We start from the raw sequence: 72,089 nt of genomic DNA, 5'->3' as shown, positions 1-72,089 counted from the left end.
CTTTCTGGCTGAATCCCTTGGTGTGGAAGCAATGACTTCCAAGATTATTTTGATGATGCCAAAGAATCAAGAGTTAAGCAAGTTCCAAAGAATCAGGAGTCAAAAAGCTTCAAGAATCAAGTTTCAAAGAATCAAGATTCAAGAACAATCAAGTTTCAAGATTCAAGAACAATCAAGTTTCAAGAATCAAGATTCAAGAGCAATCAAGATCAAGATTTAAGAATCAAGAGAAGACTCAATCAAGATAAGTACTAAATTTTTTTTTCAAAACATTGAGTAGCACAACAATTTTTACCAAAGAGTTTTACTCTCTGGTAATCGATTACCAGAAGGTAGTAATCAATTACCAGTAGCCAACATTGTTTTTCGAACTAATTTACAAAGCTGTAATCGATTACCATGAGCATGTAATCGATTACCAATGTTTTAAAACGTTAGATTTCAAATTTCAAGAGTCACAACTAGTGATAAAACATTTTCAAATCATTTTAAACTTGTGTGATCGATTACACAATACTTGTAATCAATTACCAGAGTTTCTAAATGCTTTGATTTTCAAATTTAAACATGAAGAGTCACATCTATTGATGTGTAATCAATTACACTATGATGGTAATCGATTACCAGTGACTTATTTTGAAAAATAAATTACCAAAAGTCACAATTCTTAAAGTGACTTGTTTCTGAAGATTTTTTCAAAAGTCACAACCTTTAAGTGACTAGTTTTCAAAAGAGTCACAACTTTTAAAGTGACTAGTTTTCAAAAGAGTCACAACTTTTAAAAAGTGACTAGTTTTGAAGAAATTTCCAAAAGTCACAAACTTTAACTTGAGTCATCAAATGATTATAAATATGTGACCATGGCACGAATTTCAAACACTGAAAAGATTGATTCCTTCCATGATTAACATATTTCTTTCATAGAGTTTTTGTTCAATACTTTCTCTTTCAAGAAAATTTCATTGTTCAAAAACTTGTGTTATTCTTCTTCTTCATTCATTTCTTTCTCTTGCCAAAAGATTCAAAGGACTAACCGCCTGAGAATTCTTTTGTTTCTTCCCTTCTCCCTCTTGAAAAAGGATTTCAATGGACTAACCGCCTGAGATATCTTTTGTTTCCCCTTACAAAGATTCAAAGGATTAACCGCCTGAGAATACTTTGTCCTAACACATTGGAGGGTACATCATTTGTGGCATAAATAGAGGGTACATCTACTTGGGTTGTTATACTGAGAACAAGAGAAGGTACATCTCTTGTGGATTAGTTCAAGTTGAGGGTACATCCATTTGGTTGTTCAAAGAGAACAAGGGAGGGTACATCCCTTGTGGAAGGATTTTATAAGGTTGAAAGAAATCTCAAGAACCGTTGGTTGCTTGGGGACTGGATGTAGGCACGGGTTGTTGTCGAACCAGTATAAATCTTGTGTTTGTCTTCTTCTTCCCTACACTCTTTAATTTCTGTTGTGTACTTTTAATTTCCGCTTTACTTTTGGTTAAGTTATTTTTCTTTGCTTTCTTAACTTAGTAGTAAAAGCCTAATTGAATCTAGTAACATTAAGAAGGATAAATTTTTAATTAGTCAAGACACGTTCATAATTAATTCAACCCCCTCTTCTTAATTATTCCGAGGCCACTTGATCCAACACTTGGCAACTAACCTAGCCTTGCATCTTATCCCTTCCTTTTCTAAAAGACCAAATTTCCTCTTGAATATCCACTTGCAACCTACCACATGTCTTCCTTTAGGTAGTTCAACAAGTTTCTAGGTTTGATTCCTATATAGAGATTCCATTTTCTCTTTCATAGCTAACAACCAATTTTCAGCTTCAGGATGATTGATAGCTTCTTTGTAGGTGGCAGGTTCATTTGAATCTATTTCTTCAGCTGCATGTAATGCATAGGCAGCCATGTCTTCAAAGCCATATCTCTCAGGAGGTATAGTGACCCTTTTAGGTCTCTGATTTTGATTCCAGGATTGAGCTATGGAGGATCAGGTTCAGCAGCCAAATAAGACTCATTTGCACTGGAATCTTCTAATTTCTCACCTTCTTGAAGAACCACAGGAGGTGTATCGGAATGACCCCTTTTTTCTAAGTCTTTGGCTATAGATTCTATATCCTTTTCTTGAGGAGAGTGGCAACTCTGTGTTCCAACAATTGGAACCTCAATTTTTGGATGGAGCAGATGTGATTCATCAAAAATTAGATCTCTGCTGAGGAGAACTTTCCTTTCAGAGGGTGACCAGATCCTATAGCCTTTCATCCCATCACCATAACCCATGAACAGTCCCTTTCTTGATCTAGGTACCAACTTTCCTTCATTGACATGATAATAGGCATTGCAACCAAATACTCTTAGGTTTGAGTAGTTTGTTGTTTTGCCATTCCAGATTTCAATAGGAGTTTTAAGTCCTATAGCAGTAGAGGGTGTTCTATTGATAAAAAAATAAGTTGTATTAATAGCTTCTCCCCAAAAAATTCTGTTGAGACCAGCATTGGATAGTAGGCATCTTGTTCTTTCCAGAAGTGTTCTATTCATTCGTTCAGCAACTCCATTTTGCTAAAGAGTGTTCCTAACAGTAAGTTGTCTAGCAATTCCTTCATCTCTGCAGAATTTGTTAAATTCTATTGAGCAGAACTCTAGGCCATTATCAGTTCTGAGTCTTTTAACTTTCCTTTCAGTTTGTTTTTCAATCAGTGTCTTCCATTCTTTGAAGCATTTAAAATCTTGACTCTTCTGACTCATGATATAGATCCATGTCATCCTTGAGTAGTCATCAATTATGGATAGAAAATACCTTCCACCACCTAGTGAAGGTACTCTTGCAGGCCCCCAACAGTCAGCATGAATGTAATCAAGAGTTCCTTTAGTGGTGTGAATTGCTTTAGGAAATTTAATCCTATGTTGCTTGCCGAAAACACAATGCTCACAGAATTTAAGCTCATCCAATTTCTAATTTCCCAACAGTTGCTATTTTTGAAGTATCATCATACCTTTTTCACTCATATGACCTAGCCTCATGTGCCACAATTGAGTTAAGTCAGGTATGCTCTTATTAAATTTCGATGCAACAGCTACTAGACCATCATCAATACATGTTGTACCTTGAAGTATATAGAGATTACCCCTCTTTATACCCTTCATCACCTTCTAAATTTTCATAACCCCATTTTCAGTGTTGCATTTGAACCCCTTTCCATCCATAATACCTATAGAGATTAGGTTCTTCTTCAGCTCTGGAACATGTCTAACTTCAGTGAGTGTTTAGATGATTCCATCATGCATCTTGATTTTTACTGTGCCAATTCCCACTGTCTTGCATGAGACATCATTTCCCATGAAGACATTTCCATCCAATTTCTCTTTATAAGTCTCAAACCAGGTTTTGTTAGGACACATATGAAAGGAACAACCAGAGTCTAGTATCCACTGATCTTCAAAATGTTGGTGGTGATCAACAACTGAGAGAACAAGCTCATTTTCAGATGTGGAACCTTCCTTGGCAACAACAAAAAATGGTTTTCCTTTTTTCTTAGGAAAATCTTTCTTCCAGTGACCTAGCTTCTTGCAGTAGTTACATATGTCCTTTGGATTGACATGAGTTTTCTTCTTTCCTTTAAACACCTTTTTCTTGATGTTCTTATTAGAGTTAGAGACCACAAGACCAGATCCATTTGATTCTTCAGAATTTCCAGGTGCTTTAGATTGAAGTTCCCTTGAGTATAAGCTGGATTTCACCTCCTCCATGGTGACACATTCCTTATCAACACTAAGAGAGTTGACAAAGCTCTCATATGATGGTGGTAGAGAGGCTAACAGAATCATGGCAGCATCTTCATCCTCTATTTTAACATTTATATCTCTCAATTCCATCAAAATAGAATTCAATTAATCAAGATGATCCTTAAGAGATGTACCTTCTTTCATGTGTAAACCAAATAGACGCCTTTTCAAGAAGAGCTTGTTGCAGATTGACTTGGTCATATATAGCTTTTCCAACTTGAGCCATAAGCCACTTGCAGTTTCTTCATTCGTAACTTCATATTAAACTTCATCAAACAAAGAAAGCAAGATTAGTGAGTGAGCCTTTTCTTCTTGTTCCGCAAGTTCTTCAGTCTTTGAAACAGATGCCTTTTCTTTTGAATCAGGAGCCGCTAGTTTCTTCACAGATGCAGAAGCAACAGGAGCCCAGACACGTTGTTCCTTCAACAAAGCACGCATCTTGATGCACCACAGATTAAAGTTATTCTTTCCATTGAATTTCTCAATCCTGATTGTGTTTGACATGATTTCTTGAATGTTCTTGATCACAATGAGGCAGCGAAAGATACCAGAAACAAAACTCCCATAGCTTGATCTTTGTATTCAGACTAGAATCTTGAATTCCCTTGATCGCAACTTGAGCTCTTGATACTAGTTTGTTATGGAAGTGATGAAGAACAAAACAAAAAACAACAGCAACAGATGCAGCAGAACACTATGTCATTCACAGAGTTTTGCAACAAGGTGAAAGAGAGAAAGATGAGAAAGAACACACAGATTTACGTGGTTCACCTTTGATCAAGGCTACATCCACGGGAGGGGGCAGAAAGCTTTTTTATTACTGATGCAAAATACAAGTGGAAGTTGTTCTTTGAGAAAATACAGAGCAAGTTGTCCTATATATACATATATATATCAGAACAGAAAAACAGTAACAGAATTAACTGTCATATGGATTTTGGTTACAGCCCAACAATAGGGAAAAAGATTATCATAGAAGAAAAAGAAAAAAAAGATAGTAGCACACATTGTGTAGGTTATCACTGACGAAAAACATAATACAATGAATGGGTTCAAAAAACTCTCTCACGAAGTGTTTCCAAGTAGCTCCCTTATACAAGAGTAAAACTAACCAAAAACAATTACAAACATAACTTGTTATCTAAACCATCTAACAAATAACTAAGAGGATTGGACGCTCTTCTTGCAGCACAATTGGATGAGCGCCACCAAATAGACATTGGCGACCATACAGAAGAGAACTAGATTGGATGGTTCAAGTAGTGTTGTCCAAACACTTCTTTTTGTCCAACAATCTCCACCTTGATTTAGTAACAATTCTTAATCATATATATAGAGTTATTTCTAGCAATCTACCGTAAGCAGATCTAGACAATGCATAAATTTGCTTCTGGGAACAAGCTTTGGGAACATGTAAGCTTGGGTTTCTTTTGTATCAATTTTTTGAAATGTGATCCTCTTCTCAGTACAAATGAATTGGTATTTGAAGTCAATGTGCTTAGTCCTTTCATGATGGACTTGATCCTTGGCTAATCAGATTGCACTTAGAGTGTCGCAAAAAATGATAGCTTTATCCTGAGGAAACCCAAGATTGTTGATAAGACCCGTTAACTAGATACCTTCCTTCGTTGCTTCTACCAAAGTCATGTATTCTGCCTCTGTTGATGACAAAAAAACTATAGGATGAAGTGTAGCCTTCAAACTAACAAGGGAATTGCCAATTGTGAAAGCATAACCTATCACAAATTGTCTTACATCTAAATCTATAGCATAGTCAAAATCTGAATGTCTTGCAAGTGCAAAAGATGTGTCACCTTGGTGGATGAGTCCAATATCAGTTGTACCCTTAAGGTACCTGAATATTTTCTTGACTATTTTCCTATGTTCCTTCCTAGGTTTACCCATGTATTTAGCCATCATATTGATTGCTTGTGCTAGATCTTGCCTTGTGCATACAATGGCATACATAAGACTTCCAACTACACTAGCATAAGGAACATGAGACATGTTTTCCTTTTTTGATTTTGATTTAGTATTATTGAGTTCAAAGAGACAAATGGACGTTGTCAAAGGAGTACCCATTGATTTTTTCATTGCATCCAAAGCAATTCAACACTTTTTGAATGTATTCCTTTTGACATAAGAAAAGCTTATTTTGAGCATGATCTCTCCTGATTTCCATGCCCAAATTTTTTCAACTACTCATATATCTTTAATCTCAAATTCAATGCTAAGTAGTGACTGTTCCTGAATCTCATTTTTTTCTTGAGATGCAATAAGCATCTCGTCCACATAAAGAAGTAGATAGATGTATAAATCGTACTCCACCTTACTAACGAAGAGCAGATTTTGAATCCTTTGACTCCATTTCCATAGCTCATAAAGACACCATTCTTAGCTCTAGGTTGTAGCTTTCCTTCATTTACATGACAGCATGTTGGACATCTAAACACTTCCAACATTAAGTAACCAGCAGGTTTGTTAGACCATACCTTAATAGGGGTCTTGTAATCTATGGCACTGGATGGAGAACAATTTGCTAAGTAGTATGTTGTGTTAACTGCCTCAGCCCAAAAACTTGTATTGAACCCCGAATTTGATAGCATGCATTTGGTCCTTTCCAATAAGGTCTTATTCATTCTTTCAGTAACTTCATTTTGTTGAGGAGTATGTTGGACAATGTGTTGTCTAGCAATGCCTTCTTTATAGAATTCATTGAACTATTTATGACAGAACTCGAAACCATTATCAGTCTTAAGACACTTTACTTTCTTTCTTGTTTGATTATGCCTAAGAATCGTCTAATGCTTGAAAAATTTGAAAGCTCCTGATTTCTCTTTCATCGTGAATACCCATGTCATCCTTGAGTAATTGTCAATTATTAAGAGGAAATGCATTTCTCCTCCTAGGGATGGAACTCTTGAAAGCCCTTAACAATCATAATAGAGTTGTCCAATATGGCCTTTGTAGTGTGCACCACCTTTGGGAATTTCATCTTATGTTGCTTCCCATAGATACAATGCTTACAAAACTAAAGAGTTTCCACCTTACAGTTCTAACGATTCCATCATATTTTCTTATTTGCATAGAACCTATCCCAACTGTATTCAAAGGGCATTATTACCCATCAGAACATTACCACAAAATTTCTTCTTATAGGTCATAAACCAACTTCTGTGTGGACATGTGTGATAAGAACAACATGAGCCCAATACTCACTGTTTAGAATGATGTTGTTTATCAACAACCAATTGTACCAAATCATTTTCTGATAAGGAATCACTTTGAACAACGACTACAATAAATTCTTTCTTGATTTCCTTTGGATAATGTTTCTTTCAATGGCTAGATTCGTTGCAATAATTACAAATATCCTTTGAATTAACTTTGCTCTTCTTGAATCCTTTGGCTTTCTTCTTTTTCTACGCTTTGCAGAATTAGTCATTGATAATTCAAAGGCAGAGGCTTCATCACCATTTTTAGATGCTTTGTGTCAAAGCTCTCTTGAAAAAAACTAGACTTGACTTCTTCAAGTGTGATACAATCCTTTCCAACACTTAGAGAACTTATAAAATTCTCGTATGAAGGAGGGAGAGAGGCTAACAGAATCATTGCAAGATTTTCATCTTCTAATTTAACATCAATGTCACGGAGTTCCAACAAGATAGAGTTTAACTCATCCAGGTGATCTTTCAGAGGCGTCCCTTCCTTCATGCAGAGGCCAAATAGACATTGTTTCAATAGCAACTTGTTATAGATTGATTTTGTTATAAAGAGCTTCTCTAACTTGAGCCATAACGCAAAAGTTGTTTTTTCTTCAGAAACTTTATGATGTAGCTCCATGTGGAGCTTGTAGGCCTTCCATCTTCTTCATTAATGGAGTCCTTTGCTTCTTAAAGTTTAATGGTAGTGGAATGGAGAAGGAAAAATGATCATTGGAGATGTCACTTCAAGGAGAAGATAAATCAAGAACAAGCTCACCACCATAGGAAGTCATGGATAAGAGCTTGAAGAAAGGAGAAGATGAATGAAGGGAGAAGAAGAGAAGGAGCACAAAATTTTGTGCCTCAAATGAGGTCTGAACTTTGAATTTTAATTCTCAAATGATCAAAGTTGAAAAAATTCACACAGATGACCTCTATTTATAGCCTAAGTATCGCACAAAATTGGAGAGAAATTTGAATTTCTATGCAGATTTTACTTGAATTTGAAATTGAACTTGTGGAACCAAATTTTGGAGACAAAATTTCACTAATTATGATTAGTGAATTTTAACTATGGTTCAGCCCACTAATCCAATATCAAGTCCAAGATTTTTCACTAAGTATGTTTAGGTGTCATGATGCATGTAAAGCATGGAGGACATGCACAAAGTGTGACTATATGATATGGCAATAGGGTGTAACAAGCAAATGCTCACCCCCCTCTAAAATTTAATAGGATTGGGCTTCTCCCAATTCAATTAAATTTATTTCCCAACACACACATCAAATATTCACTTAATGCATGTGAAATTACAAAACTACCTCTAATACAAAAACTAGTCTAGGTGCCCTGAAATACAATTGCTGAAAAATCCTATATTTTTAGGGTACCTTACCTACATTATGAAGCCCTAAATACAATGCTCAAAAATAATGAAACCTTAATGTAATATGTACAAATATAAGTGGGCTCATACTTAGCCCATGAGTCTAAAATCTACCCTAAGACTCATGAGAATCCTAAGGTCTTCTCTTTCATCTTTGGCTCAATCTTCTTGGAGTCTTCTATTCAATGCCCTTAGGGGGAAAGATTGCATCACTTTATAAAGAACTTCATTAAATAGAGATAAGAGAATTAACAAATGAACTTTCTCTTCTTGTTGCTCAAGAATAGATTTATCAATCTTCGTCGGTTGGTTAGAGAGGGGTGCCCATATTCCTTGTTCTTTCAACAAGGCACATATCTTGATGCAACAAAGGTTGAAGCTATTTTTCCTTGTGAATTTCTCAATCTTGATTATATTGACCATCCTCTTGAATGAATCCTGGAGACTTAGCACGAATAGAAATAGAATGTTTGATCTCTAATGTTTTAGACCCACCATAGAACAAATGCAAAATGATCTCAATTGAAGCTCTAGATACCAGTTTGTAATGATTAAGATTGAGAAAATAAGTTTAGAATACGGAAGAAGAAGAAGAAAAAAAAGAAAAGAGTAACACACAAAGTGTATGTTATTTAGTAACAAAAAATGTAATACAACGAATAGGTTCAAAAAACTCTCTCTCAATGAGCGTTTCTAATTAACTCCCTTATATAGGAGTAGAACTAATCGATAACACTTACAACATAAAAACGGTTACAAACAAAACTTGTTATCTAAATCATCTAACAAATAACTAAGAGGATTGGACACTCTTCCTACAGCGCGACTAGACGAGCTCCACCAAATAGACATTGGACAATCATACAAAAGAGAATTGGACTGAACGATCCAAACAGTGTCGTCCAAACACCTCTTTCGTCCAACACCCCCAACATCATTCTTGAAATTTCCTATACAACTAGTAGTTCCATAAACAAATTTGTCCTTATTATATTTCACCCAACCAAAAGGTGGTTTAATCCATTTAACACCACTAGCTAGCTAAGAAATATGACCCTAGGAATTTGTGCAATCGGTAAGGTTTTTTAAGCACATCCATGACGATTGTGCGACAACGAATCCAATAATTCTCCTAGAACAAAACACGATTGCATAATGTAGGTGGGCAAGGTTGCTATCACCAACTTAGCTGAAGTGACCCACTTAGATAAACAAAATCCATTTTTAACATTTTTCAGATATCTATAAATTATACTTTATATATATTTTGTTATCCAATAATTGACATTATACATATGTGTTTATGCAATTATTTTTATTATATATATATATATATATATATATATATATATATATATAATCTGTAACAGTAATTGCAGCCACAGTGTCAAGATATTTTGACATCAGCAATCATATCATGATTGTAATTATATCCATATCAATCATATTTTTCCGTAATTATCTGTAATGTAAAAGGTTTTCAGACTTACCTTAATTGCAATCACAATCATGATTTAAAATCATACTATGCATAACACATATTTTTTTTTTATAACACGGTCAACAAAATGGTGACAGCAGATTGGTATCCTTGAATTATTATGCAACTGAACCAGCAAATGTACAAAAATATCATAAAGTGATGTATAATTATTTTAGGAAGGTCCATGTAAAGGCTATATATGCATGCCCAGTTGGCGAACCAAACACGCCAAGTCCCCATCGTATATGATAGTTTCTTTCCGTGACCTTTATAGACTAATTATTAATATTAATTAATAAAGACGACATCAGTAAAAGGTGTTACCCCGCATATATTTTTATATATATAGGCAATATCGTTTTACACGATGCATGCAGTATTATATAAATATTTTGATTTGTAATGCTTTCTTTTGTCATAATAAACATTATTTAAGAATTAACACGTGATCACTTAATTAGTGATAGTTTGAAATAATTTGTATGAGATTATTAGTTTGATTTTGATTATTGTTATTGTATACAAAAAGTGTTTTAGATGAGACATAATTTCATTTTTAGTTTTTATGATAACTTAATTAGTGAGAGTTTGAAATAATTTGTATGAGATTATTAGTTTGCTTTTGATTATTGTTATTGTATACAAAAAGTGTTTTAGATGAGACATGATTTCATTTTTAGTTTCTATGATATCGCGATTGAGATTTTGGTATATGTCTCCAATTAGGGGTGAGATAAGGCTAGGCCGGCCTACAGGGGCCTACGACCTGGCCTACATAAAGCCTGGTCTGGCCTGACCTATTTAATTAAAAGGTTAGGCTCAGGCTTTTTTAAAAGCCTATTAAATTAAATAGGTCAGGCTTAGGCTTATTAAAAAGCCTTATAAGCCTGATAGGCCGGCCTATATATATATATATATATATATATATATATATATATATATATATATATATATATATATATATATTATTTTTTGGATACAATTAATATTATTTTTTAAAAAAACTAGCAGATTCCATTCCTATAATTAAGTAAAATTTTAATTACAAAGTGTGAGTTTCTTTATATTTCTCATTATTTTTATTAGTTTTCTTATTTCTGTTAATAATTCATTTTTCTATTCCTATTAGGTTTTCTTTTTCTTTTATTACGTTACTATATTCTAGAGCAAATAAAAATCATATCTTATCATATCCTATTACGTTCATATACAAAAATCAATCATATCCTATCATATCTTATCTTATGGTGAATATGGAGGAGCTAATGATGAAATGACGTTACTATTAATTTTATTGGTAGATATTTTATGCATCGGTTCTGTTCAAATAGAATGGAGATGTAGGCTTTATTTTTTTGTTGTAATAATTAATATGTTGGTTTGATAGACTAGGATGATACTACCTCAAGTATGAGGTTTTCTTTTGTTTTAGATTATTTTATATCATTTGGTGATTTCTGTTTATATTATTAATATATTTTTAGGACTACCAACTAAATTAACGTTAGATTAAAAATTAAGGAAAATTATATATTAAGGCCTTGTTTAGCCTATTATAGAAGGTGTGTTATTTTTTTTTGGTAAAAACAACTAGGAATATTAAAGATTTAATGTGAAGAAGATTTTTAAATAGGCTTTTAAATAGGCTACCAGGCCAGGCTAGGCTTTTAAAAAGGTCAGGCCGAGCCAAAATAAAAGCCTTTGATAGGTTATAGGCCAGGCTCAGGCCTCAAAAATTAATCGTAGGCTAGGCTCAGACTTTTTAAAGCCTGGCCTGGCCTATTCCCACCCCTATCTCCAATTTTAATTATGTCAATTGAGTTTCTTAAATTTTCTCCTGTTTATAATTAGATCTCTTATTCCTGATTTCATCCAATATATGACGGAATTAGCTAACGTGAAAGAATTTGGCATGACATAACAATGAATAAATGTAATAATAAATTATACTAATCACCTTTAACGTTTTGTAAACTTACACAAATTAAACCTCTATGTTTTTTTAATATTTATAGTAATCACTCTTATTGGAGAGTGCAATGTAATGTTTTTCGAATAATTAATGTGAGTTAGTGTAATATATAAAAGGATGTCAATGAATATTTTTCAAACAATTGAGGGGAATTAGTGTAGGATTAAAAAAAGCATAGAGAAATTGTATAATTTCAATAAATGTCAAGAGTAGTTCACTATTTACTAAATAAAATGCATTAGAAAAAAATATAGAATATTTGAAGTATATTACCTAAAAAGATCCATCTAACTTAGGTTATGTTTGACAAAATTAACTAAAAACTATGTTATTGAATCACGTGTTTGGTAAAATTTGAAAAGATGATGGAACTCAATAAACCCAAAAGGGGGTGAAGTAGTTTTCAAAACAAAATGTACTTTTAAAAAATAGAGTTAAAAAAACTTTTATATGGATTGTTTCACAAAACAAATATGAATTGGACGTAATCAATACTTAATCAATCCTTCCTTAAACATGATATTTCATTAACATCCTTTTTTCACAATCATAAAACTTGAATCTTTGTGAAAAACTTGTTTAATACTCAAAAGACTTGATTAAAACTTGAATGAGTTGATTAAACTTTAAATGAGAGAAAAAGATTAGAACAAAAAAAGAAAGACACAATCTTTTATACCGGTTCATTCTCTATTTCTAGATAAGTTAATCCAGTTATCTAATCCACAACCTGAATTAGATTTGCCATATGTTTTAAGAATCCTTACAAGCAATCACAACCAATCTACAATTCTCACCCCAAAAAAAGAGACCAAGGCACCTAACATTAGAGTCCTTTGTAAATATAAGCCTAAAAGAATCATACTCTTAGCCTAGACTAAAAAACCTTATTCTAACATGTTGTAAGAAATTCACACATAAAAACAAGGATCGTGTAAAAACCATACAGAAGAAAAACCAAGTAGGAGAGATACAACCTAACCAATCATTCCACAAAAACATTACTGGACTGAGAAGGTGATCTTCTTCTACTCAAAAGACACAACTCACTTTCAAGAAAAGATCTTCATAACCAAATGATTAAGAAGTTGTGAGTTACTATATAACTCTTTTCTTCTCTTCTCTTATTCACTAATAACAACACAAAATATTGCCCATTCTGAGACTAAGAAGTTATTTTCGAGATGTATTGAGTATTCTCTAATGATCTCCTGATGTGTAGATATGAACCCAAGATGGTTATGTATAGAGAAAACAGTTATAACCATTTGTAATCGATTAAATCTATAAGGTAATCAATTATTTTAGCAAAGTAATCGATTAGATTATCTAAGTAATCAATTAAAGTGTCCATTCAACATTTGTAAAACAACTTAAGAACAATGTAATCGATTAGATGATTTAGGTAATAATTAAAGTGTTCTTGTTCACCTCAAAACAACTAAATGAGACAGAAGTAATAGATTAATCTAACTGGTAATCGATTAAAGTAAAGATTTTTGAAAAAAATCAGTCATTGTGTCAAACAATAGTGTAATCGATTAAACTGATACGAGACTTAACTCTTTAACATTCAACTAGTTCATTGTAATCGATTGCAAACAACTCTATAATCGATTAAAATAGAGAGTTTTTGCCTAAAAAAAAATCTAACTTACAAACTTTTCTTCATACAAACCATGATGATGCATGATGCAAAAAAAATATCAAATGTACTAAGATGCATCAATCAAGATAACAACCAATACAAATGTTACTCAAAGGAGTTGAGTACCTAAAAGCCAAAACTTCTTCAAAACTTCTTCAATCTTCAAGCTTTTCCTTGAGCTTCAAGCTTTAGCCTTAGGTTGTTCACCATGTCGCTCCCTCTGTCTCTAACAAAATTTCTGTAATATTTTTATACAAATTTTAATTTAATTTTCTTGATAAAAATATATTTTGTAGTATTTATAATTTTAGTATTAAATTAATTTCAAACACTTGTAGTTTTTTATTTATAAAATATCTAAAAGAAAGTATATTAACTTATTATATATCATTGGCACCATCATATATAATAAAAAAGGTAAAAAAGAGAAAACCCTTTTATATGTAAAAAAAAGTAAAAAAAATTAAAATTTACATTAATTAGAAAAGTTAAAAATGAAATATAATAAATGTTCAAGGATAAAAGGGAATAAATATAAAAAGCTAGAAGCAAATGTTTTAAAAAATGTTATTTTAAGTAAAGTCTTAAAAAAAGTTAGAAGCTACTAAAAAACATATTTACCAAATCGTCAAACAAGTTTTTTAGCTAGTAAAAAAAGCTATAAAACTAACTGAAATGTCTTATCAATCACACTCTTAATTGATTTAATTGGTGTGTCCATGATGCTCATGGGAAAATGATTAAATTTTATGATTACAATAAAAGAAATGTCTTTTCATTTTGAGCAAATTAATGACTTAAATAATGAATGAAATCAAGATTATTGGACTTCATGGTAATTAGGAGAAAACATAAGGATCCAATTGGAAAATTAAAACCTAAGAGACCAAATTGCATAATCATAATACTTGAGGAACTAAAAATGCAATAAAACTTTTTTAAAATGCACTTAATTTTTATCAATTTCTTAAAAGAATTTCAAAGAAAATGGTTATATTAAAAATAAATCATAATTAAACATGTACTAAAACAAATTTTGAATCAATAAATATATCACACCACTTATAATGTAAAACATGTTAATTATTCAAATTCAAGATAGACTATCTTTTATGAGTGATGCCTATGGTAAATAGAAATAGAACATGATAAAGATTTCTTTTACAAAAGAGTATAGGTTGATTAGGTCTAACAAACTTACTAAGTCTTTTTTTTAAAGTAACTTACTAGGCTTTATGACATTCCTAGAGACTCAAAAATTATTTACCTGTACAGAGGTTTTATAGATTGCTAATAAAAGTAGTAATTTCATTTCCTACCTTAAGGTATTTGGATGTTGGAAAAAAAAATGTAAAACAAGTATTTCTAGAATATGAGACTAAGTGATTAAATAATTCAAAAAGATAAAATAAAATAAAATATGCATTAAATAAATAATTTAAAAATTATTGTGAATTTTTGTGGAGAATTTTTAAAGAAAATGAGTTTGCTTAGCAACCAACAATGCAATTATACACCATATAGATTATGTAAGCCCCTCTGCGAATCATAAATTCAGAATCTTACATTTGAATTTCTTTAAACACACACACACACACATACACACACACACACACACACATAAATATATATATAGAGAGAGAGAGAGAGACGGGGAGAGTAAGAGTGATTAGCTCCATGTGGAGCTTGTAGGCCTTGGATCTTCTTCATCAATGGAGTTCTTTACTTCTTGAAGTTTAATGGCAGTGAAATGCAGAAGGAAAAAATATGATTGGAGACGCCACTTCAAGGAGAAGATGAGTCAAGAAGAAGCTCACCACCATAGGAAGCCATGGATAAGAGCTTGAAGGTAGAAGAAGATGAGTGGAGAGAGAGGGAGAGAAGGAACACGAAATTTTGTGCCTCAAAAGACGTTGAACTTTGAAGTGTAATTCTCAAATGATCAAAGTTGAAAAAATGCACATACATGGCCTCTATTTATAGCCTAAGTGACACACAAAATTGAAGGGAAATTTGAATTTCTATTCAAATTTCACTTCAATTTGAAATTGAATTTGTGGAACCAAAATTTCACTACTTATGATTAGTGAATTTTACCTATGGTTCAGCCCGCTAATCCAAGATCAAGTTCAAGATTCTCCACTAAGTGTGCTTAGGTGTCATGAGGCATGTAATACATGAAAGACTTGCACAAAGTGTGACTATATGATGTGACAATGGGATGTAGCAAGCAAATGTTCACCTCCCCCTCTAAAATTTAATTGGATTGGGCTTCTACCAATTCAATTAAATTTATTTCCCAACACACACATCAAATGTTCACTTAATGCATGCTAAAATACAAAACTACCCGTAATACAAAAACTAGTCTAGGTGCCCTAAAATACAAGGGCTGAAAAATCCTACATTTTTAGAGTATCCTACCTACATTATGGAACCCTAAATACAAGGCCCAAAAATAATAAAATCCTAATATAATATGTACTAAGATAAGTGGGTTCATGCTTAGCCCATAAGTCTGAAATCTACCTTAAAGCTCATGAGAACCTTAGGGCCTTCTCTTGTGTCTTTGGCCCAATCTTCTTAGAGTCTTCTATTCAATGCCCTTGAGGGGTATGATTGCATCAGAGAGAGAGAGAAAGAGAGAGACCAAAAAGGAAAAAAAGGATTGAGATGAAAAATGATAGAATAATGTCACAATTTCTAAGGATTGATAAGTTGAAAGATTCACCACTTTGAATAAAGAAATTCAAATATAAGAACCAAGGGTCTTGAGAACCTAGAAAGACTTTTCTCTCGTAAAGCTCCAAAGCTTTGTTCTAAAATGAGTCAAAATTAATTGCAAAGTCATCATATCATATTATACTATAGACCTCAAGGCTATCAAGGCTCATTACTAATGACCTCTTTGTTAATAATTTTGCTCTTGTACAAGATAGAGGATCGATGCATTGGACAAATGATTGGAATAGGACAAGGTACCCTTAAGTGGGGAGGGTAATTACCTATTTATTGTAGTTGGGGATAAATGGGGATCATGGCAGATATTTACCCACAAATATTTGCAGCAATCAGTACTGTAGTACCCGCCCCGCACATATAATTCATATATATATATATATATATATATATATATATATATATATTAATGTAATTAAAATATGTTAATTAAGTAAATAATTTATACTATAAATATACTTTTTTATAAAAAAAAAATTATATCAGGGAAGATATTTACCCACAAATATTTGTTGTAATCAGTACTCTAGTATATATATATATATATATATATATATATATATATATATATATATATATATACTCTTTTATAAAAAATTATATTTTTCTCATTTTATGACTAATAGTAATATTCTAATAGAGAATAATGAACTCTAATTCAACATACCTTATATTAAATTTGTTTCACATTTTATTGAACTATTATTTACTTTATGTATAAATTTATGACTTTGTTGACAAGTTCTTTTAAAATTAACTTTCAATTGTGAATCAATATTGTGTGTTGTTTGGTGCTTCAAATTAGTAGTTTATGTTTGTACCTATTTAATGACTTATCTTTGTAATGTTGGATGATTTTCTTGTAATGTTATTTATTTATGACTTAAGTTTAGACGAATCAATGTGTTGTTTGTTTGTTTTTAATATTATGTTCAGATACTTTAATGTTATATATATTTGGATTATTTAAGAGTAAATTTTTAATTTATTTGTAGTAATTTTTCAAGTTAATATATTTTTATTGATTTATTAACTTTATACATAAGTAAAGTGCGGGTCACAAGTGCACGTATGGATATATAGGTACCCAACATGTACGAGGATAAAGATTCAAGTTGCTACATGCGCGGGTATGAGGTTGGGTATGCATATTTTTTTAAAAAGCGGGTAATGGGATGGGTACTATTGGACCCTACCCAGATCCTACCCCTTGTTATCCCTAGACATGTGTCTGGAGGATTATATCAATTTATGCCTCTGGTTGCCTATGTCTCCCTTTCCTCTCTAACTCTCGTACATCAATACCTTGGGCACCTAAGTCTGGAGAATTGTGTTTGTTAGTTCCTAATTTGTCCACTGGTAAGTCATCTCAGTACAACTCGTGTCAACTAGGTAAACATACTCGTAGCAGTTATGGTCCTCATGGCAATAAGCATGATGTGTCACCTTTTATTTTAGTTGACTCTCATATTTAAGGTCCTAGTCTAGTCTATTCCATATTAGGATGTTTTTATTGATGATTTCTCTCATTGTACTTGGGTTTTTCTAATGAAGAATCATTTTGATTTTTTTTTTTATATTTTTCAAAGTTTATATGCTAAGATTCAAATCATTTTGGCTCTTCAATTAAAATTTTATGAATTGATAATGCAAAGGAATATTTGTCTTCCCAGTTTTAGTCCTTTTTAAACTTGTAGGGGATTCTTCATCAAACACCATGTATCCACACACCACATCAAAATGGTGTTGTTGAGCACAAAAATCACCACATCAAACACTATTTGTCTTCCCAGTTTTAGTCCTACTTCATTTGGGGGGGGGGATGCTATTCTTATTGTCTATCATCTAATGAACCACATGCCTTCATCGGTTCTCGATAATCAAGTTTCTTACTCCATCTAGAATCCTTAATAGTACCTCCATCTTGTTCCTACCCGTGTCTATGGGAGTACATGATTTGTCCATGATCTCACTCCAAGTAAAAATAAACTCTTTGCCAAGTCCCTAAAATATAATTTTCTAGGTTACTCTCGCCTCCAGAAAGGTTACTGATGCTCCTCAACTTCAATAGTGTCCGGTCTCTACTGATGTTACTTGTTTTTATACTACTTCTTTCTTTTCTTTCATAGTTGAAAATGTTCCTTTGGAGGTTCCACTTGTTGTTTCAGTGACAATCATTACTCCTACTCTACCATGTCTTACTCCACCTCCACTAAAACCTAATACCAATTAACATAGGCACCATTGACAACACCACCCAATGATCCTCCAACATCATCTCTTGCTTCAAACGTCCAGCCACCACCATCGCCTAGACCTGAACATCCCTTTACACTGCGCAAAGGTATTTCATCAACTCATAATCCTAATCATTTATATGCTTTTACTCTTAATTGTGACTATTTATTTCCCTTATATTTCTCTTTTATCTATTCTTTGGATTATGGGTTTATTCCTAAGTCTAAAAGTGAAGCTATGGTTGATCACAATAGGCAACAAGCAATGTTGACAGAAATGGGTGCTTTGGATGCCAACAACACATTGGAGCTTGCTCCTTACTTTTTTTACCTCCCAACAAACCACAGTTGAGTGTTGATCAATCTATACAGTGAAGATTTGATTTAGTGGCACTATTGATCATTAGAAAGCTCACCTTGTGGCTAGGGGCTATACTTAAATTTTATATCTTGATTATGATAACACTTTTTCTCTTGTGGCCAAAATCACCTTTCTTCGGCTTTTTCTTGTCATGGTCACCATCTGACATTGGCCTCTACACCAGTTGGACATAAAAAATTCTTTCTTGCATAATGAGTTACAAAAAAAAGGTGTACATGGATCAACCATCCAAATTTACAGTCTCAGGTGGCTCACTCCTTGTTTGTAAGCTTCGCGGCTCACTCTATGTCTTGAAGTAATCTTCTCGTGCCTAGTTTGGTCATTTTATCTCTCCTCTACTTGAGTTTGGTATGACTCATTGTGAAGTTCATCACTCAGTATTTTCCCTTTATTCTCTATCTGGTCTACGCATCTATCTTATTGTCTATGTTGATGACACCATCATCATTGGCAATGACTTTGATGGCATTCTCTGGCTTAAGTCTCACTTTCATAGTCAATTTCAGACCATGGATTTGGGTTCACTCAGGTACTTCCTTGTCATCGAAGTTGCCCAATCCTAATATGGCATTGTCATTTTCCAACAAAAGTATAAATTCATTCCTTCTCTTAAAGATTATATAAATTTAGATATATTCAATTCCTTTGGGATTAAAGGTTCATAGTAACTCAATTCATTCCCTTTCTTGAGTTACTAAAATCACTTGGTTAGCAGGAGTAAGTTGTAAAATTAAGAATTTTTATTCCTAATGAATTTGGGATAAGAAGCAATGTTGTCTTTATATATAACTATGAATTATGAAATTGGGATGTAATTAATTTTTTTATTATATGAGATTGGTGTTTGTGTAACTCATGATTCCCAACGGTTTTAAAATATTTGTTTTCAAATTCTCTTTGATTTATAAGTTTTAATCAAAATCTTAAAAAAAATGGTTTTTAAGTTATTTTTTCTATTTGTTATAAAACCTTTTTCTAATTTATAATTTCAAGCAATGAATAAAAAATTTGATTGTTTAAATAGTAGAAAAAAAATGAAAGTGTTAGGAATTGAGGCAAGTCTTTGGGGGAACAATATTCTATTTACCATGACTACTTGTTTGATTTGGTATTCTTGCTAGGGGATTAATAATAGATTTATGCAAAAACTCTAATTCTTCTTCGAGATCCATCATTTTTTAAACTTTAAACAACCAATTCATCAATCGAATAATTTGAAACATTTTTTCATCAATTATAAGACATAATCAAGACCAAAACAAGTCTAGGATAGAAAATCTTCATCAACAAATCACAATCAATCAAAATTACTAATTCAACTTTTAAAAACCCAATGTCACCTAATACCTATTCTTAACCCTCAAATAAATTCTTAACAACATATCAAGTCATCATAAAGTACCAAGGCATAAGAAAAAGAATAGAGTTTCCTTTAACTATAGGTTCTTCAAGTTCCTAACTTTAGAGGAAGAGAGATGAAAGGAAGATACTTTGGCAAAAAGGAGAAGGTTCCTCTTTGTCTACCAACCACAACAACACGAGAGTCAAATATCAAACTCCAAATCACTAAACCAAACATAACCTTTAGGTAAGAAAATCCTTTCTTTTCTCTTCCTGGAAAAATAGAAGAGAAAAGAAAGAAAGAAGGATGACCTTGTCACTCTAAGGACTACTATGAAGCTCCAAAAGAAGAGAAAATATGTTCTTGAGTATATGATTCAAGATTCTTCAACCTCTTTAGAGTGGAGTGATGAAGGAGAGAATCAATAAGAGTGTGAGAGTTTTTGGAGAGAGTTTTAGATTTGTAGGTATTTAGAAAAGGATTTTAAGCTCATCCAAAACAAATTAAATAAATCATATTAATTCAATTTTAATATTTTAAATCATATTTTAATTTATAAATATTAGTATAAACTTAGTTTTTTTTAGTTTAAAATTTTGTCGAAGCTTAATAATGTATTAAAATGAATTTTAACCACTTTAAATAATATAAACTTAATTACTATTCTTTGTAGTTAAAAAATTACTATTCTTTCTTCTATACATTAATATTAACTAATTATTACTTCTTTTATTCCGTCAAGGGGAGTCCCACAAGTATATACAACCTAACCAAACGCAGAAAAGTAACTCCAAAGTAAATCTTGAGGGAGCAATACATAACTACCCAAAGGAGGTCTTGGAGGCATATGAATGTCAATATCGTGAGAGTAGGCAAGGTTGGCTCACCAGTCCACTACACAATTTCCCTGTTGCACCATATTTACAAATTTCCTTAAATTTTATGGTTAATTTAGATATCTTTCAAACATATTTTTATTTGTTTAAACTTAAACTCAAGGCTCTCTTAAGAAAAGATGGGAGGAAAAAGATTTTCTTAGTTGATTTCTAGCCTAACTTATTTTAGTTTTTCTTGGCCTTAAGTTAAGCAACTATTATGAACAGAAAATAAAATAAAAATAATACACCATCTCTGCAATCAAAAAAAAAAATCATAATTCAAACAGTCCCTTAATTTTTTGTATAAAAATTAAGAAATTTAAAAAAAACTAAGTGAAAGAATAATTAAAAAATATCTTATTTCCAAATTAACCCTCTCAGGTCTCTCTTTTCCCACTCTCCCATTATTTTCTATCCCTTCTCTCGTTTCTTTTCTTTTTTAAATAATTTAATTTAAAATAAAAATAAAGTTATCAATAATCTTTAATCTATATCAAGTTTGTAAAAAAAAAAATATAAACTTAATTATACATAAAATACAATCCTTGAATAGAAATCATAAATTTAAGTGTGAGTAATAAACTTAAAAAGATTAAAATTATAAAAATTGTGAATTTACATGGAGCCAAAAGTTCTAATCAAAGAATCTATTTTCCCACTTTAGTTTTCTTTCTAGAACCTTTTTATAGCCTTTATTTTAAAAAGAGTCAGTTTCATAACTATGCCTACGTGGATTTATCCAATCACATATAAATAAATAAACAAACAATGAACACTCCATCGTTTCAGACAAAGTATAGCGTTCGCCATTTACGTTTCCATGTGCCATAATGACTGTCTGTTTTCCGAACAAATAAAATAAAAAAAATATTAAGACACGAGACAAGATGGAAACTCCGAGAAGAGACGAAAATCCACATGACATTTTTGCCCCTCACACTTTCCCCTGTTTACTCCACGCCGCTTCCTTGTTCCTTCATAAACACAACACTTCCTTCTTACATTCGGCAATCAAACCATGCAGCGCACGGCGGCGGCGACAGAGGAACCACGGCGGAGCTCCGGCGACGCGTCGGCGGCGGAGGGGGAGAAGGTGTTCAAGGGAAGTGAGGTGTTCGGTGATACGTCACCAAATTATTTAAAGACGATTTTGGCCCTGGCGCTGTGGCTCGGAACCATTCATTTCAACGCCGCGTTGGTGCTCTTCGCAATCTTCTTCCTCTCTCTCCACAAAGCATTCTTGTTCGTTTGTCTCTCCTTTAGCTTCTTCCCTTGAAATTACACACACGTGTGTGTATATATACATGCACGTGTGTGTCTCTCTGTGTGTGATGTTAATAAGAGAAGGTTGTTATGCCAGACTTTTCGGTTTGCTTTTCGTGCTGATGGTGATTCCTGTTGATGAAAAGAGCAAATTCGGTAGAAAATTATCCAGGTACTTATTATTATTATTATTATTATTATTATTATTATTATTATTATTATTATTATTATTATTATGCTTTTCATGATACACAGTTTGAGTATCTTGTTTTTGTGTTTGAATAAAAAAATGTCTTCTCCAGAAGAAAAAAAAAACTTGGGTGTGTTTCAGGTACATATGCAAGCACGTTTGCGCTTACTTTCCCATCACGCTTCATGTGGAGGATATGAAGGCTTTTCATCCCAGTCGTGCTTATGGTGTGTCCCAAACTATTCATTCAAAATTTTACTTTTGAGGGATTTTCTTAGAAGAAAGTGCACCTTTGCTTTGGCTTTCCCATTCTTTGCGGTCAATTAGTATTTGTGTGGTTTCACCTTGGAGAATATTTTAGAGATATGATCAAGATAGTGTATGTAGAGGGGGCAGGGGGGAGGGGGGGTGTTGGGTTTGGTTCAAACTCAAATTTTAAGTTGGTATTAGATCCTATCCTAGTGGTTATTGTTGGGCTTATTGAGTCACCTGTTATCATATCATCTGCATATGTCCAGTTCTCGGTGTAAGGGAGATGTGTTGGAGATTTCATATTGACTAGAGATATCCCTAAATTAGTGTATAGAAGTGAGTGGTAACTCTCATCTCATGAGCAATTTTTTTCTTTAAAAATGGCAAGAAATTTGAAATTGTTTTTTTTTTCTTTTTTGAATAAGTTGGGTATGTGGACTTGATATTGGTGGAAAGGAAAAAGTGGAACTATTGATATAGGAAGGTAGAGACTTGAGATTATTGTTCCCTTTGGTTGCTTCATTCGTATTCGATGCTGGGTGACAGACTGACAGTTGTGAAAAGTATAACTTAGCCTGAATATTCTGAAGAAGGCCATACTAGATTGGGTGGTACTGTTGGTACTTTAAATTGCTGAGTAACTGTTTTGAGTTTTAATTTCTTAAAGCTTCTGGCAGCAAGCTATTAAGGAGCATTAAATACACCCTATTAAATGTTTATAATTGCGCCTATAACAGCATGCATTCAATGGTTTTTGTATTTTTGATACAATAAATATTTCCTTTTTTAATATAAACTTTCTATTTGTTTCTTTTACCATTGCTCTGAGTATACTAGTTAGCATTTGTGTTTCTTAATTCGTCATCAATTAAATGTACATAGACAAATATGAATTATGAATTTGATTAATTAAGGTTTGACTTTAATAAAATATGTTTAATTTTTATAATTTGTGGATAGACCATTATAGCGCCAATACCTCTGCCCAAACAATTTTTTTAACTATTAATGTTCCAAACCGGTTTATAATAGGATTCATTTTAAAATGAAACAATTCTTTTATTTTAAAGACTTGATTGACATGGTATAAATATGACTAACTGTCCTGGATGAAGCGATTTCTTGCTTATCCTTGGGCAGAGCTAGATCTGAAACATGTTTACAAATTTTAAGCTAATCTCTCTCTATGATGATGACTCGCATTTTTGTATTGGCTTAAATATGTTTAAGGTCCATGATAAATGACTATTTTTTTTTCTAGGTCCTTAATAATTTATTTTTGTTGTTTTGAGTTCCATATATATTGAAATTTTTGTTGAGTCCCTGTCATCAGTTAAGTGATGACATGTCACCTTACAAATTGATTTTCCTAACATTATCAACAATTGTGATGGTGTCATGTCATCACTTAACTGGCTACATGGACTCAAAACATAAGTTTTAATATATTAAAGGCTCAAAAAAATGAAAAATTTATTAGGGACCCATAACAAAATTCGGTCTTTTATTAGAGACCTTAAACATATTTAAGCCAAATTTAATTGTTAGTAGTTCATGAAAATTAACAACAGTATGTCTTTTCGTGCAGTTTTTGGTTATGAACCACATTCAGTTTTGCCAATTGGAGTTGTTGCATTAGCTGACAACACATGTTTTATGCCTCTTCCTAAAATAAAAGTTCTTGCTAGCAGTGCGGTAAGGCTTTTATCGACTCTGTTTTGTTGTGAAGGTTATTGAGGATATAATTTAAAAAATTTCTTATTACACTTGACAAATAGATATTTTACACACCATTTTTGAGACACATATGGACATGGTTGGGTCTAACGCCAGTGACAAAGAAAAGGTTTACCTCCCTGTTGGATGCTGGCTATAGTTGTATCTTGATACCTGGTGGAGTGCAAGAAGCATTTCTCATTGAGCATGGTTCTGAGGTACATTGCTTTTCAGTTTTCACACTCCCTCACCATCTTAACTGTATGTATATTTTAATCCTAACTGAAAATGTTTATTCTTTTGGATATATATGATTATGACTGATGTCAAGTTGGAGTAATATGTCTCTATGGAACCATGTGTATGGTAACCTACCTATGTACTTAGTACCTCTGGTACTTCTTTCTCATTAATATATATACTATTATCTTTGCTGATAAAAAAAAAAAAAGTTGGAGTAATATGTTGGTATAGGCATTTTCCCTGACCATGCAAATGCTTGGGCTGAATTACCATTTGACTGGGATATGTTTGATAGTCATAACACTTTGGTTTCTTCCATCTCTGATATTTCATGTCTAATATATTATATATATCTAGTTTAGATAGAAAAATGGGAAAAATACATTCTTTTGATTCATTTATACAGGCTATAGACTCAATTTTAGGATCAGTAGCCTGAAATGTTTCAGCTATGATATGACAGTAAGATTAGCCAATAACACTCTTAAGTTTTATCTGATTCTTGATATTTGATAATGTTGATTATGAGAGAGTATATAATTGTGGATTTTCAGATTATGCTCAATTATTAATACACAAAAAGGTTGATCAAGCTTGTTTTATCTATTACACAAATACTGTATTAGAAGCTTTTGAACCAGAAAGAAATATTCACTGCAAATGCTGATAGAAACTTGGATTTCTATTTTAAAATATGAAGAGTAACTCCCTGCAGCAGAGCTAGACATCTGTAATCTCTCAAAAACAGAAATGAATATGGTTACAGACACTTTGAGGGGTCTGCTTCCTCCCTGCCCATGGGCCCAAAATGCTCCAGGATCCGTTCCTCCCTTTTATCCTTGCTCCTACTGTCCCATACCCGTTTCCACGTAGGCAAACGATAGACGGGAAAGTAGATGGGGAAAGGTGTATGTTAGAAAATACCCTTGGAAGAGTTAGGGAGCTTCCAGTTGTAGGACAGCTAAGATAGCTGTTAGTTAGATAGAGAGCTGTCAGTTGTAGGACAGCTAAGATAACTGTTAGTTTGTTATAACTAACTGTTAGTTAGTTAGTTATAACCAATTGTGGTTAGATAAGAGGCTATAAATAGCTGTGGCAGGGGTTAGTTACGGGGGGAACAGAAATTGAGAAGAGAATAGGAAGGTGATAGACCTCGAATCCATCAGGGTGTGTAATCCTTGAGTTGTAGCATTCTAATTCAAATAAAACGAATTCCCTCGTTCTGGTCCAGTTCTATCAACTGGTACTGGAGTTCTGATCTTGGAGCGTAGAATTGTTAATGGTGGTGAAGGTGAACGCAAGAATGGAGACATGCATGGAAGCTATGGAGAAAGCGATGGAGGAGAATCGCGAAACAGTGGAATCGCGGCTGAGCTCGATCGAAGGGATGATCCAAAGGTTGACAGTGGCGTGGGAGAAAAAATCTCCAGCGACAAATGTGCATACAGTTTAGGCGAGCGGAGGGGATGAAGGTATGGCAGCGCACAACGGCAATCGGTGGAGGAATTTAGAATTGCCCATATTCGATGGTGAGGATCCAATGGGCTGGATACCAAGATTGAGCAATACTTTCGGTTATGGGCAGTTAGGGAAGAGGACAAGCTGGAAGCAGTGATGATCGCGATGGATGGAGAAGCTTTGGGTTGGTTCCAATGGTGGGAATCTTGGAATCCAAATCATTCTTGGGATGGGTTCAAGATTGCTGTCACTCAAAGGTTCCATCCAGGCTTCAAGCTTGGGAAATCCTTTTCAAGCGCTGCTGGCAATGCAACTAGAAGAGACAGTGCAGGAATTCATTGGTCAATTTGAGAAGTGTGTTGAAATGGTGAAGGGGTTGGAGGAGCCATTTCTAGTGGAAGTGTTTCTCAAGGGGTTAAAGGAAGAAATTAGCACTGAAGTAAGGTTTCATGAGCCAAAGAACTTGATGGAAGCCATGGTTAAGGCTCGAAGAGTGGAGGATAAGAACAAAATTTTAGGGAAGTTACCCGTGGGTAATGTGAGGGGGAGTAATTTGCAGGAAACTGTTCATTCGGGGTAGAAGGGGGTAAGAGATTGGCAGCCAGCAAACAATAAGGTGTCTGACCTTTAGAATGTTGTAAAAACAGGGACAAGTGATTGGAAAGGTAGAAGGACGTTCCACAATTTGTCTCGTGTGGAGGTAAATGAAAAGATGAGGAAAGGAGAGTGTTTCACATGCAAGAAAAGTATAATCCTACACATATGTGCAAAAATAGACAGTTTAGATTGATTATTATGGAAGAGGAGGAAGAAGGAGATCCTAGGAGCCTACAAGGGGAGGATAAAGAAGAAGAGAGAGGAAAGTTTCACCAATTATCCCCGCATAGTATTGGGGGTTTTACCACCCGGAAATCTCTTAAGTTGTGGGGAAAAATTAAGAATAAAAAGGTGATTGTGCTAATTGATTGTGGAGCCACTCATAACTTCATATCGCTAAAGTTAGTTAAGGAGCTATGGTTGAAGGTAACCCCTACAGGCTTATATTCTGTAGAAGTAGGAGATGGACACAAGGTTAGGTGTCAAGGAGTGTGTAGATCCTTGCCTATTGAATTGCAAGATTTACAAATCACACAGAATTGTTATTTGTTTGAATTGGGTGGTGTGGATTTGGTGTTAGGAATGGAATGGCTGGCTGGATTAGGGGCCATTGAGGCCAATTTTGAGAAATTGACATTAACAGTGCCAATGCAGAATAAAAAAGTCCTATTGAAAGCTGAACCAGAGTTGATAAAAGCTGCCATTAGCATGAAAATGATCAAGGGGACCATGCTAGAATCTGACCAAGGGTTTGTGGTGGAATTAAAATGGGTGGAAGGAGAAAAGGGTCGGGAAGCAGTTCCTGACCTGGTGGTACAGCTGCTGACACAGTTTGAACAAGTTTTTCAGGAACCTCAAGGGCTACCACCGCATCAAGAAAGAGATCATGCTATCACTATCCAGGAGGGAACCAAGATCCTCAACTTAAGGCCCTACAAATACCCAAATTCGCACGGGTAAAAGGTTCACATTCACTTCACTATTATCAATTAAAACTTATTAAAACCTATTCGACTCAAAATAAGGCCATCAAAATTTACAAAAATATTTTGTTAAATCAGTGAGATAAAATAAAATAGACTAACGTAAAACTTATGCCCCACTGTCACATTTTATCAGAGCCTTGTGTCCCAACGTTCTTCAGCACAAAGTTCTTTAAAGCACTTCACCTAGCCATTTGCTCCCCCGAACACAAGGTTCAAGATCATCACAGGATCCAAACACAAATAACACACAGGGAGTGAGTTATCACATTCTTAACTAATAGAGAAAAATAAAACAACATATAAGTATAAATATTATATAACAAAATACAATTTACTTGAGTATAACTCACGTTATTTCACCACACGTCTCATTCATTTTCACAACATTTGCGTACTCAATAGTTTAAATACCATATCATCAAATCAATCAATATAGAACAATACACAAACGTTATGCAGTAGATACACTAAGACTCAATCCTATATGTAATGTGGTACCATGTCAGTGAAAAACCTCATCGGCCGCCTAGGAGTACATGACAAGACAAACCACACACTAGCAAGTCAAGTCACTCTCACTAGGTAATATCATAGGGAAACCAGTCAGGGTCACAGTGTTTTGCGAGAATGCTCCAACCATATGGGATCAACATAGGCTTAAAGGAGCACTCAAACCGGGTGACCCCCAAGACCTACACTCCGAAGAGTCCATTAGGGCCTCTCCCTCTTGATTCAGGTCCAACCCAGAAAATATTTTAGCACACAGACTCTATCTATGAACTGTACAAAATACACGACTCCTCAATTGTTCTCAAATATTTTTAACTCGTCGCCCTTTAAGAGTCTTAGCATTATCTTGTCACCCTTAAAGGATCTTAGCATTAACTCGTCGCCCTTAAAGGGACTTAGCATTAACTCATCGCCCTTAAAGGGTCTTAGCATTAACTCGTCGTCCTTAAAGGGTCTTATAGTCGTGTGATTGTACAATCCACAGTTTACAATTCAATGCACACAACATTTCAATCACGTGCATACTTAGTTTATCATATACACTCGATCTCAATTACAATGGTATAATCTCAAAATAGCATGTTGTCACACCTCATGAAGCATATTCACTTTACCTATGAACTATGCAATACACACAACTACTCAATTATTTTCAAAATCATTTTAACTCGTCGCGCTTGTGATAAAATTTGTTGGGTTCCCACAATGGATCCCATCACAATACTTGTCGCGCAAAACTTGTCGCCCTTAAAGGGTCTTACAGTTGTGTGATTGCACAATTCATAGCTCACAACACAATATACATCTCAATATACATGTATTCCGTCATTCATCACATGTTCAATTCATCACATACAATTTGAATCATCATTTCATATCCTCAATATAACAATTTATACAAAAGACTATTACAACCTGGGGACTAAAACCTCTCAAATAATATTACACAATTATATCAAAATCATAGATCAAAATATACAAATATCAAGAGCACAATTTATCAAGCAATTCTTATCAGAACATCAATATTTTATTTATAATCATAAAGGAAAAATTGCAATTTAATAAACATCCCAAAATAAAATCCCAATTTAATCCTCTAAGGATCCCTACACATGTTCTCACTAACCCCCAATTGTGAATAACTCATCCCTTACCTCTAAGCGGACACACGTGTCTTCCGACATCGATAGCGGCATCTCTAGCGGTTCCCTGAGATTCCTCCAGTTTTTCTTCCGACTGTTCCAATAGAGTTCCCAGACGTCAGCGAGACGGAGAAAGGATTAAAGCCTCCATTTGTACTATCTTCATGCGATTCCTTTTTCTCCCTCCACGAATATTATCTCGCAAATCACAACGGTGAAAGTGTGCGCACTTTAATTTCGAACAACATATCCAAATTTCATGAAAATCCAATGGTTAACGAAACCGGAATCGTAGTTTTACTAAGACCGTTTTGGGTTTCTGCGGGAAAAGAGAAAGCTACGGTGCGAAGGGTATTTCTCTTAGCTCTGAGATGTTTTTACAATTCCCAACGGTGAGAATGTTCTGAATTGGGTTGCGAACGTGGTGCTCAAATTTCACGACGATCCAACGGTGAATGAGTCCGAGATCGTCATTTTTCTGAGATAGCTTTGGTGGGCTGCGGGAAAAAGAAAGGGTTTTGTGGAGGAGAAGAGGAAAAACGAAAATGAGGGAAAAAAGAGACACCCGTCAGTGTAAAAACTGACCTAACACTATTTATATCTAGGTTTAATCTATTTATTTATTTATTATTTTATAAAAACAAAACTCTATTTTATTCTCTATCAAACAAATAAATAAAATACTCTTTTTATTTTCTCTCAAATCATTATTTTAATACACTTATTTCTCTTTATTTATTCAATTATAAAAACCTTATCATAAAACTCTATTTATTTACAAATAACAACTCCTTTTAAATTAGTCTACAAAAAATGGGATGTTACAAGGGTCATTATGAATTCTTGGTCATGCCTTTTGGGTTGACTAATGCATCATCCACCTTTCAGGCACTTATGAATGAGGTGCTTCAACCCTTCTTAAGGCAGTTTGCATGAGTATTTTTTGATGATATACTTGTATATAGTAGTAGCCTTGAGGACCACCACCTGCATTTGAAGGCAATCTTACAAGTTTTGCAGCAACATAAATTGTAGGTGAACAAGAAAAAAATGCAATTTTGGTCGGAATTCTTTGGAATATTTGGGGCATAATATTTCAGGAAAAGGTGTGGAAGCTGACCCTAGTAAATTGGCAGCAATGGCTGAGTGGCCTAGACCTAAGGATGCTAAAGGATTAAGAGGATTTCTGGGGTTAACAGGGCATTACAGGAGATTTGTAAAGGATTATGGAAAAATTGCACAACCTTTGAATGCAATGAGCAGGCTTCCTATTTTGGCACTACCAGATTTCTCTAAAAAATTTATCTTGGAAATTGATGCATCAGGAACTGGACTGGGTTCAGTTTTATTTCAGGAAGAGAAACCTTTAGCTTTTTGAAGCGAGGCTCTATCAGACAAGGCTCAACTCAAGTAAGTATATGAGAGGGAACTGATGGCAGTGGTGTTAGCGGTGAAGAAATGGAGGCATTATCTGCTAGGAAAGAAATTTTTAATTAGGATTGATCAAAGGAATTTGAAGTTCCTAAATGAGCAGAGGCTTATGAGTGAAGAACAGTTCAAGTGAGCTACTAAATTGATTGGTTATGATTTTGATATTCATTAAAGACCAGACAAGGAGAATTTATTGGCTGATGCACTATCCAAACAGTTTTCATTTTCAGCAATTTCGTTGGTGCAAGAGGAGGAATGGGCTGATTGGGAGGAAGAAATACAAGCTGATCCTCAATTATATGGAATTTATTAAGGGATTCTAACTAAAACAGAAGAGAAGCCTGGATATACCATTCATGGAGGTAAACTATACTTCAAGGATAGACTAGTTTTGTCAAGAAATTTCACTAGAATCCCTCTACTTTTGAAAGAATTGCATAATTCCCCTTTGGGAGGATATTCAGGGTTTTTTAGAACATTCAAGAGCGTGGCTAATGTGGTGTTTTGACAAGGAATGAAGAAAATTATAAGGGACGATGTTGCTGCATGTGAAATCTGCCAGAGAAATAAGGCCAGTACATTAGCTCCTGCAGGGTTTCTGCAGCCTCTACCTATTCCAGGATTGATATCTCAATGGATTTCATTGGAGGTTACCAAAGGCTCAAGGGAAAGACACTATCTTAGTGGTAGTGGATAGGCTGACTAAGTATGCTCATTTTTTTGCATTCAGTTATCCTTATACAGTTAAGGAAATAGCTGAGTTATTCATTAAAGAAGTGGTGAGACTGCATGGGTTTCCCGCCTCGATAGTCTCTGGCAGAGACAAACTTTTTATGAGCTTCTTTTGGAAGGAGTTGTTCAAGAAAGCAGACACTCAATTGAAGATGAGTACTGCCTATCATCCTCAAACAAATGGGCAGATGGAAGTAGCTAATCGATTAACCAATCCTAGCTTGCCACATCATAATTCCCTAACAGAATTCTTTTAGACAAAATCCCTGAGATATTGCGGTTTGATGATTCTGCGAGGTGGCCTTTGGGCAGTGTTGGTGCTTGGCTGTGTTGTCCCCTGTATTTGCTGGTGTAATTGTGGTTGCTGGTCTATAACAGAAAGTTTGCATGTGAAGGACAAGACCTATAAGTTAAGAAATACAATGACCAACAACGACATAGTAGTTAGAATAATTGAGCAGCAATGCCATTAGGCTATTGGTTTAAATGGAGATAATGCCATTTAGAATAAATGACAAGCAATTTAATGAGGTAGACATGAGCCATGTTACTACTGGTTGCTATTAGTGGCAGCAAACTCATACCTGCTTGCACTATGTGATGATTGTAATAAAAATGTGAAACAAATCTTTCATTTAATATGCCTCATGCATGCAAAGCTAAAGATCATTGCTGCCATCACAGTTCTGTTTGTTTGAATTCTGACATTGGCTGAAGTCATTTCAATTTGATTACTGCAATGGGTCCAACTGATTTCAATCTACCAATTAAGCACCTTGTCATTGCACATGTTTGCTTCTTTTATGATTGAATCATTGTACTGTCACAAAATGCATAAAAAGTTATGCAAAGAGTACATTCAGGATAAGTACATCATCTTAGTGGTTAGATAATTTGGTGGCTATTCTTGCGGATTGTTTTGGGTGGTATCTTTTACTCTTTGGTTTGGGTTGCATTTAACTTGTTTCTACTGTTTGTACAGATAGGCAGAAAAGGTTTCCAAATAAAATGGGTCTTATGATATGAAACTGCTTTAATTTGATCTATATTCATACAGGTTAACAATATTAAGAATTATTTGCTTTCTAGATTGCCTTTCTTAAATCAAGGAGAGGATTTGTCCGCATAGCAATGGAGAAGGGAAAACCCCTGGTTCCAGTTTTCTGCTTTGGTCAGGTATTTATTTCTTGTCCATTTATCTTATATTCTTAAGGAAAAATCACGCACCATTTGCTGATTCCAAGATATTAGCTGCAGAAAATTCTTAAACTAAAATGTTGCTTGTATTATTTTCCTATCTGCTAATGTTGCTAATTTATGTTTGTGATTTTGTCTATTCAATCAAATAAACTATCAATTCCCTTTGGTGCAATTTTGCTGTAGTCAAATGTCTATAAGTGGTGGAAACCAGGTGGGAAGTTAGTTCTGAATTTTGCGAGGGCTGTCAAGTTCTCCCCAGTATATTTTTGGGGAATTTTTGGGTATGTGTTTCTTTTAAATGAGAATTTGCTACCTTCCTGTGATCTCTTTTACTCCTATTTCCGCTAGTCAAGGGGGTTTTGCATGATGAATAAAGCTAATTTTTTTAATTCAAACTTGAGGTTGTTCAATGAATTAAATTCAACAAGATGGAACTATAGAATAAGCCATTTCTAAAATGTCAAACCAATTTGAGAGTCAGTTTGGTACATAGTAGGAAAGGTCGGCTTTGTTTGGTTCAGCTTAAAATATCTGCTAAGAATTGGAAAAGGTGGATTAATTAATGTTTTTCAGCATGCATGTGCCTTTTACAGTCAGTTTTTAGCATTTTTTATACACACAAGTCTTTTATATAGAATGAAATCATTGATTTGCGGACAGCAGTCATTTGACCAGTGTATCAGTATGAAGCTTAAACTAGTATCATAGAAGTTGTTATCTGGAACTCATTTTTAACACGGATTATCTCTTCTCTTCAGATCTCCGATACCCTTTAAACATCCAATGCATGTGGTAGTGGGTAGACCAATTGAGCTCGAGAAAACTCCCGAGCCAACTCCTGAGGAGGTATATACTATCATGCCTCTTTATTTTAACTGGCATTCACCAAGTATCCATAGTAACTTTATGTCATCTTCTAGTTAAAAAAGTTTGTCTTTTCATCTTTTTATAAAGTTGCCAACATAGTAAAGAAATATTGGAAGAATGGAAAACTTCCGTCTGGTTTTAACTTTGAAAGGCATATCTTCTCTTGTCCTACGCAGAAGATTTTGATTTCCATGGAATAAACTTTGTTTTGTAGTCCTTTAGGCTCTAGTACAGCAAAATTTACAGATGGTTATAATCCAAGAATTGCAATTTTGCATAATATGAATAAACTATTTCTAGATACGTACTTGCAAGGTATGGGATCTGCAAGATATTTACAAATTTCAGCTACACATGACTAAACTTTTTTATCTCTTATTTCCTTTACTTTGTTTTAGGTTGCCAAAATACATAGCCAGTTTGTTGAAGCACTTCAAGATCTATTTGAACGACACAAAGCTCGAGCTGGATATCCAAACCTTGAGTTGAGAATTGTTTGATATGGTCATAACTTCGACCCATATTTTCATGGGGTTAATTACACTTATCTCCTCTCAGGTCAGGCTTTATTTGGGAGTTTTGAAGATGGAGTGGAGTGATTAGTTCATGATAATTGGATTTGGAATGGGGAGAGGTAAAACAATGCTGTTGATTGATTGAGAAGGGAGTCATCTCTGTTGTTTTAGAAGTCACGGGTAATTAATCATGTAAACTGTGTTAGTTTAACTTCCTATTGAGTCTGCACGATTTATATCAGAAATAGTTATAAATCTTAGATTAATTTAAAATGTTACTTTATGACATAGGGTGTGTTTGGGACAACTGTAAAAGATAGATTATTTCAATAATCGATTATAATCATCATCAATTTTTGTTTGTATGCAACAAAATATTAGCTTTTACATAGTACAATAGTATAAAAATAGATTAAAAAAAACAAGTTGAAAGAAAATAATCATAAGCCACAAACATTCAGCTTCATAAAAATAATTTATTTATTTTTCTAAATTTAAGCCTAATCTCAAACATCCCGCTTATTTTAGAAATAACTTATTTTCTATATAAAAAAGCTAAAATTTTAGATTTGTATTTAGAAATCACGGACATCTCTCTAGAATGTTGTGGTAGCCTGTCAAATGTTTTATGATTATGACAATTCATACATGTTAGACATATCATGTCACATTTTTTATTTTGACTTGTACACCTCTATGATATAATTTGAATACCCATTTGACATTGTTTAAACATTAGTTGAGTGATCTAATACTCTTACTCCTAGTTAAATACTTCTAAAACACTACTATCATAATTAGTTTTTTTTTTATTAACAAAATGAGATTCCTTTATCTCATTGTCTTAATATTCGAAAACCTTATCAAAAATATCAATTTTAAATTAGGATCAAAAGGAATCATCTCACTTAATGATATTCAACTCTCCAATCTAATATGTAAGAAAGCAAGCTTATTAGACTATACATAATGGAAATACTTTTGTATTTTTAATAAATTGAGTTGACCCAATAATGGCATGTATTTTATTGAATCTTGATCTGGTTGGATTCAAATTTATATAAACAACCTTAACGAAATTTTGGGTTAGGTAGGACCAAAAAAGTTGTTGTAACTCGTCCCACACTTGCCCTTACTAATAATATTATCAAGTTATGAATATTATGTCCTCTAAAACAAGTTATGAATATTATGTTCAGTTTATTTAATATTGTTTAATTATATTAAGAAATTAAGAATGAGAATATAATGAATATAATATGTAATGAAGTCTAAAATTAAACTTTCTGATTTTATAAGGACGGAAATTAAATTTTAAATTTTACAATAATTAAAATAAAAATTTTATAGGGATTGAAATATGACTTTTAATTGTTTTAGGAATAAAATAAATTCACTTGCTATGTAGTAGCCATGTGTTAGGGGCGCTAAGTAAAATTTATAAAAGGTATTATAGATATCGAAAAATGACTTAATGAAAAATTTGATTAAGTTATTTTATGAAGAGGACATAAGGAAGTATTTTTGAGGTACAAAGTACAATAGTTTAGTATTGAAATTCTTTGAAATATGTTATCCCTGAAAAATAATCTCCTAAAAAATATGTCATTTGAAGATATGATGAGCTTTGAAGTAAAAATGACAAAGTGTTGAGAGACACTATAAAGATGTTGAAAATCTTTTTTTAGATTGAGCATTGAGTATATTTTTTAGGTAAAAGGATTTGCGAACCAGTCATTAGAGAAGCACCTAGAAAACGGTTTTGGGTGATTATTTCCCATAAAACACTGGCAAACACTTTTTAGTTGTTATTTCTTGGAGGCGTCATTGAAAAATGGTTGGAAAACACAGCCTTTGGCCGTTATCGAATTCAAAACTTCAAAGACAGGAGTCCAAATCATAGATAAGGAGTTTGGAATCAATGTAAACGTATCAAAATCATATAATTTGACTGTTAGACTAGAAAATCTATATATAAATAGGAGGTCTTGTAGCCATTTCATTTGGTTAAAAACACTTGCATAATCTCTATAACACCAATCACGTTGCACATCGACATGGTTACTGATTCCATGAGAAAAATGTATGATCTAAGTCATCTTTTATTTCAATGCAATTGCTTTTTTCATCTCTAATTCTACTTTCAATGACTTATGTTTTGCCTATGACTCCTTCATTTCCTAGGACCCTTCTTCTATCTATGTTCCTTTCTTTTACATTTAATTGTTCATCTTTCTATAACTTTTTCTTTCTTTTATTGTTTTTTGAAATCATTTTCAAAATTGCTTAATTGGATATATCTCATAAAAAATTGTATATTTTACATACAAAACTATATTTTCTTCAAAAGGTGTATAATTGTTAGATTCCTTCAAGTCTGTTAGTGGAAATCAAATTTCAATGCATTGTCTTTTTAACAAAGATTACTATAGAATTCAAATAACTTGATTTTTCACAACTTGATGTGCAAGAAGCCGTTGATTCAAATAAAAAGAATTCACATCCTTGAATCATGTGATTCTAAGTCCCACGAACTCAAAAATACTTTTATTTGTTGACTAGAATCATTGAGTGAAGTTATCTTGTAAGTTTTTGTAAGTCTTTGAAACTTATTTTCAAATTTCCAACATCAACACCATGTCATTCAAAATGTTTATTGTGTCATGCTCATGTGACAATCTTTTTTTTTGTCCGTCTCATATGATAATATATTAGTTGCATTAGTAATTTGCTCACGAAAAGCTTAGACTAGAAAAAAAGGAGAAAAATTAAAAGGATAAACATAAGCATTAATTATTGGTTAAAGTATGTATGTCATTCTTGTAAATTTTTTCTTTGTTTTATTTTTTCTAAAATTATAATGTGTCAAATTTTGGTCTGAAGTAAGGTTTTTTTATATTTGAACCTACATAGGGATTTTTAGGAGTTAATAATTGTCATAAATTACAGAAAATTGTCATAAATTGCAGAAAAGTGTCATAAATTGAAAAAAATGTGCAAATATGTTTCTTGTATTTTTTTCTCTGTAGTTTGTGGTGATTTTTTTGTTATTTGTGACGGTTTTTGATCCTCAAAAATCATATTTAAAATTTAAATTATAAAACCATCACATATAAGTTCAGATATAGATGAATCTTGCTCATAATCAAAATTTGACATATTACAATTTAAGAAGGACCAAAACAAAAAAAAATTGTTGGGACAAAATTCTAACTTTTCTTATTTTATAATGATATAAAATATGTTAGCTTTAATTATTTTAGAGGAGGAAAAACATATTATTTTCATAATTTTATTATGCAAAACAAATCATTAATGAATCCTTAATGCATCCATCACTCTTCAAAATAACCGAAAGAGTAGTAAGAGTTTGTATATGATCCTATTGTGTTCACATGTAGACAAGGTTGACCCTCAAGATCGTCTAGAAGAGTGACGACACTAGACCCACGACTAAATGAGACTTTTAAAAAAAATTCATAATTTTGTAATATTTTTTCTATATTATTATGTATTGTTTTATAAATAATTTGAAGTTGTTATTTATTTTTCTCCTTTTTCATTCAAATTGAAATGTGACATTTTATTAAAAAAATCACTTTTTTAGTTAATTTTCCCAATGTTATTAAAAAATTCATATTGATTGATATATATATATATACACACACAAAAAAAATCAAAATTATAGTGAAATTACTATTTTTATAAATAATAAAATGTACCTAAGTTTTAATATGAAATGATATTTTATCAATGATAGATGATAATGATGAAATTAGAAATTTTTTTTGTGGGACTAAATATAAAGAATAAATTAAATCATAAATATAATTAATATTTTAAAATATATATTTATACGAGTTTATCCGAATTCAATAAAATTTGATGAGAGTACGAATTAATTTCAAAAAATAATATCACTTCTTTTAATCATTTTTATCTTTTGCATGAACACAAATGAGGAGAGTCAATTTAATGTTCTTATTTATCTCTTTGTCATACCTACTTTTTATATAAATATTTATATGAATGTAATTTTTTTAAAAAGATATAAATTAGATAATAAATAATAACATATGAGTAATTTAAATAGACAAGGGAAATTGCTGTTTTGTAAGAAAACTTTTCCATGCCACATGCACGAAAGTGTGTCTTCTCAAAAACATTAACATATTTTTTTTATTTTTTAATTAATATTTATTTTAAAAAACAGTATCCATCCGCGTATGTGTTCTCGTGTTTCGTGCATTCTTTCCTTCGTGCTAAATAACACTGCCGATTAAAAATTAATCATATTTTTTTAGATTTATTAAAATTATATTATCTGTTTAATGGAATAAAATATATTTTTTATGATACTATGTGTTTTATTTTCAAATAATTAAATATAAAAAAATATTATTTGATATTTCAGCATAAATTCATAAGATCTCAAGACCCATCTTTAAGTATTTAATTTTTATTATATATAAAATTCTCTTAGAACAAAAGATAGTTATATACTGGAGATAAGATTAGTTTGACTTGGAGGAGTACCTCACATAGAAAAAAACAAATACTCTTCAAAATCAAAACACATTTCCCATCATCTTTTTGTACGAATGACAATAATACAAGAAATGAAGAAAGCATAGATACAAATTTGATCACGCAACAAAGAGAGCTTTGATCTGTCCAATTAACATGACCTGGCAAGACCCAAATTAAAGTAAAAATCGTCCTGTCTAGTAGTCTATGGACTGGTCCATGTCGTGGAAAAGAACCAGCGGTTGAAGATTCAAACGTTTGTTTCTACATATATACCATGTTCAAACGTTGCGGTGCGCCCAGAAGAAAATCCAAATGGAAGAAGGTGCTAGTAGCACGTAACCGCTACACGATAATCGCATCTCACACACACATGGGTCGGGTCGGGTTGAACCGCACCAGAACCCAGGCGCTACACAAGCCGTTGATCTGTATCCGATAAAAATAAAAATCCACGGCCACAAATGCAACCATGCAAACCAAAATAGGGAAGCTAGCGGTGAACCAAACTTCGAAACCACTGCACAGAGTGGTGGAAGACAAGTTCATTTCCCTGTTACGGACATGCGGAACCTGCGTGCGGCTGCACCAGATCCAAGCCCAGATAGTGACCCACGGACTCGAGGGAAACGATTACGTCACCCCGAGTTTCATCACAGCATGCGCGCGCCTCGGTGGAATTCGCCGCGCGCGAAGAGTGTTCGACAAAACGGCGCAACCAAACGGCGCCACGTGGAACGCCATGTTCCGAGGGTACGCCCAAGCCAATTGCCACCTCGACGTCGTCGTTTTGTTCGCGCGAATGCACCGCGCTGGCGCGTCCCCCAACTGCTTCACGTTCCCCATGGTAGTGAAGTCTTGTGCCACTGCGAACGCTGCCAAAGAAGGAGAAGAGGTTCATTGCGTTGTAGCCAAACGCGGCTTTAAGTCGAACACGTTTGTGGGGTGCGCGTTGATTCACATGTATTCATTGAGAGGGGGAGTGTTTGTTGCTGATGCTTACAAGGTGTTTGCTGAAATGCGCGACAAGAACGTGTTCGCTTGGACAGCTGTTGTTGCAGCACACGTGGCGTGCCGCGACATGGTTTCCGCGCGGAGGCTCTTCGACCTCGCGCCGCAGCGTGACGTGGTGCTGTGGAACGTGGTCGTTTCGGGGTATATCGAGTTGGGGGACATGGTGGCTGCGAGGGAGCTGTTTGATAGAATGCCGGACCGCGACGTGATGTCGTGGAACACCGTGTTGAGCGGTTACGCGACAAATGGCGAGGTTGAATCGTTCGTGAAGTTGTTCGAGGAAATGCCTGTGAGGAATGTTTATTCTTGGAATGGGTTGATTGGAGGGTACGTTCGGAATGGACTATTTAAGGAGGCTTTGGAGTGTTTTAAACGGATGTTGGTGCTGGTTAAAGGTGAAGGTAAAGAAGGTAGTGATGGTGTGGTTGTTCCTAATGATTACACCGTTGTGGCGGTTTTGACAGCGTGTTCGAGATTGGGGGACCTTGAGATGGGTAAGTGGGTGCATGTTTATGCGGAGAGTATTGGGTATAAGGGGAACTTGTTTGTTGGAAATGCTTTGATTGACATGTATGCGAAATGTGGGGTTATAGAGAAAGCTCTTGATGTGTTTGATGGCTTGGATGTGAAGGATATAATAACTTGGAACACTATAATTAACGGCCTTGCCATGCACGGCCACGTGGCCGATGCTTTGAGTTTGTTTGAGCGGATGAAGAGGGCGGGAGAGAGGCCGGACGGTGTTACTTTTGTTGGGATTTTGTCGGCCTGCACGCATATGGGGTTGGTGAGAAACGGGCTTTTGCATTTCCAATCGATGGTTGATGATTACTCGATTGTGCCTCAGATTGAGCATTATGGATGCATGGTGGATTTGTTGGGAAGAGCTGGTCTTATAGACCAGGCTGTGGATATCGTGAGGAAGATGCCTATGGAGCCAGATGCGGTTATTTGGGCAGCGCTGCTTGGGGCGTGTAGGATGTACAAGAATGTGGAAATGGCAGAGCTGGCACTTCAGCGGCTCATTGAACTTGAACCCAATAACCCTGGAAACTTTGTCATGGTCTCGAACATTTACAAGGATCTAGGAAGATCGCAAGATGTCGCCCGGTTGAAGGTCGCGATGAGAGATACCGGGTTCCGAAAAGTGCCGGGATGTAGTGTTATTGGGTGCAATGATAGTATGGTGGAGTTCTACTCCTTGGATGAGAGACATCCTGAGACAGATAGTATATATAGGGCATTGCAGGGATTGACTATTTTGTTAAGATCCCATGGATACGTTCCAAATCTTGTGGATGTTGCTCATGCAAACTGAATGAGGTGGGAGGTATTGTGAGTATAGTCATCAGTTCTTTGTGATCTGGCTCACCATCCGAAAGACCCAATCAATTCCACAGGCCAAAATCAAATCTTTAAATTCTGGGTCTGTTTTGAAAATCAATTCTAAGGCCTTTGAAATAATGAAATGGAAAAATCACCAAGTCTTTCATCCTGCATCGGCTTTCGATCAGAATCAGTTATGGTATATATCAAATGTCAATTGCTTAGTAGTCAAACTGGCAATATGGCAACGGTTACTTCTCCATGCCCATGTCTCCGTTATTAGCATTTGGCTTCACCAGTTCTCCTGAACTTGAGACTAGGGAAATGCATGTCATTTTCCTATTTAACAGTCATGCCATTTGCCATCGTTGGAAAAATGTATTAGTTACACAATACTTGTTTTGATTCAGAAAAGAATACAAAGCTTTGAATTGATAGATTATACCGAATAAGATGCTGAACTGACTGCTCTGCAAATAAACATTTGCCTTTCACGGCATTATCTTTAGGAGTAGTTTCAAATGTCATTTTTTGTTTTTCTGCCGCAACGCAATTGATGAGTAATAAAATCCTGATTCCTTGAGTAGCACTTGGTGCTTAATTTTTTTTTTTCTTTTTTACTGATGTTGTGCTGAGATGAGTAACGTTTTCTAGTTTAAAATTTTACTGTTAATCTCTTGTACAAGAACTAGTAGCGTCCCAGATTGGCAACAGCATCTTGGCATTCATCATTATCAATTAGCTGTTGTCTCGGCCTACATGACTTGAAATTGTCTACGTGAGGTTCTAAATGGGTATCCGATTGGATCATGTTTCGTTGTTAAATTACTTTTCTTTCTTTTTGCTTTTTTCTTTAAACCCTTGATGAAAGAAATTAAAGTTTTGAGTAAAGAAATCAATCTCTGCCCAAAACGACCAAATTGAAGATGTTTGAACTTTTGGAACGTGCACAAACCGATATGGTGCACATGATTGATATAAACATTAGCCCATGAAACTTTTGAGCAGTGAGCAAACTTTGAAGGTTTCTTATTTGTTAGATAACAAAAAGTGGGAAAGCTATCATGTTAAACAATAAGCAATTTGTAGTTATAATGAGTTCAAATTTTTTTTGGTTTCCTATCTTTTGTGACTGAAAAATCTTGAATAGTTAAGTTATGGGATGCATACCCCAACATGGAAGCTTGAGTCTTCGACCACATGAAGTGGAACATTATTGCCTATAATGAAATTACGTATTTGGGGGACTACACCAATGATAAAGCCAGCAATCTGTGAGAAAAAAAAAAAAAAACATTTATGTGGAGAGTATTTGCAACAGTTTTAAGCTGAAATAAATAAGATCTGAAATAATGTAGTTTACTAATGTGGCAATGCACGAAACCTCGTGAATTTTAGCAAAGTAAATGTCCAAAATCCAAATCCATCATACGAATTCTCTGTACCATTAAAAGTATCTATGGATCTAACTTATCTAAGACTAGTGGATTCTATGTTACTAAGTAAGAACCAAATATAATAAGTGAATGATAAACAGGGAAAAGATGATAACAAATTGTTTCCAATTAGGAAATGAGCACTATATCATACTGCTCCGAGGGTTGATGGCGCAAACATGGATTTGAAATTTAAGTTTCTTGAGATCATCCTCAAGCAGTGCTTTATTTTACTTGGGAATGAAACCTGAAAAAAAAAACACCAACACATGATTATGACTACATTTGGGCCATAAGACAGATGAAAAGAAAAAAAAACAGAAGCTTACAAAATGAACATTCTTGTGTACTCAGTGATATGCATCATGTTATTGCAGTATATTCGGTAAACTCTGTTGCTTATAGCCTATAGAGGCAGATTGTAGACGAATTCAAATGACAAATAGTTTATACTACCTAAACTGGTTATAATATTCCTAAGTTACATGTTATTATGTTTCTAAAGAGACTTGAAGTGCTAATTCTGTTGTCAAGATTCAATTTGAACTCATTTATACTACCTAAACTGGTTATGCTTATAACAATTCACTGTGGAATGAGAAAGATCTTAATTAAAATGAAAATTTCTAAAAATAAGTCCATTACAAGAGTGCTAGTAATATATTCATATATATGGTTTCCAATACACACTTTATTATCAAGTAAATTTTATGTGGGCCCTACTAACTTGAGAGTGGGCCTAGATTCTTCGATTGTACTCACATGGAACTTATCTAATAATAAATATGATGATAACACAGTTACAAAGAGTGTGTTTTTAATATTTCTCTTAAGCATTGTATATAAACTCTTGACTGTTTAAAATGCAAATGCTTCTTAAACAAGGCTGAAAGGAAAACTATTCATAAATTATAATCAGTAAATAATAGAAACTTTTATAAGGGAAGTTTGTAGCAAGCCTCACTTTTTCCTCTGAATTTGTTTCAGGTAGCAGTATGGTATATGCATCATCCATGGTGTCTTTTGTAGGATAAAGTGTTTCTGAAAAATTGTGTGGGTGTGACTCTGATATGTCTGCTGAAGCCTTCAACATGTTGCTGTCTTTGCTTGTATTGTCTTTTTGAATTCTACTTGAGGAAATCCGCATTATGTTGTAAACATATGACCATAGAAAAACTACTCCAATCTAAAAAATAAGCTTAGAATCAATTATAGCCAATTAAGTTTAGAGAGTTGTTACGGTACCTAGAGAAATCTAAGTGTTATGGTAAAACTATTTTTCGGGTCAATAATTGAATGAAGCGAGTTTCCCAATAATAATACCAAAATCCTTAAATTTCCGAGGGTACCATGAAAATTAACTTGTTTTCTTGTGTAAGTTCACACTATTTCAGCACTTGAAACTTCAAAATTAACATGTTGCATACCGCCGTAGAAACTGCAGCATAAGCCATACCATATTTGATTGCAGAGACCAGGTTCTCCAAAAGGACTGCCTTTCTGTTTACATATAGCGGGAATAATGATCATAGTCAGGCTCCCTAAATTTCCTGTTCATATCAATCTAAAAAATGAGCTCAACAATAAATTGCATCAATCAACTAATGATGCAAAAATTTGATGCTCTGATAAAAATAACAAATTGCAAAGATGTATTCTCAGTCTAAGTAGAACTTTTGTGGGTACAACAAGCATATGATTTGGATGGATTTTTATCAAATTAATGGATGAATCAGATTTTTTAAATGAATTTTTAATGGATTAATGGGCTCTTTTCATCCGATCCACTATAATCCAAATCAAAATTTTTCCATTCCATCTATTTTGACATCGCTAGATTATCATTAATTACAAATTAGGTGGCACGAACCTCTTGTACAAGGAACTCCTATATAACATTAACATCATTTAGGATAATTACTTTCTTTTTTATATTTAAAATCTTCAGAATTGTTGAGAGACAGCCTAGACTAGGACAGAGGACAAAAATACAGAATCAATAGAAATATGAAGGGTGACAAGTTTGATTTTTCAGTCTCGGGTAACTTTATTCGTATATACAAATGAGCTTCAAGAGTAAGATAGAGAAACTATGAAGAAGCATTTTTATCTTAATGACTTAAGATTGGACGTGGTTCCTCTCTCCACTTTGTGCAGTAAGAGAAACGCAAACAGGTCCCACCTTGGTCTGTGTCTTTCTCTTTCTTTGTCGCACCATCCAGCGGGTGGAGAGAGATTATAAGTCCAAAGAGTTAAGATTTCTCAAATGTACTATTAAAGAAATGAATTCAAAGTCTGTGTTTACTAGGCTATGCAGATTACATGTGTTGTTTCCTGCATTCAATTATTTTGGCAGAGTTCATACTAGCAGAACAGCAACCCAAGATTAGACCTTCCATGCGTTTAGGAGGCTTTGTCATTTTAATCAAAATCCATCCCAAGGCCGAGCCTAATATAAATGTGCCAAGAATATTCACCGGCATGAATCACCTAAAAATGAGAAGAAAAAAAATGTCACAAAAAGCTGAGTAATTGCACATAGAAACCAATCCTCAAATTAGAAGATGCACACAAGATTACATCATACAAACAATACTATAACTTAACAACACTCTCAAAAGTAATCGTTTTGGCCAGATTGCTATCCACCAATGATGGATTAAACACATAAAACACAAGCTGCCAAAGAAAGAGCACCGTATTCAGTAAGCTGCACAAGGAAAAAGAGAAAGAAAATAAAAGAAAATAGATTTTCAAGTATTTCTTTTTATCAGCATAGATTTTCAAGTATTACCTGATTCACTTTCTTCCTTGCATCTTATCCCAAGATTGATATGTTATCCAATGCAAGAAACTGTTAGTAAATATTTGTTATATAATTTAAAATTTATAAAAATATATTACTTATATTAATTTTATTTTTATAAAATAAAATATTTATTTTAGAATCTGGTACATGTAACTAGAGTTCTTATTTTTTAGGATTTTGTTTTTATGGGTCAATTTAATTTGTTATGCTTGTTTGTTTGTTTTTTTTTTTTTTTGAATGTTGGTTTCCAACGTTCACTAGTTGTGATAGTTTTATTTTAAGTTTTTTTGCTACACAAGGGTCTATGTCTATATCTTTCTCATTCTTTGACTAGTAGATACAATTAGAAAAATAATTTTGCATTTTTCTCTAAATTTTTTCTCTTCATGTTCCTATCAAAAATTACTTTTTTTGAGAGAAAGAGCACTGTTGTTTAGAAAGTTCAGGAATTTTTTCACTGCACACGATTGAAACTAATGGGATGTTGTATATTAAGAGAGGAGCGTAATTAGATTTTTCTACCAGTGCAGTGAGACCGATTTTTCTCTAAGGATAGTGTTTGAGCGTTTCAGCCCAAGCTATTTAAAATTATTTTCCTTTGTGTTTATTGTATGTTATATTGTATTGTTAACCCATGTTTTGTCATATTCTGAAGTTGTATTGTTATTGTTGTTCTTTTATTTAGTATGAGGTTTTACATTTTCTTCTCATTTATTTATTTATTTTATTTTATTTTCTAATAGTTTGAGGGAAAAATTCTACTTTCTTCGTAGTCTTGTCTGCTGTAACATTTTGTTTTGTCAAAATATCTATCATGGATATGATTACGTTCCTTTTTAGAAAGCATGAAAAATTTACAAGTGAAAGCTTTTTTTGTTGGCACCAACAAATGAAATTTTGGCTTACTGAATTGAATTTATACTCTGTGGTTTTTAAAAGAGAAATAAAAACTTCAACTTGTGACGATGAGAATCCTAAAACTGCCCAAATATAGGGACCTATGACCAGGAGTAGGACCAAACAGTCAGTGGATACCCTCCAACCAATGATAGCAAACATACTTAACAAGGCCCAAGTGAAGAAGGATGAAGGCCTAGAGGTAGATACACTACTAAGAATGTTAAGGGTGATGCTAGGTGCACCCAGCATTATTGCTGGTGCACCCAACATTTTTTGAAAATGCCAAAACTGCCCTCCGTTGTCTTCTTTTAAAAGCTATTTTTTTGTGCAAAAACATAAGCGCAATGCTTCTTTCGTACGGATCGAGTTGATCCGCAAGGTTGATACGGATCAAGTTGATCCGTATGTTGATATTAAGCATACGAATCAACTTGATCCATAAAAGCCTTACGGATCAAGTTGATCTGTAAGGCTTTTACTTGATTCGTAAAAGGCTTATGGATCAAGTTGATCCGTAAGGCTTTTACTTGATTCGTAAAAGCCTTACGGATCAACTTGATCCGTAAGCTTATAGAAAATTTCAAAAATGCAACACCAACAGAAAAAGAACGCGCAAAGTCAAGGTGAAGACCACCACTACCACGCCACTGACAATGTTGAAGAAGAACGCGCAGCAAGAACCATGCTGCCGGCAGCCGAAGAACGCACAAAAGAAGACGAAGGGCAGTTGCAGAAGGAAGAAGAAACGGAAGAAATGAGGCGCGGAAGGAAGAAAAAGTTTTGGGTGCACTAATATTTTTAAAAATATGTTAGAGGTATATCAGTCTTTTTCCCTTAAGTGTTGGGTGCACCAACAATAATACTGGGTGCACCTAGCATCACCCGAATGTTAATTGTTGCTGAAGGCCCAGACTAATTTGAAGGCCCAGGCCAAATATGTTCTTTTTTATATTTCTATTTTTTTCGTTGTCATTTTGGCCCAAATTGATTTGAAGGTCCATGTCTATTTCTATTTTTTTTGTTCAGATACACTATATGTATCAATTTCGTTTTTGATAGAAGAACTTTTGGCATTTGATAAAATTTTGTGAGAATTTCTCTCTGGGTTCCTCGCTAAATCAATCTCGGACTTCTCAAGGTAATCCTTGTGGCGTCTATCCTGACTTATCTTCCCTCTCTGGAAGTGGCGTCATCCAAACTCTGTGAATTGTATTAAGCGATCCGCTCCGAGTAAGTATCACATAATCTAGTATCAGAGCTTCGACTCTTGTTACAGGTTCTATCCTATCCAATTTTTTTTCTCTTTGTAATTTGTCTCAGGTTTGTGTTTTGTTTTGTTATTTGCATTCTTGTTCGCGTCTTGTTGCATTCTTGTTTCCGTTCTTTTTGTGTTCTTGTTTTCGTTCTTGTTCTTGTTTCTTCCAGATTCTGTGTCAAAAATTCTATTTGAATTCTGTTTCAAATTCTATTTCAAAATTCTGTTACAAATCCTATTTGGAGACAATTTGGCTTATTGGAAGAATTTAGGGGTTTAGGGTTTAGTAGGCTCTTGAATCTATTTGGCTATTTGTCTATTGGACGAATTGCCTATAGAATTTGAACCAGTGGGATTGATTGATTGAAGAACAGTAGTTTCGTTGACTCTTTGTTTCTTCTATATGTTATTGAGTCTATTATTTTTTTATTCAATTTGTTAGTTTGTTATCTAAGTTTGTTATCCAATCTGCTATTCCATAATTAAGTTGTCTTTCCTGTCTATTACCTTTGTGCGTCCAATTTGATTCATCCAGGAACTTAAGAGGGAGTGGGTGGTAAAAGGAAAGAGTGAAAAAAACATCACACAAAAACCTATATTGAGAGCATCAAACACGAGTGAACTACCATCAAAGAGAGAAACACGTGAGTAGAGTGTGGTGAGGTCCTGTAACCTTTGCTTAAATTACTGCAAAATTTTCTATTCCTTAATTATGGCTGGAGCTGGTGACGGTGGTGGTGAATATCATCAACTGGACGGATCTCAACGTTTGTTACTGGACGTGATGACTACACAGATGCAACGTTTGCTAAACCATAGAAATGAAGAGCTCTATGGACTAATTGAAGTATTGAAGAACCAACTAAATTAGAATGCTAGAAGACATTATGGTGATAATAGAGGGGGAAATGATGGACCCAAGCAAAACAGAATGGAGGGGCAGAACAAAATTGAGGGAATAAAACTCAATGTACATCATTTCAAATGCAGGAGTAACCCAGACACCTACCTTGACTGGGAGATGAAGATTGAGCATGTATTCTCCTGCAATGATTATACTGAAGAGCAGAAGGTGAAGTTAGCAATAGTTGAATTTTCAGACTATGCCCTTGTTTGGTGGAATAAAAATCAAAGAGAGATACTGAGAGAGGAAGGGCAAGAGATAGATACATGGACTGAGATGAGAAGGTTTATGCGAAAGAGGTATGTTCCAACTAGCTACAACAAAACCATGCGACAAAAACTCCAGAGGTTGTCCCAGGGAAGTCTGACTATGGAGGAGTACTACAAAGAGATGGAGATGGCACGAGTGAGGGCAAACATTGAAGAGGAAACTGAGGACACAATAGCTCATTTTCTAAGTGGCCTAAATCCTGACATTAAAGATGTTGTTGAATTACAAGAGTACATGGAATTGGATGACTTGTTGCGTAAGACAGTTCGGGATGAACAACAGTTGAAGAGGAAAAAAAGCGCAGCAAGAAGGAACTCATCCAACACCTTCAACCAGAACTAGACCAACAGATCCAAGAAGTGTAGAAGCAAGATATTTTGATGTTTTGATGATGCCAAAGAATCAAGTGCTTCTCAAGTTTTATTCAAGACAAGAATCCAAGAATCCAAGAAAATCAAGATATATGATCAAGTTGATCTCTAAAATCTTAGGAAGAAGTTTTCAAATTGAAAAAGCAAAAGGTTTGGCCAAAGAATTTTATCTAAATCATTTTAAATTGAGATTTACTCTCTGGTAATCGATTACCAGAGGATGTAATCGATTACCAGTGGCCAATATGCTTTTTGAAAAGTTTTTACAAGGTTTTAAATATTTTAGAAAGCATGTAATCGATTACACATGACTTGTAATCGATTACCAGAGGTTTGGAACGTTTTAAAACAGCCATAAGAAATTTAAATTTAAATTTCAAAGTTGTTAATCGATTACCAGTGTTTAAATATTTAAATTTCAAATGAGAAGAGTCATAACTCTTCAGAAGTAACTGTGTAATCGATTATACCATTATTATAATCGATTACCAGTGAAGATTTTCGAATATAACTCCCAACAGTCACATATTTTCAAATGTTTTTGAATGGCCATCAAAGGCCTATATATAAGTGACTTGGGATACGAAAATTCTTGAGAGTTTTTATTATCCAAAAAGTCTTATCCTCTCAAAAGATTAAGAAATTTTTTCTGAACTGAAATGTCTTATCCTCTCAAAAAGGATTCTTTGGTCAAACACTTTTATATTCAATAAGGAATCTTGATTGATCTTCAATTGTAATATCTTTCTCTTTCAAGAGAGATTTCTTCTTCTCTTCTTCTTACTTCTGAAAAGGGATTAAGAGACCGAGAGTCTCTTGTTGTAAAGGATTCCTGAACACAAGGGAAGGGTTGTCCCTGTGTGGTTCAGACTTTGTAAAAGAAGTTTTACAAAAAGAGTGGAAAATCTCAAGTGGGTTGCTTGAGGACTGGACGTAGGAATGGGAAGTGGCCGAACCAGTATAAATCAAGTTTGCATTTCTCTCTTCCCTTAAACTTCTTTTATATATTGTTATTTATCTTTTGCTTTAAAGCAGTTTATTTTGAATTTTCTTTTGAGTAATTCATGTTAAGGGTGCATTGTTAAACCAAAAAGAGAGAGTGAAATTTTAATTGGGGAATAGTCTTTGTATCTTAATTCAACCCCCCTTCTTAAGATAACTGAGACCATTTGTTTAACAAGAAGGAGGGAGACAACTCTTTCAGCCCATCAACACAGTTTCCACATGGAAAGTTAGTAGCGCCCAGTGCTGGAACCAAGCATAATTTTACTTCATCATCCAACACCGGTACCAGAAACATAAAATGCTTCAAATGCTTAGGCAGAGGACATATTGCTTCTTACTGCCCAGCCAGGAGGACCATGTTGAAATCAGTGAAGAAGAAGAGGTGGAAGAAGAGCTTGAGGAGGAAGCTATGCAAGGTGATATGCTAATGGTGAGAAGGCTCTTGGGAAGTCAGATGCAGCCACAGGACGACACCCAAAGAGAAAATATTTTCCACACCAGATGTACAATTAATGGTAAGCTTTGCTCTTTAATTGTTGATGGAGGAATTCGTACCAGTGTTGCAAGTTCCAGGTTAGTGTCCAAACTGAATTTGGATACTAAGCCCCATCTTAGGCCATATAGACTTCAGTGGCTTAGTGAAGAAGAAGAGGTAAAAGTGACTCAGCAGGTTGAGGTGTGTCTCACCATTGGAAGATACAATGATAGGGTGTTGTGTGATGTGGTTCCAATGGAGGCAACTCATATACTGTTAGGAAGACCATGGCAGTATGCTACCAAAGCAGTGCATGATGGCTTCACCAACAAGATTTCTTTCCAGCACCATGACCAGAAAATTATTCTTAAACCTCTATCCCCTAGAGAAGTGTGTGATGACCAAATCAGAATGAGAGAAAAGAGAGAACAAGAGAAAGAAAAGAGTGAAACACCAAAGAAGAATAGGAAAAAGAAGAGTGATACACGTGAGGGAAAGAGTGATACACATGAGAGAAAATTTAATTGTTAGCAAAGGCGAGTGAAGTGAGGGAAGTGTTACTTGCTCGTGAGCTGCTCTATCTACAGTACTGCAAAGATAGTAGAATTTTTGCTGATAATTCTAATGAGTTAACTATTTCTGCTTCTCCTAGTGTTGAACCCTTATTGTAGGAATTTAAAGATGTCTTTCCCAAGGAGATTCCTCATGGACTGCCACCTTCAAGAGGCATAGAACATTAAATTGACCTCATTCTAGGAGCTTTATTTCCAACATGCCATCTTACAAAAGCAATCCCCAAGAGATTGATGTTGCTGATTTTTTTTCAAGGAAGTGGTGCGTCTCCACGGACTACCAAGAAGCATCATTTCAGACCGAGATACCAAGTTCCTTAGTCACTTTTAGAGAACACTATGGGGTAGGATTGGATTAAAGCTTCTTTTTTCTACCACATGCACAAGCTAAGTTGAGCATGTGAAAAGATTGCATGAGCAAGTGAAGGCTCAAATTGCAAAGAAGAATGAAAGCTATGCCAAGCAAGCCAACAAGAATAGGAAGAAAGTGGTACTTGAACCAGGTGATTGGGTTTGGGTACATTTAAGAAATGAGAGGTTCCCTAAACAAAGGATGTCCAAACTTCAACCTGTTGGATCGAGTGGCCTCAGAATAATTAAGAAAGGGGGGTTGAATTAATTATGAACGTGTCTTGACAAATTAAAAAATTATCTTTATTAATGTTACAAGATTCAATTAGGTTTTACTACTAAGTTATGAGGAAGTAAAGAACAAAAACAATAACTTAGAAAAAAGTAAAGTGGAAATAAAAGTACACAGCGGAAAGATAAAGAGTGTAGGGAAGAAGAAGACAAACACAAGATTTATACTGGTTCGGCCACAACCCGTGCCTACGTCCAGTCCCCAAGCAACTACCGGTTCTTGAGATTTCCAATAACCATGTAAAAAATTTTACAAGCAAAGATCCACAAGGGATGTACACTCCCTTGTTCTCTTTGAACAACCAAGTGGATGTACCCTCCACTTGAATTGATCCACAAGAGATGTACCCTCTCTTGTTCTCAGTATTACAACCCAAGTAGATGTGCCATCTACTTGTACCACAAAGGATGTACCCTTCAATGTGTTAAGACAAAGAATTCTTAGGCGGTTAGTCCCTTGAATCTTTGTAAGGGGAAACAAAAGATATCTCAGGCGGTTAGTCCTTTGAAATATTTTTTTAAAGGGAAGAGAAAGAATCAAAAGAATTCTCAGGCGGTTAATCCTTTGAATCTTTTGGCAAGAGGTAGAATGAAGAAACAAAAGAATTCTCAGGCGGCTAGTCCTTTGAATCTTTTGACAAGAGAGAAGGAATGAAGAAGAAGAATAGCACAAGTTTTTGGTCAATGAACTTCTCTTGAAAGAGAAAGTATTGAATAAAAACATTTAGAAAGATGAAGAGAAATGAATGAAAGAAATCTGTTAGTTCTCACTATAAAATTTGTGCCATTGTCACATATTTATAGCCATTTGATGGCTATTGAAAAAACAAGTTAAAAGTTGTGACTCTTGGCAATTTCTTCAAAACTAGTCACTTTTTAAAAGTTGTGACTCTTTTGAAAACTAGTCACTTTAAAAGTTGTGACTCTTTTGAAAACTAGCCACTTAAAGGTTGTGACTTTTGAAAAAATCTTTAGAAACAAGTCACTTTAAGAATTGGGACTTTTGGTAATTTATTTTTCAAAATAAGTCACTGATAATCGATTACCATTATAGTGTAATTGATTACACATCAACAGATGTGACTCTTCATGTTTAAATTTGAAAATCAAAATGTTTAGAAACACTGGTAATCGATTACAAGTATTGTGTAATCGATTACACAAGTTTGAAATGATTTGAAAATGTTTTATCACAAGTTGTGACTCTTGAAATTTGAAATCTAACGTTTTAAAACATTGGTAATCAATTACATGATTATGGTAATCGATTACAGCTTTGTAAATCAGTTTAAAAAGAATGTTGGGTATTGGTAATCAATTACTGCCTTCTGGTAATCGATTACCAGAGAGTAAAACTCTTGGTAAAAGATTTTTATTTAAAAAAATTCTCTTGAACAAAATTCTGTTATTCAATATTTTGAAAAACTCTTTTAATACTTATCTTGATTGAGTCTTCTCTTGATTCTTGAATCTTGAATCTTGATCTTGATTCTTGAAACTTTCTTGACTCTTGATTCTTTGGCATCATCAAAATAATCTTGGAAGGCATTGCTTCCACATAACCTAGAGGAGACGGACCTTTTCAAGTAATAGAAAGGATCAATGACAATGCTTACAGGATCGATATTCCATGTGAGTACGGAGTAAGTTCTTCATTTAATGTTGCTGACTTGACTCCATTTGTTGCAAGTGATGATTCTGAACATTTGAGGGAAAATGCTTTCCAAGAAGGAGGGAATGATGAGAATCCTAAAATTGCCCAAATACAGGGACCTATGACAAGGAGTAGGACCAAATAGCCAGTGGATACCCTCCAACAAATGGTAGCAGACATACTTAACAAGGCCCAAGTGGAGAAGGATGAAGGTCTAGAGGCAGAGGCACTACTAAGAATATTAATTGTTGTTGAAGGTCCAGACTAATTTGAAGGCTCATGCCAAATATGTTCTTTTTTATATTTCTTTTTTTTCGTTGTCATTTTGGTCAAAACTAATTTGGAGGCCCATCTCTATTTCTTTTTTTTTTTTGTTCAGATACACTATATGTATTGATTTCATTTTCAATAGAAGGACTTTTGGCATTTGATAAAATTTTGTGAGAACTTCTCTCCGGGTTGCTCACTGAACCAATCTCATACTTATCAAGGTAATCCTTGTGGTGTCTATCCTGACTTATTTTCCCTCTCTGGAAGTGGCGTCATCCAAACTCTTTGACATGTATCAAGTGATCTACTCCTAGTGAGGAACACATCACCTTCTACTCGATATACATATTTATATAATAAAATACATGGAAATGCGGAATTACATAAAAGAGATTTTATTTTCTAAGCATAAAAGAGATCACGCAAGTAAAAGATTTGCATTCACATTAATCATCAAATTAAAAACTTATCAAATAAGGGTATAAAAACATCTTCGGCCCAAAACAAGGCCATCAAACTTTTTTTTTCTTCAAAATGAAAACAAGTTAAGCAGTGGAACAACATAAAATAACATGTTCAAAATATTATGCAAATAATGTAGAAAATTATGCCCCAATATCACATCCTCTTGAGCAATGTGTCCCAACGTCCTTCAGCATAAGATTCCTTAAAACAATCCACCTAGCCGTCTACTCCCACAAACACAAGGTTTATGATCATCACAAGATCCAAACACAAACAAGACATGGGGAATGAGTTATCACATTCCTAAAGAGGTAGAGATAAACAGAGACACACACATATATATTATAAGTATAATAAGCTCAACTTAGCATAATTCTCATCATTTTACCACTCGTTGTGTTACTCACTTGTCCCAATGATTTAATCACAAAAGCACATTTCACACCTTAACATTAATTACGTGTTCAGAATAACAAATCTCAAGTACAACACAACATCTCACACTCACACAATTCATTACTCACCATCATGTAGTAAGTCACAATGATCATTACACATACGTTATGCAATAGATACACTAAGACTCAATCCAATATGCAATGTGGTACTATGTTAGTGAAAAATCTCGTCGAGCACCTAGGAGTACATGATAAAACAGACCACACACTGGTAAGTCATGTCACTTTCACTAGGTAAAATCATAGGAAGATCAGCCAAGGTCACATTGTTTTGCGAAAATGCTCCAACCATGTGGGATTGGCACAGGCTTAACGAAGCACTCAAACCAGGTGTATTTACCCTCAAGACCTAGACTGTTAGAGATAGGAGGAGCAACATGAGAAACATGATTTTTGAACAACCTAAGGCTAAAGCTTGAAGCTAAAGGAAAAGCTTGAAGAAGTTTTGGCTTTTACATACCCAACTCCCTTGAGTGGCGTTTGTATTGGTTGTTGCATCTTAGTAAATTTGATATTTGTTTTGCATCATGCATCATCATGGTTAGTGTGAAGAAAAGTTTCTAAGTTAGAAAAATTTCTTCAGAGGCAATAATTCTTTGTTTTCATCGATTACAGAGTTGTTGTAATCGATTACAACAAGTTGTCTGAAGCTTAAAGAGTTAAGGCTCGTATCGGTTTAATTGATTATGGTAGTATTTTAATTGATTACAATGTTGTTTAAGACAATGACTAATTTTTTAGGAGTCTCTGCTTTAATTTATTACCAGGTGCATTAATCGATTACTTTTCTCTCATTTGAGTGTTCAGAGGTGAACAAAGAACACTTTAATTGATTACCTAGAGCATCTAATCAATTACATTGTTCTTGAGTTATTTTCCAAATGTTGGATGAACACTTTAATTGATTACTTAGATAATCTAATCGATTACTTCGTTGAATTAATCGATTACCTTGTAGATTTAATCGATTACAAGTGGTTATAATTGTTTTCTCTATATATAAACAACTTGTGTTCACATCTATGCATATCAAAATATCAAGAGATCATTAGAGAATACTCAATACATCTCAAAAATAACATCTTAGTCTCAGAATGAGCAAGATTTTGTGTTGTTATTAGTGATTAAGAGAAGAGAAGAAAAGAGTTTTATAGTAACTCACAACTTCTTAATCGTTTGGTTTTGAAGATCTTTTCTTAGAAGTGAGTTGTGTCTTTTGAGTAGAAGAAGATCACTTTCTCAATCCAGTAAGGTTTTTGTGAAAAGATTGGTCAGGTTGTATCTCTCCTACTTGTTTTTTCTTGTGTATGGTTTTTACATGGTCTTTTTGTTTGTGCATGAATTGCTTACAACATGCAAGAATAAGGTTTTCTAGTTTGGGCTAAAAGTAAGGTTCTCTTAGGCTTATATTCCCAAAGAACCCTAGTGTTGAGTACCTTAGTCTCTTTTTTCGGGGTGAGAATTGTAGATTGGTTGTGATTGCTTGTAAGGATTCTTGATGCATAGTGGAAATATAATTTAGGTTATGGATTAGATTACTGGATTAACTTCTCTAGAAATAGAGAGTGAACCAGTATAAAAGATTGTGTCTTTCTTCTCTTGTTCTAATCTTTTTCTCTCATTCAAGGTTTAATCAAAGTCAATTGAGTATTAATAAAGGTTTTAAAGATTCAAGTGATGTAAGCTCCATTGGAGCTTGTAGGCCTGTGATCTTCTTCATCAACGGATTCCTTTGCTTCTTGGAAGATGAATGGCAGTGGAATGGATAAGTGCTTGGAGGAAGAAGGAGATGAATGAAGGGAGAGGAAGAGAAGAGCACGAAATTTTGTGCTCTAAAAGAGCTCTGAAGTTTAATTTTCAAATGATCAAAGTTGAAAAAAATGAACACACATGGCCTCTATTTATAGCCTAAGTGTCACACAAAATTGGAGGGAAATTTGAATTTCTATTCAAATATCACTTGAATTTGAAATTGAATTTGTGGAGCCAAAATTTCAATAATTATAATTAGTGAATTTTAGCTATGGTTCAGCCCACTAATCCAAGATCAAGTCCAAGATTCTCCACTAAGTGTGTTAAGGTGTCATGAGGCATGTAAAGCATGAAAGACATGAACAAAGTGTGACTATATGATGTGGCAATGGGGTGTAGCAAGCAAATGCTCACCTCCCCCTCTAAAATTTAATTGGATAGGGCTTCTCCCAATTCAATTAAATTTATTTATAACCACACACACCAAATATTCACTTAATGCATGTGAAATTACAAAACTACCCCTAATACAAAAACTAGTCTAGGTGCCCTAAAATACAAGGGCTGAAAAATCCTACATTTCTAGGGTACCTTACCTATATTATGGAGCCCTAAATATAAGGCCCAAAAATAATGAAACCTTTATCTAATATGTACAAAGATAAGTGACCTCATACTTAGCCTATGGGCCCGAAATCTACCCTAAGGCTCATGAGAACCCTAAGGCCTTCTCTTGCATCTCTGGCCCAATCTTCTTGGAGTCTTCTATCCAATTCCCTTGCGGTGTAGGATTGCATCATCAAGGTTTTATGATTGTGAAAGAAAGGATGTTAATGGATAATCATGTTTAAGGAAGGATTAATTAAGTATTTGATTATGTTCGATTCATATTTGTTATCCATACAAAAGTTTTTTCTGTAACTCTATTTCTTAAAAAGTATATTTTGTTTTGAAAACCAATTCACCCCCCTCTTGGTTTATTGAGTTCCATCATTTTTTTTCATAGACTCCGAAGAGTCTATCAGGGCCTTTCCCTCCCAATTCAAGTCCATCCTAGAAAACATTTTAGGAGACAGCTCTATCTATGAACCATACAAAACACACGACTTATCAATTATTCTTAAAATAATTTTAACTCATCACGCTTCAAATTGATTCAACTTGTTGGGTTCCCATAGTGGACCCCATCATAATACTCACCACACATTAACTCGTCACCCTTAAAGGGTCTTATAGTTATTTGATTGTACGATTCATAACTCACAACTCAATGTACATAACATCTCAATTCACATGTGATTTCACAATTTAGCACATACTCAACTTATCACATACACTCAATCTTAATCAAAACATTATAATCTCAAAGCAACATGTTATCACACCTCATGAATCATATAGACATCATACAATATTAATATATACATGGCACAACGATAGACTTTACCTATGAATTATGCAATACACACAACTACTCAATTATTTTCAAAATCATTTTAACTCGTCGAAGTCTATGGAAAAAGATGATGGAACAATAACAATTGTGTGATTCTACAGTTCATAGCTAACAACTCAATGTTATCACTTTACACTTCACAGTAACATGTATAATCACATTGAGGAATGTATTAATCCCACACTTGTTCACAACACATGTCTCATCACACCTTCTCACTAACACATTATCACTTCTCACATATCACACACACACACACACACACACACACACACACACACACACACACACACACACACACATCATACAATAGCATTCTTCCAACACATCATACAATAACATTCTTCCAACATTAAAGGCATATAATCATTCAATTTCAATCGGTTAATAACATAGAACATGTGATCACATCATGAGGAACAAAACATCTCAATCAATTTTCAAGAAAACATGCAAGAATCAAGAATTCCCAAATTTCTAGGTTTATAATATTCAAAGTCAAACACAAAATTAAACCATCCAATTCGCATCAGGGCATCAATTGACCCATCAAACATGAAAAATTCGTAGTTATCATTGTACAGGAAAAATTAAAACGTATAAAACACCCTAAAATTAATCCCAATTTAATTCTCTAAAGATCCCTACACATGTTCACTCTAACCCCAATTGTAATAAACTCATCCCTTACCTTTAAGCGGGCTTACGAATGTAGCCTGAAAATGATAGTGGTGTCTCTAGCAGTTCCTTAAGATTCCTCAAGTTATTTCTCTTGTTGGTCTGTTAGGCTTTCCAAGCATTAGAAAGAAAGAGAAAGGATTAAAGCCTTAATTTTACTGTCTCTATGAGAGGAAAATTGCTTCCTCTATAGATATTATTTCATGAATCCAAACGGTGGGAATATGCGAAATTGAGTTCCAAAAGTGGTGTCTAAATTTCAAGATGATCCAACGGTTACCAAGTCTGAGATTGTAGTTTTACTGGGACGGATTTGGGTGTATGTGGGAAAAAGAGAAGGTTTTGGTAGAGAAAGAAGGGAGAATGAATTTGAGAGGAAGCAAAAGCATAAAAATATATTGTAAATCTAAAAACTGACCTAATATGTTTTTATTTCTAGCTAGGGTACTCTGAACCTATTATTTATTCTATTTTTCTTTATTTTATTATTTTATAAAAATGAACTTTATTTTACTATTTCATTAAATAAATGACTAATTAAAACAACCCTTTATTTTCTAAAATATTATTTTATTCTATTTATTTTCTAATACTATAAAACTTTTATTTTAATTAACAAAAACTTTTTTCTCGAATTTATTTAATTTCTAAAAACTCTATTAATTTTTAAATAAAACTCTTTTTATTTATTTTACAAAAATGAGGTATTACAGAACTTCCTCTAGTGATATAGTTCAAACTGATGTGACCAAATCTTCTACCACTAAGCATAATTTATTTGATAAAGATATTTTATGTCAAGGGCACATTTTAAGTGCTTTGTCTGATAACATATATAAGATTTTTTGTCATACTAAAACTTCTATTGAGTTATGGGAAACACTTGAATTGAAATATGAATCTGTTGAAAAAGGTTTAAATCAATACTCTTGTGAAAAAATGATTGAATTTCAAATGGTTGATGAAAAATCTATTTCAAATCAAATCCATGAATTTGAAAACATTGTTTATGACATGAAATTGAAGGTAATTGTTTTACCTAACATTATGCTTGTGGCTTTCATGATTTCAAAATTGACTTCTTCATGGATTGATTTTGCTCAAAGTCTCAAACATAAACATGAAGGTTTTACCTTTGATGATTTTCTTGTTTGCCTCTCCATTGAGGATAAACATCATTTTTCTCAAAAATATTTGCAAAAATCTGATTTCTCATTCTAAGGCCTATCTTGTTGAGAGCTCTAGTAAGTTTTTCTCTAAGTCCTTCAAGAAGCATGGGTTTAACAAAAATAAGTTTGGTAGAAAGCCTTCTTTTTCTAAAAATAAGAACAATGTTTTTAATAACAACAATAAGCCTAAGGATAAGAATTTGGGGAATGAAGTTTTCTGCTTTGTTTGTGGTCGAGCTAATCATTTGGCCTAGAATTGTTTTCAACACCATCACCAACCCACGTCTTTCCCTAAACCTCAGGCTAATGTTGTTACCATTGGTGTTGCCTCTGATTCCCCACCAAACAGGTACCATGTTACTAGCCCTGAGTTAAATTGTGTTTTAAAATCAAATGATTGGATTATGGACTCCGGGGCTAATGTTCATGTGTGTGATGATAAAAAATTGTTTTCTTTATATCATGAATCAAGCACACATATTGTGAGCATGGGGAATGGGAGTATGACACATGTGTTAAGAGAAGGTCAAGTGAAGCTAGAGCTATCTTTAGGGAATTTTCCTATTTTAGATAGAGTCTATCACATTTCTAATTACTTCTTTGTTAGTCCAACAAGGGTACAAGGTTGTTTTTGAGTCAAATAGAGTTGTTATTGCTAGACACAGTGTTTTTATTGGTAAAGGCTATATTCGTGATGGGATGTTTAGGTTAATTATTATGCTTATTTCTATTAATAAAATATCTAGCATTTCTTCTTTTGTTGCAAACGTTGAATGTTCTGATATGTGACATGATAGGCTTGAACATGTGGATTTTGAATTATATCAAAAGAATGATTCTCTTAATCTTATTCCTAAAGCTTGTATTGATTTAAAACAAAAACGTAAAACATGTATTCAAGCAAAGCAACCTAGAAAGGGTTTTACTACATGTATTGAAAGAGAAACTAACTTACTTGAATTAGTTCATAGTGATGTATGTGATAATAATGATGTGTTAACACGTGGTAGTAAGAGATACTTTATTACTTTCATTGATGATTTCTCCAAATATTGCTATGTGTATTTAGTTAATCACAAAAGTGAGTTGTTTAATAAGTTCAAAGTATATAAAATAGAAGTAGAAAATTAATTAGAAAGAAAAATTAAAATTCTTTGTTTTGGTAGAGGGGGATAATACATATTTTTATATATGAATAATTTTTGTGAAATGCATTGTATTATTCATGAAGTGACATCTTTGTATGCTTCTCAATCTAATGGTATTGCAGAAAGAAAGAATCGTACCTTGCTTGATATGGTGAATGTTATGCTTGTAAGTTCTGGTTTGCTTAAAAATATGTGGGGTGAAGCTTTATATTCTGCGTGTCATATTCTTAATAGGGTTCCTTGTAAAAATTTTGGAAAAGCCCCTTATGAGTTATGGAGAAAAAGAGAATCAAATCTAAAATATCTTAAAGTGTGGGGATGTCTTGCAAATGTTAACATCCATATTAATAAGAAAAGAAAAAATTGACCAAAAACTATTGATTGTGTTTTTTGTTGGATATTATTTGCATAGTACTGGTAATAGATTCTTGGTTGTTAATACTGAAGTGTCCGAAATTTCTAATATTACTATTATGAAATCTAAAGATGTCGCTTTCTTTGAAAAATAAATTGTCTAAACCTATTTATGATACTTGTTGTTCTAATTTACCATCTTGTAATAATGCTAATAAGGAAGTTGTTTTTCAACCTAGGAAGAGTAAAAGATATAATAAAGCTAAGGATTTTGGTTCTGAATTTTGTTCTTTTCTACTTGAAGATGATCCTAAAACTTACGATGAGGCCATGAGGTCTATTGATGCACCTTTTTGGAAAGAAGCTATTAATGATGAAATGAGTTCTCTTAATACTAATAAAACTTGGTTTCTAACGGATCTCCCCCTTGGTTGTAAAAGTATAGGTTGTAAGTGGGTTTTCCAAAAGAAACTAAGAACTGATAGATCTATAGAAAAATTTAAGGCAAGACTTGTTGTGATTGGTTGTAAAAAAGTAAAAGGTGTAGATTTTTTTGATACATATTTTTCTGTTTCTAAAGTTACTACTATTAGAGTTTTAATTGCACTTGCTTGTGTTTTTAATTTGAAAATTTATCAAATGGATGTAAAAACTTTTTTTGAATGGTGATTTTGAAGAAGAAATTTATATAGGCTAACCTAAAGGTTTTGTAGAGCCGGGTAAAGAAAAGAAAGTTTGCAAACTTGTTAAATCTTTATATGATTTGAAACAAGCTCCAAAGCAATGACATGAAAAGTTTGATCAAGTTTTCCTTTCATATGGTTTTCAAATCAATAATTATGATAAATGTGTGTATGTGATATTTGATGATAGTGGATATGTCATTTTATGTTTGTATGTGGATGACATATTGATATTTGGTAGTAATATGTATTTCATAAATGATGTGAAGTCTTTCTTGTCTAGTAATTTTGATATGAAGGACCTCGGTCTTGTATATGTGATTTTGGGTATTAAGCTTATAAAGAAAGATAATGACATGGCTTTAACCTAATCACATTATCTTGAAAATTTATTGAAGAAGTTCAATTATTTTGATGTGAAATATGTATCTATGCCTTATGACTCATCCATTAAGTTAAAGAGAAATTTGAGTGAAGGAATTTTTTCTCATAAATATTCTCAAATTATTGGTTCTTTGTTGCATTTGACAAACTTCTCTAGGTCTGACATTGTGTATATAGTTGGTAGATTAGGAAGGTATACTAATAATCCTGATCATTCTCATTGGACTGCATTAGAAAGGGTTTATAGATACTTAAAAGGAACCATTAATTATGACATTTGTTATACATATTTTCCTACTATAGTTGAGAGGTTTAGTGATGCAAATTGGATCTCTGATTCTAATGAAACAAAATCGACAAGTGGTTATGTCTTTACTTTAGTTGGTGGTGCAATATCATGAAAATCTGCTAAACAAACTATTATTTCACATTCTATCATGGAAGCAAAAACAAACTATTATTTCACATTCTACCATGGAAGCAAAAATTATTGCTTTAGATACTGCTACTAGTGAGGTTGAGTTTCTTAAAAATTTGCTATGTGATTTTTCATTGTTGAATAATCCTATACCTCCAATTTCAATGCATTGTGATAGTCAAGTTGCTATATCTAATGTTATAGCAAAAATTTTAATTAAAAAAGAAGAAACGTAAGAGTGAGACACAAGTTTATTAAAAATTTGATTTCTTATGATGTTATTTCTCTTGACTTTGTTAGGTCAGAAAACAATATTGCATATTCACTTACAAAAGGGTTGACGTGCCAACAAGTACCTAAGTTGTCGAGGGAAATGAGACTAAAGCTCATTATTTAATCATAACAATGGACACCTGTGTCCGTGTGATTGGTGATCTCATGAATGGAGTTCAACGGGCAACAACGAAATTGTTTGTTGACTAAAGTACACCAAAGTAAAATTTATTCCTCTTTTCATAATAGGTATTTCATGCATGGGAATAGTTAAAATTTCATGTAATTTAGTATAAAGAACAAAAATTCCAATATTGCTAAATGATTCATGTGATTTGATGAAGAATGGCAGCAAATCAGTGGAATATTTTTTGATAAAAATTCACGGGGAAATTGAAAATGCTTAGGGATGGAAATGAGTGAATGTCTACACTACCTGGATTGAATCAAATACAATTTGAAGGGTTTTGTAGGTTCATTGATTGGGCTTACAAGAGGGCTTTTTAAGTTTCCAAAAGTTGAGAATCATATCAAGAAATTGAATTTCAATTATTGAGTCACAAAACACTCTTTGAGGATTTACCTAGTGAGTGTGGTGTTGGGGCTGCCATTGTGAGATATGGGTTAATCTATAAGTGACACTCACGAAACATCATACATGTGCAAGGTCGTGTGATGCGTAACCACTTATTAGAAACTAAATGAACATCAATATTGTAGGGATTGTGTACTAAAGTCTGGTTAAAGAAGGTATAGTTCAAGACAATTAAGTTTTTACATTTTTTCTTGGGTGGAAGTTCATGCGCACAAGGTATAAGACTCAAACCCGGAAAGTTTCTTATACTGAAATACAACATCACATGTTCTTTCTTTTATGTTTCTATACAAATTGTATTTTTTTTATTAAAAAAAATGTTTTAAAATTTTAAATTATGTGGAGGGAATGTTAGTAAATATTTATTTTATAATTTAAAATTTGAAATAATATATTACTTATATTATTTTTTTATAAAACAAAATATTTGTTTTAGAATTTGTTACGTAAAATTTTTATCTTATATGATTTTGCTTTTAGTGGATCAATTAGGTTATTGTACACTGGGAGATGAGCACAATAAAATTCTTCTTCCTGTTGCATTTTCTCTCTAAAGATAATGTTTGGGCAAATTGACTTAGATGGGTTAGTTTTACAAACTATTTCCCAAACTATGTCTGTTTTAGAAGTATTTATCAAGGGGGTCTCTTTTTTACGTAGATCAGCCATGCAAATCGCCACTACCACTAGCGATATGACCCTGGGTACAACACGTGGCTTTTTGCCACTGCCACTGGCGAAATAGCCAGTGGTTTCGCCACTGGAGTTTGCGACATAGGCATGCAGTGGTTTTCGCCAGTTTGACTGGCAAATTACGTGCAGGCGTATGTAGGTGCAGAGGGTCGTAGGTGCTAGGGCAGGTTGCGGCATTTAGAGTAATTTTGCAACCAGGGATGGCAAAACAGGCATGCATGCATATTTCGCCAATGGTAGTGGCAAAATAGGTGTGCTTTAAATATCTCATTCGTGTTGAGCTGTGTTGCCTTTGCTTTCTTTCGTGTCTGAAATTTCTGATATGTAATTTTCTATCTTCTTCCCCATTCATGCTGTGAAACATGCTTATCTTGCATACACAACACGTCACCATCAACTGGACCAGATTTAATTTGCATATTTGACGAAGATCATGAACAAGATGTCATTTATACTGCAAAATTAAGTACACTTATAAAATTTTATAATACAACTGACAAAATATTTTATAAATTAAGTACAGTTACAAAAATTAAATTAAATATATCTAAAAATTATTAATTACACCATAAATATATTATATAAAATAAAATAAAATAAAAACATGCAAACAACCAAACAAAATAAATTATCTAATAAAAATAACAACCTGTACAAAAAATATATATTTCAATTTATATATTTGAATAACAGAATATATATATATATATATATATATATATATATGTTTCAATAACAAAATATATTATACTAATAAAAAGAAAAATTTAAATAAATAACACAATATATATTTTTCAATAACACAAATTAATATGCAAAGACAAACTTAAACAATATATGTACAAAATTAACAAAATATATATATTTGAATAATAACTTAGAAGCTATTTGACACAAATAATTAACCTAACATGTGTAATATTAACACAATATTAACACAAATAATTAACCTAAGCTACGAGAATATTAACACAAATAATTAACATAAGCTATGTGACACAAATAATTAACACAATATTAACCTAAAACAAATAATTTAAATATCAAGAACACTACAAATAGAACACAAAAAATATTAACTAACGTACCAGAATTTGACACAATCAAATCACTGGACTAGAATAACCACCACAATGTAACACCACAAGCGATTTGCCACCGACACAAGCTTTTCCCCCACCATCATACGCGTAATAGCACCAACACTTCCTCTCTCTCTATGTATATATACATTATCAACCGTTAACACATTTCATTATTTCATGTACATATACAAATTGCATGGCTAATATGAAGAGTATTCAGCTATCATACATAATAATAATACAAAATAAATTTAAATAACAACAGCCCTAGAAGTGTTAATACAAAATAAATTTAAATAACAGCCTTAAAAGTATTTACCCACCACCACTTGAAGGAAGAGGGTTCAGACAGCCTCAACGATTTTGCTATAACCTTTGGCGAAACAAGCAAGGAAGGAGGAAATTTTTTCATCATGCAGATCACCAAGGACGCGTTAAATAAGAAAACCAGCACAGTCATAGGCTATTTCGTCAGTGGGAATGGTGAAACCCATAGCCTGTTTCGCCAGCACACCTTGCGAAACCCACCCTGACACCTGCACCTGTACTGCGCACCTCACCTGAGCCCAAGCGCCTAGCCCTGTTGTCCTCTGCACCTATGTATGTCTGCACGTAATTCGAGACTTTCCTTCTTCTTTCATTTATTTTATTTTATACCAGAAACAGGCAAGTGTAGTAATCAATGAGACTTTGATCAGAGGGAAAGAGGTAACAGAAAACAGCTTAATAAACCCCATTACACCAAAATCTTCAAACAACCTATGCTAATAATCCTACATACAAAGAAAAGAAGGAAAAAAAAAAGACCGTAACCAAATATGAATATGCAAATTTAAAAAACTGAAGTGCAAACTTCACTTCTGAAATTCAAAATAAATAAGAAAACAAAATAATTTTGTCCCATTCACGTACGATAACAAGAACTCGACAATGACTGAACGCGTTTATGAGCAGACAGAGCAGTTCTGTTCTGAAATTACGGACATATGCATAGCATCCACCACGAATAAAAGAATTCAATAAATATCATAAATAAACAACGATTAGATTTGGTTACGTGACCAATCTATAAACAAAAAAATATGTGTGAACATGACACCAATAACTGCTTACGATGTGTAGCCATAAAAATTGGTTGCACTTCTCAATAAAATACAGTAAGAGGCATGGAAATTTAGCCGACATTAATGATCTACGGAAGAACCGAGGGGAATAAAATAGTATTACTTTATTAGAAATTACTTACTAATAGCAAACAAGTAGTAATTAATAAGTTATAGACTTAATCACTGAGAATTCGTGTTAATTTTTCTTTTTTTTATAACATAGGGGAATTCGATTATTACACTATAGTTTATGACACGCTGAATCAACATTGAACTTTTTTTTCCTATGATATTGGTGTGAGAGTTTTATTATGATTTATATCCAAAAATCCAATTATTTTATCTTCTATTTTATCTATATTTTTTTTCATCTATAAGAATCAAATCTATATTTTTTTTCATCTATAAGAATCAAACATATGATCTTATTTAAGGAAATCGATGTTAATATCATTCGAACCAATAACTTATTACTTTATTGGTTCATGATATTTCAATACTATATTCTAATTATATTTTTTATTAGTAATTAAATTATTAAGAAACATATTTATGTGAACCACACTTTTTAGTTAATGAATTTTATTTATAATTTTATTATTTTTTAAATACTCATAATACAGAAAAATTACTAAATAGAAAATGTCACAATTAATATAAAAACATAATATTGTTTAGACCATTCCATAAAATATTTTTTTAAGTCCAAAGATAAAAAAAACAATATCAAATATGAGTGCAAAAAAAAAATTCAAATATTAATCTTAAAATATCTTTCTAGGAAATATTGTCTTTAAAATCTTAATCTCGTTACCCGAATGATTAATATGTGGAAAATTGTAGGTGGCAGTTGAATAAGCAAGTACACAAAATTATACTTTGCTTTTGCATCTTAGAAGTTTGAAAAGTGAAACTTTGGAACCGCCATCTTTAGGGACGCAAATTGGCGTTTCGCACGCCTAGTTATTCAAACTATATGGGTGATGCTAGGTGCAGCCAGAATTTTAAGTGAATGAGCGAAAATGTCTTTCATTTAAAAGTTGAAAGTTGTACATCCAGTAATTGTTTATGCATTCCGTACACGGTCTCCTCCTTGTGCCGTTTCATTTACTTGGTCGTGTGTTCGAGCTTCTTTCGTTTTTGAGCTTCTTCTCCTCCCTGCATCATTTCCTTTCCTTGGAGGTTCGTTGTTGGCATTGAGGACCTGCATCTCCGTTTTGCTATTCCACTGTCTAGGTAAGCTTTTTGTTTCCGTTAATGGCTGCGTTTTCAATTTTGGTATGGTGTGTTTGTACAGATCAACATGATTCGTATGAGCATTTTTAATTCAAATAAAAAAATAAAAAATAGGTATTGTTTGAAAAATTAAGTTTTGAATAATCCTTGGTCTGAAAAACTTAGTCTCCTCCAAAATATATGGATTGAATCTAGTGGGATGCTACCAATAACATATTTAGATAGCCCACATGCACAAGAAAGATCGAGCATAGTTCTTATCACACACCCACAATGAGAAGGATTCTTTCCAAAATAATGTACATGTTCATACTCAGCAGCAATTTGATTTGAAGCATACCTTGAAACCATGTCAAGAAGCCTCTTGTATAAGGTAACTTTAAAAACATGTCCAACCACATGTGTACTTGTTTCAAAGGATGCTTTAATTTCAGTGTATTGCAGCGTGATCATGTTGTTCATGGCATCCCAAACACTACATAGGTCTCCAAGGCTATTCTGTAATACTATTTTTTTAAAGTCCAATGAGCAGATTCAACCATACATTTTAAATTTACAAAAAGCATTAAACAAATACAATAATTAAAAACCATAAATTCATCAACCCTAACACAAAAAGATTAACATTTTCACATATGTTAGTTGTCGTGTTTCCTAAGTGCATGACCTTCTTCGTCTAGGCTGTAACAAATTTTTCCTTGTGGGGAATTATCCATGTTTCGTTAACATAGTCAACAAACATTGGTCATGGTGAATAATCAATTTCAAACTTCTTAAGGCAATCATCGAACTGATGTTCCGAAGGACAATCAACCAAACTTCTGCAAGCATCCATGACATACTCCCAAATATTTTTTTGATCAATTAGAGATTTACATTTTACCTTGACATTCTTGTCGATGTGAAACTTGCACAACATATTTGTCCACATCACAAACATACAATACTTAACCGCACTATACATATAATATTATACAAAACTCAATGTAATCTTTTACTGCATACCATTTTATAAACACTACAATTCATAACCATATATATTAAAAACCAAAAATCCTATATCAATCTACATACGAATTATTTCAAATACACTTATAAACAATTTATGCAAATTTAAAAATCTGTATAAACCATATGGATCAGTTGATCCGTAAGGTTTATACGAATCAGTTGATCCGTATAAGCCATACAGATCAGTTGATCCATATGGTTCAACGGATCAGTTGATCCGTATGTTGAAATTAAACATACAGATAACATGATTCGTATAAAATATATGGATCATGTAATCTGTATCTTTAAATTCAACATACAGATCAACTCACTCAACGGGAAACCAGCAATAACAACCAGCGTACCTTCGACAACGAACCAATCACCGCAACAATCACCACCGGCCGGTAACACTTTCACCTCCACCCAAGCAGCACCTCACTCAACGGGAAAACCCAACAGAGCAGAAAGTGAAGCACACGCAAATGACATAAACAATAAAACCAACTTAATAAAGGAAGAAGAAGATGTAGGGGTAATTCTGGAATTACCAAAAATTGCTGGGTGCACAAGCAATAATGCTGGTGCACCTAGCATCACCCAAACTATATTTGGTATCGAAGTCCAAGCTATTGTTTATTTGTTTCCAGTAAAAATATGTTTGAGATTTTATGTAAAATTTGAAAGTATTAATTTTATTTTTACAAATTTTTTATATTAATTTGGTTTTTATAAAAATAAAATATATTTTTACCAGAGTTCTTAGTAATAAGATCGTTAAATGGTAATCTGACATAACTAATAAAATTATACGTGTAATTTGATTATAAATGAATTAAATAATTCATGGTGGTTAAAATCCTCTAAAATAAATTAAACAATTTTTGGCGGATAAACATTCCCAAAAATTGTAATTTTTCATTACTTCATGGGCAATTCTCACACTTTCCAATGAGATTCGGGAGGAAGATGAAATAACATTGAATTTTAGTATTTTCTGATAAGATAAAGATATAAAATAATTAAATCTGTTAGATACATAGAGAACAATCTAATAGAGACACCAAAGAGAGCTAGCATGTTTCATTTTTACAGCAATGGAAACAATCAACTTAATACAGAAAATTTTATAAGGATGAAATTAATAATTTTTTAAAATTTTATAGAGATCCAAACATATTTTTCCCTTTATCTTTTAATATCTTAATAAAAACTATTGTAAATTTATGTATATATTTGCATTTTTTATTTCTATAATATTATTGTTATGTTAATTTTTGGTATTGTTATGTTAAAATCAATAATACATAATATGTTAAAGGGGTTTTACACATGCAATCCATCACAATTTTACAAATTACCATCTCGCAAAAACAAAAAAACCACACTGCTTTTTAGCCTCTCTACGCTGCAGTTGCGTCTGCCTTTCCATAATTCGCTAGACTATACATTTCTATATTTCTGAATTCAGAATGTCCCTGCATAATTAATCTTGCTACCCGTAGGCAAAATCTTCACTTGAATTTGATCTCCATTGACAAAATTGGCAATAACTTCAGAAGACTTGAATTTTCATAAAGTAATTGGCATTTGTTGATGTATTCTGCTTGTTATTTTCCCTCTGCATCAAAAATTGGATCTCTCACTTTTAAACTTCCCGATGATTTCCACAAACATATTGCCCGCCACTTGTTTGATATTATTTCCCACAGAATATGATGAGAATGGTTTTCGGAGGTAGAGGCGCTGATGTAACTCAAGAAGGTGCAACGCAAGAGAACCACGAATGTCATGAGTAACGTGGTTTGTGTTTTTAAATCCAAAAAAAAAAAAAAACACTGCTCTTTGCCTTTGATTAAATGTTTGCTTTCACTGTGTTGGAGGCCTTCTGAGTGACCGAGGTAACGGCGTTGTAAAACTCAACTGCATACGAACGTGGTAACAATGTCGTGTTTATCTTTCTTTTTTTTTACTTAATTAAAACACTAATAAATGATGTGATAATTTATAGAAATGTGATTGATTGTCTGAGTAAAGTGTATTTACACTCACGGTGTATATGAACATTTTTTTTCTTCTCATAATCGTATTTATTATCGTTCTAACCTTATAATAACTATTTATATTAATTATGTGATTGTTGAATGGTGATTTTGTATTGAATTAGGATCGTGTACCCATGAATAACACATAACAAGGTGTGCCATTTGTCAACTGAGTGTGTGTTTAGTTGAATTTATTTTTTTGTTTTAATTTAAAAATAATTTAAATTATTTTTAATTTCTTGAAATAATTTTTTAAAAAAACATTTTTTTACTACGTGGTATTTTAATTTTCAGATTATTATGAAAAGTTTGTGTGTGATTTTTTTAGAGCATTCTTATATTCAAGTATTTATTTAAAAAAAATATAACACATAAGGTTTATTTCATCATGTTTTTGCTTTCAGAAATATAAATTTAGCCATTTAATCATGACATTCCAGAAATATAAATTGAGACATTTAATCATGGAAAAATAAAAACTCAACTAAAAAAATGGCATAATCTTTAATAGAAATTTTATGTCTATTTTATACTTAAGAAAAATAAAATTCAAACAAAAATACTTAAATTCTCTAATTATCATGTGCATCACTCATGTCAAAAAAGCTAGTTACAAATCACTTGATTAGATTTAAAAAAAATAAATGCTGAAAATAAGGAGCAAGTCTTTTATTCCATATTCTCACCATATCATTCATTTTCTTAAATTCTATTCTAACAAGTAATTAATCTTTATTTGTTAGATTTTAATAAAAATAAATGATGAAGATGAAAAGTAGTTCAAATAGTTACTTTTGAAATAATATGATCCCTACTCTCTTATATATATATATATATACAGAAGAGAGAAAATGATTCTCTTATCTGAAAATAAAATATTCTCATCTGTTATATTCAAATGAAATATTAAGATTAAATCATTTTAAATTCAAATTAAAACATAATTTAATAATAAAATCTCTATAAGATTCACCAAACATAAAATTGAATATTTTAAAGATTTAATTTATGTTAAAATTGTTATCACAACTACCTCCATGATCATCATCATCATAACCATCATTGTCGCCACCAACATAATTGCTGTTACTACCATCATGATTGTCGCTATGATCATCGTCAATGCTACCAACATGACCCTCACTGCTTTTGCTACTACCATCGTGTTGATCATCGTCATGATCATTGTTGTTGTTACCAACATGATCACCACTGTTATCACTGTTATCAGTTATCATCACCAACGACAATGATCATGTTGACAATGATAATGATCTGGTTACAAAAATGATAGTAATTGTTGTGGTAACGATCTTAACGTAAATTAAATCTTTAAAATATTTGATTTTTTGTTTGATTAAAATTTTTTCATATGATACTTTATATATATATATATATTATTTTCACTCTTTTACTTGCATGCTTTTCCAATCCTTCTTTGATTTAATTTATTAAATAATGATAACAAATAATTTTATTTGATTTTGTATTAGCATCACCCATACTTAT

The 72,089-nt window shown here is 33.2% G+C and overlaps 2 protein-coding genes and 1 pseudogene across 2 annotated transcripts; 2 read left to right on the top strand and 1 right to left on the bottom strand.

The window, feature by feature from the left end:
* Positions 1 to 21,846: 21,846 nt before the first annotated feature.
* On the top strand, positions 21,847 to 34,512 carry LOC114391071 (diacylglycerol O-acyltransferase 2D-like). The gene is made up of 9 exons (XM_028352066.1): positions 21,847 to 22,296; positions 22,415 to 22,489; positions 22,649 to 22,734; positions 24,348 to 24,454; positions 24,538 to 24,693; positions 32,667 to 32,753; positions 32,961 to 33,058; positions 33,536 to 33,623; positions 34,043 to 34,512. The coding sequence occupies exons 1-9, from the start codon at positions 22,073 to 22,075 to the stop codon at positions 34,142 to 34,144; spliced, it is 1,023 nt and encodes a 340-aa protein (XP_028207867.1). The 5' UTR covers positions 21,847 to 22,072; the 3' UTR covers positions 34,145 to 34,512.
* A 4,249-nt stretch (positions 34,513 to 38,761) lies between these two features.
* Positions 38,762 to 41,615, top strand: LOC114389159 (pentatricopeptide repeat-containing protein At3g29230-like). Its single transcript, XM_028349776.1, has one exon. The coding sequence runs from the start codon at positions 39,159 to 39,161 to the stop codon at positions 41,016 to 41,018; it is 1,860 nt and encodes a 619-aa protein (XP_028205577.1). The 5' UTR covers positions 38,762 to 39,158; the 3' UTR covers positions 41,019 to 41,615.
* A 702-nt stretch (positions 41,616 to 42,317) lies between these two features.
* LOC114389162 lies at positions 42,318 to 65,992 on the bottom strand (annotated as a pseudogene).
* Between the last annotated feature and the right edge of the window lie 6,097 nt (positions 65,993 to 72,089).

Source organism: Glycine soja, chromosome 16 (assembly GCF_004193775.1).
Source record: "Glycine soja cultivar W05 chromosome 16, ASM419377v2, whole genome shotgun sequence".
Classification (NCBI taxonomy): Eukaryota; Viridiplantae; Streptophyta; class Magnoliopsida; order Fabales; family Fabaceae; genus Glycine; species Glycine soja.
Note: the sequence above shows the minus strand (reverse complement) of the source record. Positions and strands in the feature narration are given on the sequence as shown.

Excerpts from the sequence above, each read along its gene's own strand:
- LOC114391071 (XM_028352066.1), top strand. The coding sequence starts at position 22,073 with ATGCAGCGCACGGCGGCGGCGACAGAGGAACCACGGCGGAGCTCCGGC. Across the intron at positions 22,297-22,414 it reads TCTCTCCACAAAGCATTCTT|ACTTTTCGGTTTGCTTTTCG; the intron begins GTTCGTTTGTCT and ends TTGTTATGCCAG. Across the intron at positions 22,490-22,648 it reads TTCGGTAGAAAATTATCCAG|GTACATATGCAAGCACGTTT; the intron begins GTACTTATTATT and ends GGTGTGTTTCAG.
- LOC114389159 (XM_028349776.1), top strand. The coding sequence starts at position 39,159 with ATGCAAACCAAAATAGGGAAGCTAGCGGTGAACCAAACTTCGAAACCA.